Genomic DNA, 72089 nt, shown 5'->3' with positions numbered 1-72089 from the left:
CGCTGCTTGCAGGGTAAAACTATTTGTGGGCCCCATAAGAAGAGATGACATTTGCTGTTTCTGATAAAGTATTCAAGGCTTTACCAGTGTGTGGATAACTGGCTAGCTGAAAAAGTTCACATAGACATAGTCCAGCTGGCTGAACAAAAATGCACATCGCTCTCAGCTTATCTGAAGTAAAGCAAAATACACTGTCTTTGGCTGTTCTTGTTACACAATAACAGGAAGATTGCGGTGGGAAAAGAATGCTACAGGTGGGAACAGATAACTACAGAAGAGAAACTAGGGGCGGGCTTGGTATTTAGGCAACTAACCAATAATGAGCTTAACTTTTGTAATATGTATGAGCTAATTATAAGAAGGCATAAAAGGTGACTGTAAGGGACAATAAACGAAGTCTGCTGATCACTCATATTGAGTGACTGTGTCTTCCCTCCGTCGCGACAAATGGCGTCCGAACAGGGACCCTAGAGAGGGCTGAACCTGCGAGCCACGGTTCGACGGAGATTCGGGTACCGGTCCTGAAAGCAGCGCAGGAGGCGGAAGGGCACAGTCCCCGCGCCCGGGAGCACCTACAGAGGGTCCCGCCGGCCACGCGTCGCCGAAGTCTCGCAAAGGCTGCAACAGCGCTGACGAAGGTATGGAGAGACAAGCGACGTACGATTTGCTCAAATGCTTTTTAGAAAACCGGAGCGTTCGGGACATAGATTGTAAAAAGGAACTACCCGGGTTATTAGCGTATGGGATAGCATCCGGGACCCCCGCGGCAGCGGCGAGCGGCGGCGCGCAGCCCGGCAGGCCCCTTCCCGGCCGCGGTTTCTCTCCAAGGCGGCACCCACCCCCCCCCTCCGATCGGTGCCATGGCGATGCAAGCGGCCAAGCGAGCTGACATCTGGCTGCCCCCAGAGGTCAATCGGACCCTTTATATTCGGAACCTGCCGTATGAAATCACAGCGGAGGAAATGTATGATATTTTTGGGAAATACGGACCTATTCGACAAATCAGAGTTGGAAACACTCCTGAAACAAGAGGAACAGCCTAAGCTTCTCAAGGAAAAATACGGAACTGATTACAAACCCACCAAAAAAAAGGTGCTTCAGATGTCCCCTAGAAGAAATGGGTTTCTGCCTTGAACTAGCAAACATCTCTGTGCTTAAAGAGAAGCCTTTTTGCCTTGATGGAGATAATTTATTCTGTATTCTGTATTTATGCTGTATTCTGAATGTGGAAATTGGTTGGGACTAGGAGGCTGGCTTAAAGGCATTTTGCAAACGGGATTATTATTTTTGATCGTTATTGTAATAATAGTTTTTTGATCAAAACCAGCCAAAATTATTTGTAAGCATTAGGCATATCTGAAGAGAATGCCTTTATTTGAATCAGCAGTTAAGGTGTAGTTTAGTCTGATGCTGTGGTTTTATCTGCTTCTGGTGTATTTTTGAAGTGATGAAATCAGAGATACAAGGTATACTAAGAGTTATGAGGTAATAAGGTAATAATCTAAGTAAGGGTGCTGTCTTTTATATCTACAAGTGCAATATGCTTTTATGTAGCAGAAAGAAACTTTAACAATAATGTTGCTTGAGCGAGATGTGCATGTGACAACTTGGGAAAGGGATATCACAACTGGAGTGCAACAGTGTTTCTACGTCTGGCAGAGTGAAATCTTTCAAGACCTGAGTTTAGACAGTCTAAAATAAATTGTTAGTATTCAGAAAACCCATCTTAAGCCTCTTTTGCTTACATAGTGTTATGGAAGTCAACTGCTATTGTAGAGAATTAATTATTTTTTAATACATATTAACAAATACTACTATTTTAACTTGAGGCAGTTGAGTGAGAAATACTCATGTGTAGCATTTGAGGGAATGTCCGCATAAATCGCACTTACAGTAAGACTGCATTTTTAATTACTGTACTCGTTGAGATTCGATGATGCCATAAGGCTAAGGCCTTTTATCACAGATTGGTTCTGAACTAAAAGGTGTGTGCACATGTAGATATGCACATTTGTGTTATTTTCCTTAATTGGCTACAAAATAATATAATTAGGTTGGGGACTAGATCTTGGGATTTTGTCTATTATACTTCTGTTTATTAAGGAACGTGCATAACATACAGCACCCATGTAGGCTTGGCTTGTGGCATAGTTGTCAAATTTAGCATAGACATTCAGACAGATAAGCAACGTACTCTTCTTGTGTGTATCACCTACAAGGCATTATGGCTTAGTGTGTAAATCTGTATGTAACTATTGAAAAATCCACTTATGAATGTATATAGCTTAGAACTATTTTTTCCCCTTTGTTAATTCTTTGATATCAATGAGGTATTCTTCAGAAAATGTATGGACTGGTTGGTTGCATAAGGGCAGTTGTTATTTGGACAGAAAATTGTTAATGGTCAGGGATTTTCCACTAAAATATTTGCAAATATTCCTAGTCAAACATCAGTTTGGTTTCTTTTTGGGTTTTGAGCTTGCATTAGTCCATGTTCAGAACTTTAAAATTACCTTTGAATTTTTTAAACTTTTTATATCACTGGAACAGAAAGAGCATCTAAATTAAAGCTTCAAGCTAACTTTATTTTTCAAGTATTTCAGGAATTATACTTCTGAACTGAGATTTTATAAGTTGGCTGTGTATTTTCCTGTGTTAAAACGCTGTTATTGAAGATTGTCAACCAAGCCTATGTCGCCCAAAATAAAAACGGGGGAATTGTGGATAACTGGCTAGCTGAAAAAGTTCACATAGACATAGTCCAGCTGGCTGGACAAAAATGCACATCGCTCTCAGCTTATCTGAAGTAAAGCAAAAATACACTGTCTTTGGCTGTCCTTGTTACACAATAACAGGAAGATTTTGGTGGGAAAAGAATGTTACAGGTGGGAACAGATAACTACAGAAGAGAAACTAGGGGCGGGCTTGGTATTTAGGCAACTAACCAGTAATGAGCTTAACTTTTGTAATATGTATGAGCTAATTATAAGAAGGCATAAAAGGTGACTGTAAGGGACAATAAACGAAGTCTGCTGATCACTCATATTGAGTGACTGTGTCTTCCCTCTGTCGCGACACCAGTGTATCTCCAGAAGGCAATGACACACAGTCTGAAGCTAAGAATGTGCTAATGAAGGCACACAACAGAAAACTTAATCAAAGACCCTGAGAGACAAAAGGGAATTAAGTAAAGTTTCAGCAGCACGGTGCAGCACCAAATACCTAGTCAGGAGAAATAAAGAAAGTTTTCTTAACAAGGAAGTAAAAACCCCAAAACATGGCCCTCTGGCTTGGTATGGCACAGAAAGAAAAACTCAACCTTTTTTCAGGGCCTCCTCCCCCCAAGGAGATAGATAATCTTCAGATAATGACAGGATGTCCCAATTTAAAATAATAGAAAGAGAGGTGGAAGCCACATGTAGTTCAGTGCAGCTGATGAGAAACTACTCTTAAGCATAATCTTCAGGGTGTGTTTTGTTATTTTAGCTTCTTTTCTGTGCTGTGTTCCATTATTTCCAAATCTGTGCTTTCTTACAACCTTAAATCTTGGCAAGCGACAAAGTACACCTCATGGCAAATCTCAAAAGCAGAACTCTGCCAATTGCTCAGCTCCAAATTAAGCTACTGTTACCCAAAGTGTATAGCTGCCCATGTAACTGCTTAGGTTAGTTTGACAGCTAATATTTGCAGGGTTTGGGTAGAGACAAAATGTCTTCTGAGCATTCTGACCATTAATATCTGGACAAGTTCCCCAAAATGAAGCAAAGTACTAGAAAACACATGTAATCTCTAAAGACCTTTGCAATGACAGTGTAATCAGAAGAGAATAAATGCCTTGTGTCACTAAATATAAGTTATAATTTCTCTTAGAAAAATCAGGGTTGGATTAGCTTTGGGGGGGTGAGAGTGGTAGAGACAAAGGTCTGAGTGTTTCTTTGGTTGTCATCTGCTGAACAGGTTGTGTCTGCCCAGAAAGGCATGGACATGATTTTTTTTCCTACAGTCAGACTGCCATTTTGGCCATTGGAGAAAAAGTAGCATGAAACACAAAGGGATCAGGCAAAAGCAGTGTCCCAAATGGGTTTGTAGAGCATATTTGGGAAGAGCATATTTACACTACTCCAGAAAAAATGCTGAGAAGAAATGTTGTTTGTAAGCCAAATAAAGAAAAGCACATTAGTCTGATCATCCTCCCTGCAGCATAGCTCTGCAACAAGGGTTGACCAGAAGGGAAACTATGGTGACAATCTAGAGAATTATGATCTCTGGCTGCTTGCCAGAGTCAAAAGTAGTGTCTGGTGACCAGCTGTAGCTGGGAAATCTCTCTAACATGTGGCAAAGTAGTGGGTAGCACATCTATATCTTGAGACTCCCAAAAATGTGACATGTGGCAACCATACCAGCGAGGAATGAAATTTAAATAGACCAAAGCATATATTGCTTCATTAATCAATATCTGGAATGGTGGAAAGGCTTTGAATGAATGATTTCTTGGAAGCTGACTTCAGTCTGCAGCTCATCTTGCAAGTGTCCTACAAATTTGATCAGATTTGTCAATTTTTGGTTTGTGTTTCTAGTCTTCTGTTTGTTAATGAAACAAGGGGCCTCCCTAGAGCCTCTTACAAGCATTTGAAGGAAAACAAAGGAAAAAGGAAGGCATTTAGGGAGTTGTGAAGGCCAGGTAGGAGAAACAAAAGGATTCACATGTGAAAAAAGAAAAATTAGGAGCATACTAAGATGAAGTGACACAGCTCTACAGTCATACCTAAACTGAAAGACAAACTCACTGCTTGATGGATATAATGGTAATAAAAAGCAACGGAAACCAGTGAGTTTAATATGCTTACAGCTAGATGCCTGTGTTTGCTATGAGTGGAGCCTCAGGGTTCCTGTAAGGTAAGTCTAACAGGTTAGATGAGGCATTTGTTGGTACTTCAGAAGGTATTGCTAAAGAGGATGTTAATCAGAGTAGTTATGGTTTGCAGCCCCACAAAAATCAACATAAATCGCCATCAATTTGTTTATGTTAGTATGACAGTTCCTACAAATTACAGCAACTCAGGAGGACATATACATCTGTTTGGGTGTCTTTGTTATAGGGGAGCAGCCTTCAGGAGATGTGTGAGGTAGTTACCACTCCAGCCATCCCACTCCAGTGCAGAGCCAGAGACTTTGGAAAGAAACACTCTGAAATAGAGACTGTTTCCTCTGAGTCTACAAGGACACCACACCAAGGGTAGAGGGGTCTGGAAGAGAATACCAGGGAGACCAATCCTAATTAGGATGCAAGACAGCAATCTGTTGCAAGCAAGCATAAATTAAGCAAAACCATTGTTCTCACTCCCCTCACACCTATGTCAGTATCTTTTGTACTGTTGTAAAGCCTAAGCTGTAGATTTCAAATGGAAAGGTAAATTAAATCTTATTTGTCCAAGTGAAACAGCAAGTGGAGAAAGCATTGGCAACATTCCTGATAACAACAGTATAAATTGCACACGACAGCTTTTATCAAAGGGCAGGGAAAAGAAAGTGAGGGTCTTAATGTTAAACTAGTAGGTAATCCAGATGACCACTGAAACTGCAACCCGCAGTAGCTACAAGTCCCAGTAAACTCAGGATCACGTGAACAATGGAGTAGGAAGGAAGCAATGGATGAAAGCATTACACCGAATAACGTATGGAGGTGGGCAGGGAGCTGCACAGGCCCCTGGAATGAGTCAGGGAAAGGGAAAAGGAGTCTCAGTCATCTACAGATTACAGTTATCAGCCCTGTCCATAGGGCATGCACCCAGCTTTGACCTTGGATTCACCATAGTATTGCCCAACCATCAGTCTAAGCATCTCATGCTGCTGTCCATCACTGGAGTACATGGGGAAAAGCAGTCTTTAATGGACTGTGATCTACATGCATTTCCTCCTTTCAATACTCCTGCTTGGGGTATGACATTGGAAGGCCTCATAAAACCGCATAATTCAACTTTTAAGATCGGAAATTCAGTTTTAAATATATTTAAACATATACAGTCCAGCAGAACTCACTTCTGAGCTTTCCTGCCATGAGTCTCAGGGACTCAGGTGGCTTTTCATCATCACCTCTATATCAGTTTATACATATGCAAGAATCTAATCCTGCTCCTCTTGGAGTCAATGCTGAGCACATGCAAACATTTACAGGTCCTAGACTGGACCCATGTGTTAAAGGAGAAATTCACACAGACATGGGTACCACTAGGTTTGCTTTAATCACAACTCAGAGTTGGGCTATCACCTCAGTCAGTGACAGAGAACAAAAGGATGCAGCACAGCTTATATCACACACTTATCAAATCATTAGTCAATGTTCAAAGTTTTTAGAAGTTTCCTTTGGTCTTGTCAGTTCTGCAAATCCATCACCTGACCCTGTCCCTATTGATTCATCTGTTTGGTTCCAGTCTCTGCCTCAGTTCCAAGGTCTTCCTCAGATCATGATTTTCTTTCTGCCTGCTTTAATTCACACAATCCTTCAAGCACACTTAGTCTTTGAACAAACAATTCCTATTCACATATACTGATTTTTTCTAAAAACACCTGCGATTCCAAGAGCACCTGTGTATACAAATTGATCATCTATTGTTTCTCTCTTCTCCTACTGATTAACTTGACTAAGTTTTAAACCAGCCTTGGATTAGGGCTATACAAGGGCCGAGGCCTGGTTCTGCCATTTAGCAGCTTCAGCACTTTAAATTTCTTAAATCAAAAAACATTTTCTTTAACACCATAAGGGACTGGGCATCTATGCAGACTAAACACTGCCACTCCAAGTGCATGGAAGTGTTGCAGATTGTCTTAAAGTTTTATTGAGTCTTTCTATATTTTGTTTTTATTTGTGAAACAGTTAACTATAGGAACATCTTGATTTTAAGAAGCCAGCCTCTACATTAGAATTATGTTAACACTTATTAACCAGGGATGTATGGGTTGTTGTGCTACTTGTCATTTGAGTCTGTGTTACTTGAAGTTCTTATTCTCTAGACCATAACCAGAGCACCTGGTTTCTATTCTGTATAGGATGAGTTATTGGGCAACTTGACAAAGTAGATATCTAGCCGTCCAACTTGGCAACAAAATTTACTTTTAAGGTGTCCCAAAGTGAACTACCTTCATTATGATACTAAAGAACACACTCACAGGTCAAGCAGACCCTTGCCCAGGTGAAGACCCTTCCCCTGCGCAAACGTAATAACTGAAGAGGATGACACAGCAAATATTATCATTATATGTAAATTACTAACCAATCATTGTAACTGGGAGTGTACTACCTTGTAATTTTTGTGTATAAATGTAACGGTGAAATCGACATAGGTGTGCTTGATTTGTGGAGATTCCACTGAGCACCCAGTGCTGCAATAAAGAAGTGCCTGCTTATCTACTTCATGTAGATGGGGTTTTCTTTCCCCGGCTAACAGAAGGTGGGTCACCAGTGAGCATACAGTAGTCTCTCTAATGCAGATAACCAACTGGTCAGTTCTTTCCCTGGGTGTTGGGGCTCTTGCTGTATTGAATGATTATACTGAACTCTGAAGCAAGTGGAAAAATACTGAAGAAATAAGACGAGGTTACGGCCAGAACAGTGGGATGAAGAAAAAGGAGCAAATTGCAGATGTTTGCTCAAAACCAAGGCCAACGGGACGTGATAAGAGGAGCTGGGAAACCGCAGAAAGGAGCCTACATGCCAGAACAAGCAGAAAACAGAAATCTTCCCAGTAAACAATTGTTAACCAATCATATTATTATACGCTTGTAAAATAGCCAACCACATTATTGCACGCTTATAGAATGCCTTATAAAAGTCTACCTGGTTTGTACAATAAATGGATCAGATCTTGAACTCTGTGAGTATTTGAATCTGACTCCCGCTCGCCCGAAATGCCCGCAGCATCTGGTGACCCCGACGTGATCCGATGAGGGTCGACAGGATCGGTTAAAAGGTCAGGAGGATTCATTAAGGATCGTGTTACGAGCTGCGGAGCCGGCGAGGATCCTGCTGCCAGCGGAGAGAGAGCTGGGCGCCCGAAGAAAGGCGGAACGTGCACGGCTGACCGGTGAGTCAGGAAATTTAAGCAGGATGGGAATCACTGCATCAGTGGTGGAAAAAGCAATCGTAGACAATTTGATGAAACTGGCAGAAAAAACTGAAACGCCAGTCTCACGGCAGGCAGTAGTTGATCTGCTATGTTGGAGTCGCCGCCGTGGTTACCTTGCTTCTACGCAAGATGTATATAATAATGAAACATGGAAGAAAGTAGGAGAGGACTTATGGGAATCTGTGCAAGTTGGGACTAAGGGGGTAAAGACTTCGGCTCGCACGTATCGAGCTGTATGGGGTATGGTCGCGCAATTACCACCCTGGTGTCCTGAAAAGGAACAAGCGGCGAGCGGCGGCGTGCGGCCCGGCAGGCCCCGTCCCGGCCGCGGTTTCTCTCCAAGGCGGCACCCCCCCTCCACCCCCCCCCCCCCCTCCGATCGGCGCCATGGCAATGCAAGCGGCCAAGCGAGCTAACATCTGGCTGCCCCCAGAGGTCAATCGGATCCTTTATATTCGGAACCTGCCGTATAAAATCACAGCGGAGGAAACGTATGATATTTTTGGGAAATACGGACCTATTCGACAAATCAGAGTTGGAAACTCTCCTGAAACAAGAGGAACAGCTTAAGCTTCTCAAGGAAAAATACGGACTTGATTACAAACCCCCCCCCCCCCAAAAAAAAAAAAAAAAAGGAAAAAAAAAAGAAAGAAAAAAAAAGGAAAAAAAAAAAGAAAAAAAAAGAAAGAAAAAAAAGAAAGAAAAAAGAAAAAAAAAAGAAAAAAAAAAGAAAGAGAAAAAAAAGAAAGAAAAAAAAGGAAAGAAAAAAAAAGAAAAAAGAAAAAAAAAAAAAAGAAAAAAAAAGGAAAAAAAAAAGGAAAAAAGAAAGTGCTTCAGATGTCACCTACAAGAAATGCGTTTCTGCTTTGAACTAGCTTTTGAGCCTTTGGGAGTAAACTATACGGCTATAAATCAATCATATTGGGGTTGGTTAGATCAGCAGTATAATGACATGAATCATGGCCTTGGAGATAACTGTACCTGGTGGAATACTACACTTGTTAAAAATACGTATTTTTTGCAACAGTTGATTTACCGTTTAAATGTATCAATTTATTTACCTCAACAAGAATTGAGGGTGGTTGAGGGATTTATTGAAACAAGGTCTGTCTATATTGTTGTTTGTTATTCTTTTGTTACTTTTAGTGCCTTGCCTTTTACAATGTTTTCAGAGCTGTGTGGAACGCAGTATTAATGCTGTATTTAAAAAGAAAGGGGGAGGTGTTGGGGCTCTTGCTGTATTGAATGATTATACTGAACTCTGAAGCAAGTGGAAAAATACTGAAGAAATAAGACGAGGTTACGGCCAGAACAGTGGGATGAAGAAAAAGGAGCAAATTGCAGATGTTTGCTCAAAACCAAGGCCAACGGGACGTGATAAGAGGAGCTGGGAAACCGCAGAAAGGAGCCTACATGCCAGAACAAGCAGAAAACAGAAATCTTCCCAGTAAACAATTGTTAACCAATCATATTATTATACGCTTGTAAAATAGCCAACCACATTATTGCACGCTTATAGAATGCCTTATAAAAGTCTACCTGGTTTGTACAATAAACGGATCAGATCTTGAACTCTGTGAGTATTTGAATCTGACTCCCGCTCGCCCGAAATGCCCGCAGCACCTGGGGATCTGTCTTGTCTGATGGTGATGAACTATTCCCAATGAAACTGGAAGCAGGTTTCCAGGCTGACTTGAAGAGAGTCATACTCCCAGCAAACAGTATGATTTACTTTGATATCAGCAAATTGGTGTACTTCACTGTTCCCTTCCTTCCAGCTGTTTTTTGCTTAAGCCTGGAATAGTGACTGTCAGTAATGATTAAATATATGTAGGTCATAAATAAGTTAACAAGAAGAACCAAAGCTAAAGTGCAGTAAGTTGCACATCTGACTAAATAGAGTTCCACAGAGTTGTTATTGCTAAGAAAAATAAGCCATTCATTTAAAAGGAAGTAAACAGTTGCTTCTGTAATGTGAACTGCGGTTTATTTTGCTCTCACAGTTTGCAATCAAGTAACACTAAGAGATAAAAAGAGTGCCTCTACCACCAATAGTATGGCCTTAACCTTTCCTTTCAATACTGTTTTTGAACTAATTTATCATTTGCAGAGGTATACATTAAGGTTAGTGCAGCAAGTTAACTTTAGCTAAAACAAAGAGGGTTCTTCCCCTCAGCTTCACTTAGCAAATCTCCCACTGGCTTCTGTGGGACTTTTGCCTGTGTCAGGATATCTGAATAGTTATGTATTCATGGGAAGAGAGAGAAGAGCAATGCTTTGTGGTGAAAATCATTCTTCAGTACATAATAGAGTGTCTTACTCCTGGACTGAGAGTCAAATTAGTCTCAGATATGGGGAAAGGATGGAAGATTTCCTGTGTCAGATAAGCAAGGACTGAGGATGGTCGGTATTTTTCTTTGTGGTACAGAAGATAACTTTGGGTGTTTAATCTAATCAGTTCTTCACCTTCATAAAGTCTTTGGGCATCCATGAGTTAGCCTTGCCTCTTTGTACAGTGTGTACATACTAGTTTAATGAAACAAAAATAACTATGCTATGTAAAAACATATCTGGGTGAAACATAATGGCCTTTCTTAAGCAAGTGGTGCAAATGCTCCATTCTAGTCCCACATCCTCCAATTTTAAAGGCAGTGAGACCATTTATCATTTAGTATACAAAAGGCCAGAAAACAGCACTCATTAATTGGCTCATTTACCAGCTTGAGCTAGAACACACCTCCTCTGGAAACAGTCAGTTATGATGCAAAACCCTTTATGATGGAGGCAAGACATTCCTGTGTTTCATGCCTTTACTGTTAAATTAAAATGCAATCACCAGTAATAAGGATAGGGAGAGCTCCGAGCACCTTTTAGATTTAAGCACACAGAGAAGGAGAAGCCTGTCTCTCCCTTCAGAAATTTTAAACAGAGAGAGAAGAGAAACTGAGATCCAAAGCCAGTAAAATGAATGTGTCCTTTCCCACTGACTTTGGAAGGCTTTGCTAAAGCCTCAATTCAGAGGTCCCAGTTCATGCTACCTTTGTGTGTCAATGACACAGTAAAGCTGGCACTACATAAACAAAACTTAGACACAAGACCCATTATTGAGAATTAACATTTGCAGATGCAGAATAATCCGGCACGTGAGAGGAAAAAAATACACAGGAAAAAGAGCTGAAAACTGGGCTCCTATACAAGTTTTTACACTTTTCTTCTAGAAGAAGAAATGAAAAAATTGTCCTACCTGGCTGTTCTGTATCTTCTTTTCTACCTGAAGCTGTTTGTCAAGACAAGCAGAAGAGATTGTTTTCAGCACCATATAAAAAGCTGCAGCTTCTTTTAAAATCCCTAGATGGTTACTCAGCAAAGCATGCCAGACTTCTCCCTAGCTCAGCTGCAAAGCTTGCTAAGGAACACCACTCTTTCCAGGATCTGGATGTAAACCCATGCAGGGACACACTGAGTGTGTTCCAGAAGTTAGAGGATATCTTGGTGTGCTTTGTGTACTCAATAAAGACTGCAAGAGAAAAGGCAAAGTTCCCAAAGCTGTGGGTAGAACATGGCACTGTAGCACTGAGTAAATAAAAAGCAATTAATTGTTGGAGTTGGGTATAACATCAGGTATTAAAAAGATTTATACCATAGATTTTGCATTTCATCCAAGAGAAATGCAGCCTTAAAAACCTGCTTGCGCACACTTCTGCAGCTAAAGCAGAAGCAAAAGATGCAAACAAGACATTGTGCTCAACTTTCTGCAATCAACAGATTTATTTTCTTGAACAGCACTCAGAGAATTTCAAACACAAAACATATTCTTTCTCAAAGGTCAGACATTTAATTACCTCCCATAAGGACTTAAAAATGTATGTAAATTCTGTGGGATAATTGATTATTTTGGGGGGTTATGGCACCAGGTACAATAGGTTCCTGCTTCAGGCTTCTGGCTGCTGTTATTATGTGGACAAAACATGTAGGTTCAGCTTTTGACAGTTATTTCATTGCCCTCTTCAGCCTAAAAAAATTTTACAGAGATAATTCTGAGACAGAGAAGAGACAGAGCTGACCTAAAAAAAATCACCTAAGTACGACTGTGATAGGATGTAATATGAAAGCTTAAGATAAAAAAAATAATGTCATTTATCAAGCCACACCAGAATTGCAGATTTTCCTACAATTCATTAATGCAAACTTCCAATGCTAATTCACAGGCTTTGATTTGCTCCTGTAGGCCTTTTTACCACCTACTTTTAGGTTTGGTGACATCTTCTGCCTGAAAAAAAACAGAATTAGTGTCAGGTTTAAATAAATAAAGATTTTTCAAAGAAACAAAATTAATTTTTTTACATTCCTTGCAATATGCTAAATTATTGAAGTGAAAGGCTTTTAAAAGGTAATTCACATTTCCTTAACCATTGTGTCTGTTTGGGATTTTCTTTGTGTTGTTTATTCTCGGCTAATGAAAAGAGACTAGTCAGTACCACTGTTCTCTGCAGCCTTTTCCAAATTAAATTTATTCTTTGTTTTTCAGTGCTGCAGATAGGATTACAAACCCAGCAATGAAAGCTTATCATTTTATTTAAAGTTATCCCAGTAAATAAGGGGCCATGGTTATGACTAATAGAGTCATGTGAACACCTAAAGAAGGAAGGATAGTAGACTGAGCAAACACTGGAATGAGACTCAAATCCATTCTTACATCTGTGACAGATTCTGGACAAGTCAATTAATACTGTTGTATTTCTATTTTCTTATTCATAAAATGGAATAATAGTTCTTCACTTCTTCAAGAGATCAAGTAGGAGGCATCGAGGACTACAAGGTGTTTAGAAACACATCAGTGACATCTCAATACATGAAAATTGCTAAGTCTTTCTCATGTAACCAAGACATAGGATATACCAAAGTCCTGGTTAAAACTTTTTTTTTTTTTTAATGGTAATACTCACCTTTCAGGGGCTGGGGGTGGGGGTGTACAAATGAATAAGCTTTTTTCTGCTCACTTTCCAGTTCTTGTATTAGTTCATGATACTATTATTGAAAAAGAAGAATGTCTTCTTAAGGGAAAAGGTGCCACACACTGCAGGATCCAGGTTTAATATCAATAGTAACATGACATCCTCTCCTGTTAGCATTTTGCCTCCAAGCACTACAGCTATGAATCAACGTCCTAGTAGGAAAACTTTTACACAGCATTTGTGATCAGTCTTGGAAGATATGCAAAATTACAGTTCTTTCCTGTCTTTGCTGGTTTGGTTACTAAAGTAAAAATAACTTCAAGTTAACAATGGCTAACAGTTTGGAACTAATAGTACAGCTTGACATTAAAGCTTTCATAGCATGAGAACTCCCTTTGGAGTTAAAAAGCTACTGTTTAAGAATGATGCAGTATTTAAGGGGAAAAGAAAGACATGCTGCTGCCTAATGGAAAATCATTTTGCAAGAACTGCTTACATGATTTGCTCTTAACATCCCTCAGCTCTTTCCCAGAAAATTTATTCCACAGAAGTTCTTTCATAAGTTGTTGTTCCCTTTACAAAATACAAAATACAATGTGTTGGGCCTCTCCCATCTCTACTTGTCTCCAGGTTCTAGACTATGGGTGGGATTAATAACCTATTTTTCTTGTCCTCTGTGAATTCAGAGTCTGTACAGAGTTATTGAGCAATTTCTTCATCCCCAGTTTCTGCTTTAGAAATATCCTGCTATGTTGTGGCTTCTTCCTATAGCTGTAATTTGCTGGGAAAGAGGCATGGCAAGGGACAAATCTCTCATTTCTCAGGGAGACTCATCCCACCAGCAATAAGCACATCAACCATCCTGGGATAAGAAAGTTTAGCATGACATTGATGGATAAAGCTGAAGAAAATGGGGTTTGGCCCTCCTGCAGATCCAAATAGAAGGACAAACCCACTCTAACTGAAGACTGGTCCTAAAAAAGAGATGCATCCATCAGCTGCATGATTTCATTCAACATTTTGGACCAGGACCAGCCCTACTTCATTCTCTAGGACCTGCCATGCACACCACAGAGACCATACAGGTTATTAGTCATATGTAATTTAATGTCTAAGAGCATGTACTGGTTGGCTGTGAAGAGAAATAGGCACTTTGAGTATAAGAAAACCTCAGTTCAGACCTGATTGGTACAAATCTCCCTGGAAACAGTGGTTATGCCACAAACCAACAGTGCAGTTTCATGAGACGTTGGCTTCAACACAAAATCAATCTCTAGAAGCTGCTGTTTCCCCCATCCTCAGACTGGGAGCAGTTTTGACAAAAACAAGTGTATTTGTTTGCATGTTTATTGAATCAGGTCTCTTATCTGACTCTGCCACTGGCATAAAAGCAATGTCAGCACAATACAGTGAAAACAAACTGGTGGGCATCTGGTTATGTCCGCTTGAAGGCATTGCCACACAAGCCAAAGCCACAGGCACTTTTTTCTTTCTTTCTTTTTTCTTTTTTCCTTTTTCTCTTTTTTTCATACATCTTTTCAGCCACTGAGTTCAAAACATGGTCTCACAAAGACTTGTGTTGGCACAACCTGTGGGATAATGAACTGTGATGGTAGGGTCCAGCAGAAGTTAACTTCTTAAACCAGTTTTGTGGCTAAAATCAGTGTCTCGTGGAAGCATGCCTTTACACATAGTGATAATACCAGCAAAAAAGCCTCCCATTGGTGCCTATGATATGGGCCAGAGAGTGGATGCTACTGAAATGAGGGAAGATGAGAAAGCCTACTGTTGAATATTCAGCTCGACAGTTTACTGAGAATCCTATTTTATGAAGTATATTTGCAACAAGGCAGCTTTAATTTGTCTTCAAAGACATGATCCAAATTTCTAGAGGGAACTCCCATGTATATTCAAGACAGGTACCCAAACTCACTCACAGAATTTAGAAGTCTCCTACTGAGAAATGTGCCAGCAGATGCTTCCTGAAATTTAATGTTAAACACCCTATAATGAGGCTATAAACAGCCTTTCACTCCAAAACATATGAAGGAATAGCACAAGACCCCAGGGAGGGACAGCTCCGTAGAAATGTGGTGGTTGTTCCTGATTAGGATTCAGACAGGCCTCTGTTGCATTGTTAGTTCTGGTTTGATTTGTTTTAAGGCATATCAGATGTTTGTTCCACAGACAGACTCCCTGATGCTTGCACCACGACTGAAAATAAAAATAAGATGTGTAAGTTAAAGAAAGAGCATCACAATCTGAGTCAAAAAGCAGCACATGGTTATGTAATCATTACAGCCCACTGCCATCATGAGAGCTCCTGAACAAAGTTTCTATTTTAACTTTTGCAGTAGCGCAGTTATCACCTTCCAATGAATTTCAGGAAGATTTATGTGCCTACTTCCCTTTGGCTGCTGTGAAAAATCCCAGTTTCCCAGCAGTTTGCTAGAATACCAGTGACATAACCTTCAAAGTGACAATTTCTGAGGCTTCTGGAGAAATGGAGAAGTTTCAGTCATGGCTGAATCCCCAAAGAGAAACCTTTCAGCTCTCTGAATTATCTTATTAGTAGTTAAATGTAGAGAATATTACAAGAACAGAATATTAGAAGACAAGATAACTTTATAAAATATCAGCTAAAGACCAGCAACAGAATAAAATCTGCCCCCAATGAAGGTGAAACTCATCCTCAGATATGCTTGAATGGCATGTTCAGAGCTCATAGTTAGAGCTATGTCAAGGCTTGTGCAGGCTTTCTGCTCAGGTTCAGCTCACTTTTTTTGTGATTGAAGTTAACATCATTAACGTGATCCATACATGATCATTAAAATTACAGGATTTTGAACTTACAACAGGATAATAAATTAGAATTTGGCCCCACATATCTTCTTCATCAATGACACAGATGATGGGATTGAGTGCACCCTCAGCAAGTTTGCAAATGACACCAAGCTGAGTGGTGCAGTTGACGCGCCTGAGGGAAGGGATGCCATCCAGAGGGACCTTGACAGTCTTGAGGGGTGGGTCCCTGCAAACCTCATGAATGTCAACAAGGCCAAGTGTAAGGTCCTGCTCCTGGGTGGGGGCAATCCCCAATATCAATACAGACTGGGACTGAGAGCAGCCCTGTGGAGAAGCACTTGGGGATAGTGGTGGATAAAAAATTGGATATGAGCTGGCAATGTGTGCTTGCAGCCCAGAAAGCCAATCATATCCTGGGCTGCATAAAAAGAAGCATGGCGAGCAGGTCAAGGGAGGTGATTCTCTCCCTCTGCTCTGCTCTCATGAGACCCCACCTGGAGTACTGCATCCAGCTCTGAGGCCCCCAGCACAAGAAAGACATGGACCTGTTAGAGTAGGTCCAGAGGAGGGACACAAAAATGATCAGAGAGCTGGAACACCACTTCTATGAGGAAAGGCTGAGAGAGTTGGGGTTGTTCAACTCAGAGAAGAGAAGGCTCCTGAGAGGTCTTATAGGGGCCTTTCAGTACTTAAAAGGGGCTTATGAGAAAGATGGAGAGAGACTTTTTACCAAGGTCTGTAGTGACAGGACAAGAGGAAATGGTTTTAAACTGAATGAGGGCAGATCTAGATTGGACATAAGGACGAAATTTTTTATGATGAGGGTGGTGAGACACTGGAACAGGTGGCCTAGAGAAGTTGTGGATGCCCCCTCCCTGGAAGTGTTCAAGGCCAGGTGGGATGGGGCTTTGAGCAACCTGGTCTAGTGGAAGGTGTCCCTGCCCATTGCAGGGGGATTGGACTAGATCGGGGTCCTCAAACTACGGCCCGCAGGCCAGATACGGCCCCCCCAGGGTCCTCAATCTACAGAACCCCCCCGCCGGGGGTTGGGGGGGGAAACCAAGCAGCCGCAGATGACCTCCTGCCACTTCATCCGCGCGCCGGCCCCCTGTTTAAAAAGTTTGAGGACCCCTGGACTAGATGATCTTTAAAGGTCCCTTCCAACCCAAATCATTCTATGATTCTTTTGTGAGAGGAAATAAAAATAAATAGAATTACAGTTTAAAACTTCTTTATACTGTGAAAGAAGTGATGCATGATTTTGTGTGTGTGTGAAGTAAAAAAAATAACTTAGAAGTTCAGTCACCTGAATCAAACACACCAGACAGAATTAAGCCTCTGTATTGAGTCTGGCTGAGATGGAGTTAATTTTCCCCATAACAGGCCCTCATAGTGCTGTGCTTTGTATTGGTAGCTAGAAAGGTGGTGATAACACACCAGTGTTTTGGCTACTTCTGAGCATTGCTTGCAAAGCATCAAAGCTTTCTCTTCAACCTTCCCCACCACCACCACCACCAGTAGGCTGGAGGTGGGCAAGATCTTGGGAGGGGACATAGCCGGGACAGCTGACCTAAACTGACCGAAGGATCATTATTTACAGTGTTTGTCTTCTGGAGCAACCACTACATGTACTGAAGCCCTGCTTCCTGGGAAGTGGCCAGCCATTGCCTACTGATGGGAAGTATAGAATAGCATCTTTTCTTTTCCTTTGCTTCTTTGTGTGACCTTTGCTATTGCTTTATCAAACTGCCTTTATCTTGACCCACGAGTTGTTTTTTCCATCTTATTTTCTCTCCCCCCCCCCCATCCTGCTGAGGATGCAAGAAAACATTACACTAGAGAGCTTTAAACTAGGAACACTGGAGGCAGGAGACTGTGACCCACAGTTAAGTGAAGGAATGGTGGACAAGGTTGGAAAGTAAAGGTTGCAGGGTGACAGAAATAGAGACTTCAGAAAAGACAAGAGGGCAAAAGAAGGCCTGTCTGAAGTGTATGTGTTAGGGGGAGGCCAAATCTGGTAGTCCAATAGAGGCAAGGCTGCTCCATGTCCTCAGGTCCAACTAGTAGGGAGACTGAACATGTATTCCCAGTAGACGCACACATGCACACACACACACACTCTTACACATATACAATATAAATATACACTTGGCCAGCCACACAAATCAACACAGACAGAAACACTCAGCACTCACACAAATAACACCAACAGCCTCATCCTGTTCCCCTCTCTGGCTGATCTAGATGAAAGTCCATTAGTTGGAAATGCATATGTACAATGTGGATCCCTCCAGTAGCTGGGCTTAGATACTCAGTCTGCTCAGTAGCTGGTCCTTGGATCCCCCAGTCTCCCCAGTTGCTGGCATCTGAACATAGGAGTCCCTGAGGCTTGCAGCCCCACTCCAGTTGCTGTTATAGACTCCCTTACACACACCAATGTGCATACACACAGAGACACAGACACACGCACACTGTGGATCCCTCCAGTAACTGGGCTTAGACACAGTCCATCCAGTGACTGATCCTGGATCTTCCCAGGTGCCTCACTCCTGAGGACGGACGGACACACACACACACGCACGCGTGCGTGCACGCATGCACACACACACACACAAAAAAAGTATGTCTCCCAGTTGACCTCCAGACCTTATGTATGGTCTCTCTAGCAGTTGGCATAAATCCCCCTGTTCCCTCCAATTGCCATCTCATCATACACATATGCATAAATGAATCTCAGTTGAACCCCAGACCTTACAGTCTCTCCATAAGTTGGTTGGGATGCCCTGGTCCCTCCAGTAGCTAACTCCTCCAGTGGTCTCATCCCTAGAGATACAGACACATATCTGGCTCTCAAGCCATTTAACCTACTTGCTGGCTAGTCTGACTAGATATTTGCTAGTGGTCACACACTGATTTACATTCCCTTACTTGTTCCAGTTCCTGGCACCACAGACACATGGACCCCAATGACCTGTGATCCGTCTCCCGTAGCAAGGCTGAGCATGTATTCCCAATAGGATACAGTAGCTGGCCGCACAGGTCAGCACAGACAGAAACACTCAGCACTTGCATAGAAACAACCAGCACCAACAGTCTCATCTAGCTGATCAAGATGAAACCCTGTTAGTGTGAAATGTATACATATATGCACATATATACAATATGGATCCCCCAGTAGGTGAACTTTGACACTCCAGTAGCTGGCTTCTGTATCCCAGGTCTCCCCAGTTGCTTTTTAGTAGATTATGTTTAACTGCATGGATAAAAAACTTATTACAAATAGGTGTAGGGTGCTTGTTCATTTTTATATGTATTCTGATCTGTATTCCGTGTATGTTAAAATGTGTGCAAACTCTAATAGATAGAGCATTGAAACAAGCCTTTTTTATATATAAAGAAGGGGGAGATGTGGGTATTTCTTGAGCTAGCTCGACGGCATCAGTGAGCGAAAACTGACCTTGGGAGAGAGACACAGTTATGCTTGTTGGAAGGAAGCCATGGGAGCAAGAAGAGAAACTTTAAGACACAGAGTTGTCTGCAGATCTTGTGGCCTTGTAGATAAAGGGAGTTGCTAGGTTGCTGTGTCTGCAATAGAAAAAAGAGCTAGAGCGGAAAATTACTGAGCATAGTTACAGGCTGATACGTCAGCCCACTGTAAAGGTATAAAGGCTTGCTTGATTTTAATAAAGTGTCTTCAAGTGTCTTCGAATCTTTGACCCACTCTGGGACTCCGTGCATCAGTACGCCACATTTGGTAGGGTCAGTTTGGTGCCAGCACCGGAATCTTGTAGTAGGGTAAGCCTGATATCCATTCTGCACCCAGGGTGTCGACACAATTATTGTCATCTGTTGTAAAATTGGTACCATATTGTATGATTTGATTCATATTGTTCATATTGGCTGAGCGTATCTTTGGCAAATGGTTAACAGTTTATGATTTATAGATATGTGAATCTAACTATTGGTCTAATCGGAATATTTTGTGGAGTGAGCAGAGTGAGTGAGTGTGTAACGGGCCCTATTGTGTGAGTGTTTTGTGCAACTGAGACCTCTTGTTTATATTAGATGTTCTGGAATGGCATAATGGTGTTTGAGTTCGGAATTTCCATTATAAAACAGCATTGTTGCTATCTGAATGGTGAGTGAGACGTGCAGTTGTGCACGAAGCGAGTGTGGAGTCCAGATCCGCAGTTCTAATAAGATTGGTGTGGGTGGTGAGTGACTGAGACGCAGCAGAGCTGCAAAGTGAGTGCTGAAACCTGCAACTTGTAACAATTTTTATTATTTACTATATTGTATAAAGTTGAAATGGGAGGAGGACAAAGTGGGGGAATTTTAAAGAAAATCCCTCTGGGGTGTATCCTAGCCCATTGGAAAGAAATAGGTGGCGTACCTGGAGGGTCCACGAGCAGAAAGACTCTTATAAAATATTGTAATCAATGGTGGCCTTTATATATCTTAGAAAATCAGGAAATTATAACACCTCGCTACAGTTAATGTTATTTTTAAGATGACAAGGAAAATGGGATGAAGTAATGCCTGCAGATATGTTTTTCACAATGAGAAGCCATACAGAGTGGCAGAAGATGTGCGGGATTAATATAGCACCACCCAATCCTTTGATTTTGACTCTACAAAAGGATAGGGAAAAATTGAGACCTAAGCTAGAAAGATGTTATTGTTGAAGTTTTTGTGTAATATATGATTGCTATGTTTTGTAAGAAAGAGCCTCAGGTTGTGGCTCCTCCTGTGGAGCAACCGGGGTGAAGCACCTTGTGAGATAAAAACTTTCACTAATGTAGGACCTGAAGCCGGAGGGGAAGTCAAGGACCCTATGGAAGCGTTAAAGTATTGGTGTAAGTTTGTACAAACCCCCATACCTGCTCGAAGGTGCAACTGAGTCCTGCTGGACGCATGGCAGGCCGTTTGCTGTTTGCCTGCAAAGGCACGATAGGTAAGAACACAGACTTAAAGCAACAAGTAGCAGATTTGCATTCAGGGTAAGAAAGGGTTAAAGCAGAAGTGCTGTTGCAGAGGCAGGCATTTGTAACTGCTGCAGAGGAGGAAGAGCCTCTCCTGCCCCGAATCCTTCTGATAGTGAAGAGGAGGGGGTTACTGGCAACAGAGCAGAAGGACCTGAAAATGTTACCCCAGTTGCTGCACTCATTTGTAGTAAAACAGGACCGGTAACTGGCCCCTTTAGGGCAGGCAATGGGACCAGAGGGTTGGATGAGAATAAAGGCAAATTTTTCAATGGGAGATTTAGATGCTTGGAAGTCAGTTGTGAAAGACTATCAGGATCATCCAATAGGAGTGGGAAAAGGTTTGAGTTGATTGTTACTAGGTAATCGTGATGTAAAGTTGATAGAGGAAGCACGGAAAGTGTATAGCAGGTAGAGAAGAAAAGCTGGGTCCGTGCCATAGTCACAGCTGCTATGGGAAAAGTGAAAACTGGTAGAGAGACTAATATGAGAAGACGAGGCAGAGGCAGAGGAGGAATGTCAGGCATAGGTGAAAGAGTGAATCCCTCTCCTGTGGGACAAGATCAGTGTGAATATCCTAGGGAAATTGGGCATTGGAAGCGAGATTGCCCTAAACTAAAGAACCATCAGGGGGTTTGGGTGACTGGATTAGAACTAGATTGACTGGGATTTGGGGAATCTACCCTAGTGGATCCACTGGTTAAATTAAAGCTAGGGGCTAGAGAAAAATGAGGTGGATTTTTTAGTGGATACAGAAGCAACTTATTTGGTGTTAAATCAGAGTTTGACTCCAGTGAGAAAAGAATGTTACAGTTGTGGGAGCTACCGGCCACCAGGAAAAAGCATTCTGAAACCTTTAAAGTACAAATTAAGAAAATAAATATGAATGCATAATTTTTTATACACGCCATATTCACCAAAATCTTTATTGGGATAAGATTTATTAGAACATCTAGACATTTAGAGAAGGAGAAATGGGACTAAAAGTTAAAGATGATAAATTAATTGAAATCTTGAGCTTATCTTTAATTCAACAGAAAAGTGGAAAAGAGGACATCCCTTAAATAAAAGAAATCTTTAATCAGGTATATCCAGGATTATGGGCATCTGAAATTCCAGGTAAGGCAAAAAATGCTTTGCCTGTTAAAGTAGAAATAAAAAGGAGGGCCTGCCCAGTTCAGATAAAACAATATCCCTTGGTCAGCAGGGCTGTGGGGGATATTGGCACGAAAATTGAAATAATAAGATGCACTATGTAGTAGTTCTACTACTAATGTAAATCTGTGTGCTTTGCCATGGCAGTGACTTGATATGGGATGAGGCAGATGAAACTTTGCATTGACAACGAAGTGCAAGGAATAAGGTTGGTCAAGTGCCTCCTACCATAGTCAAGGGCAAGACTGGGTTGGCCTCTGTGTTTGCCACCAAGAAGAATCTTGAGCTCCATTGTTAGCTGCAACCCAGTAGGCGTTGAGCAGTGGGAACATATGCCATGCCAGACCTTGATATGAGGAATGTCCCCCTCTTATAAGAGAGTCATCCAGGAAGAAAGAACATAATAAGACCCATTGGGGCACTGACTCATAGTATAAATATTTGGACTGACAAAATTGTAGGGAGAACATGAATCAAATTGGGACAATTAGAAAAGGAAATTATCCAGGGCAGCAGTGACAAATTGATTTCTCAGAACTCCCAAGAAAAGGGGATTTCAATACCTGCTGGTCGTGACGGATGCCTTTTCAGGGTGGCCAGAAGCATTCCCTTGCCGAACCAATAAAGCAAAAAAGTAACCAAAGTACTATTACAAGAAATAGTACCAAGATTTGGGGTTCCAGCAGTAATCTCATCAGACCGGGGGCTACACTTCTTTGCAAAAATCGTTCAGCAAGTTAGTAAGCTTTTGGGAATAGATTGGCAGTTACACACCCCATATAATCCACAAGCAAGTGGTCAAGTGGAAAAAAACCCCACCTAATTAAGCTGCAAATTGTAAAACTAGGACAGGAGGCTGGTTTATCTTGGCCTCAATTGTTGCCTCTGATGTTCTTGAGAATTAGAACCAAGCCCAGAACCAAAGAAGGGCTAACTTCTTTTGAGATATTGTATAGGAGACCTTATATTATATAAGCTGGAGAGTCAGCTCAAGTTGGGAATGAAGTACTTACTGATTATGAAATAAGTATGCAGAAACAGCTTTGAGACAGAAAAACTAGTTTTAGGAACTAGAGCTCGAGGTCTTGATGGACCTGTGCATAATATTGAGCCAGCAGATTATGTATATGTCAGATCTCTTTCAGATTCACCTCTGGAGCAAAAGTGGGATGGACTATTTCAAGTCCTGCTAACAACACACACGGCAGTCAGGATAAAAGAAATTTCATCCTGGATTCACCATACCAGAGTTAAGAGAGCACCGAGACAACAATGGGAGGACAAAAGGACCAGACCTCTAAGACTCCATCTTCAATGGAAAGCCTTTTAATAATTTGTATATTACTGGGATGTTATACAATAAGTACACACTCTTGGGATCAGAATGTATTTTGAACACTAATGTGCAGCTCTTCCCAAAGGTAATCTAGAAGTACCTTTATTTGGAATAGCAAGTTGAAATTGGTCTCATATGGCATGGAACAGGACCCATTGTACTTATGGGAGTGTTACAAAGGGTGACAAAGGACTCGATTTTGAATTACAATTATTGGACCTCAATGGTGGACCCATGTATCAGAGGCAACAAGGTGACCTATATGGTCATCCTGTAGGGGAATTTAAGAACCTTAATATATCTATAAAGAAAATAACCGAGAGGGAAAACGGAACAAGTGGGATTTTTGCTCTGAGCTCTATGACTGAAAAATGTAATCTAGGACCGGGCTATTGGTGGCTATGTGGCGATGGCTATGCAAAAAGGTATTACCCAAAATTTGGATGGGTACTTGCACTGAGGGATATCTGATACCCCAGGAGCAGATATTTAGTCACTCACATCCACCCCCAGGTATTGTATGAAGGACATGGAGGAAACCTAATAAGTGGTCTGTCCCCAATCCCCTACCTAGGTACAATACTGGATATCACAGCTTTGTTAGAGGCTTGTTCCCCACCTTGGGTGTAATACAACTCAAACAGGCTGTTGCAGAATGGACGAAAGAGAACGGCCACGGTTCCATAGAAGGACTGTGTGATACAGCTTTTTGACATAAGTCTGGAGTGAACCAAGCTAGGCCGCAGCGAGAAATTACCAGACTTGCTAGAAATGGAAAATTACCAGGCTTGCTAAAAATGGAAAATTACCAGGCTTGCTAATAAGGGAAGAGAGATAAGGTTATGCTGACCTTGTAAATAACTTTGAGGAATTCACATAGATAAGAGAGAAAAAAAAATATATGTAGTTAGCTATCCGCAGAAACCGCAAATAGGAGGACGTATGAAAGTGTAATCCTTTAGAGCTTAGCCAATCAGCAGATGATTTGTAGGCATAATTAACTGGAACTGTATATAAGACATAATCGCGCTGTAATAAATTGAAGCTTGCTCTATCACTCACATTGAGTCGGCCGCATGCTTCCCCTCGCTCGTCGCAACAGGCGATAGTCAATATTTCGGCAGAATTAGAATTAATAGCGAATCCAACTGCAGATGCCCTTCATCTATTAAATCAAGAAGTAGGTTCTTTACAAAAAGTAGTCTTTCAGAATAGAATGGCTCTTGACATATTAACAGCCCATATGGGAGGAGTGTGTACCCTAATTAATACTAGTTGTTGCACTTATATAGATGAATCAGGCAAAATAGAAACTGATATTCAGAAGATTTGGGACCATGCCAAAGTCCTACACCAGATATCACAAGATGATGTGTCATGGAGTAATAACCTGTGGGAAAAGCTTACATCCTGGTTACCTAAGTTTACCTGGCTCAACCAGCTTTTTGTGGCTTGCATAGTTATTATAGCACTAGCAATATTGATTTGTATTATGTTACAATGCTTTCTGTGGATGTGTAAAACAGTGGGAACAGTTATGAAGAACGGAAAAGACAGGCTAAGACAAAGGCTAGAAGATGGGAAATACTTTACCAAAATCAATACTGAGAATAGTATTGTTTAAGCAAAAGAACTTGCTTAGGAGAAAGAAAAAAAGGGGGACTTGAAATAGTTAAAGCTGAAAATCATTCGGTAAGTTCAAAGACCTTGCAATTAGTACTTCAGCACTTGTAGATAACAGGCTGACTAACAAGGACACTGTCTGCATGTGTAGATACAGAACGAATAGCTAAGTTGTAAGCAAGAACTGTGACAAGATGTACTACCCAGGAAAAGAACCAGTACAATTTGGCTCTGCGGTTGCTGATGTGGACTACTCAGCATTTTTGTGCCAAAGGGAAAAGTACATCTTGAGGAAGACTGCGAGCCTTCCTCCCAGAGACCCGGGCCCACAACCACCAGGTGTCAATGCACCTTCGACAGAGGGAGGAGACTTATGATAATGAGTTCCTGGAACTAATTGTAATAATCCCGCCTTTTCTTGGGAATCTAATGAATATGTATGCTTCTGCGTAATAAGTATCTGCTTACTTAACCCCTCAGTGTGCAAGTTAGGAGGAGCGATCCCCCTTGCACCTGGCACCGCAATAAACATACCTGCTTTATAACTCTCCTTGAGTTGTAGAGTTTGATTCCGCATGTCAGAGCAAAACCACTTGAAAGCCATTTCTGGGCACATGAAGGAGAAGGCAGCAATTAGGAACAGTCAGTATGGATTCACCAATGGTAAATTATGTGTGTAAAAACTGGTTGAGTGATTGGTCTCAGAGGGTAGTGCTTAATGGATTACACTACCTGGAGACTGATAATGAATTGTGTACTTCGGGATCTATCCTGAGACCTGTCCTGATTAACATTTCTATCAGTGACCTGGAAGAGACAATGGAATGCACTCTTATCAAGTTTTCAGATGACACAAAATTGCAGGGGAGCACTTGATATGCTAGAGTGCAAGGCCTCAAGACATGCCTGGAGGAATGGGCAGAAACTGAACTAGTCACTGAACTGGGCAGAGAGGAGCCTCATGAAATTCGACAAGGATAAATTCCAAATCCTGTACATGGGAAGGAATAACTCCTTGCCATGATACAGGCTGAGAACTGACTGACCGGGGACTAAATAGCTCTGCTGAAAAGGCCTGGGGGTCTTGGTAGATAGCAAGCTGAACATGAGCAAGCAGTGTGCCATGGTTGCAAATAAGGCTAACGGCATTCTGTGATGGATTACAGAATCACAGAGAATCACAGAATAATTGATGGTGAAAGACACAACTTGAGATCATCTAGTCTAACACCTCTGCTCAAGTAGGGTCACCTAGAGCCAGTTGCCCAGGACTATGTCCAGATGGCTTTTGAATATCTTCAAGCAGGGAGATTCCACAACCTCACTGGGCAACCTGTTCTAGTGCTCAGTTACCCTCACAGTAAAAAAAGGTTTCCTCTAAGTTCAGACAGCACCTCCTGTGTTTCTATTCATGCCCATTGCCTCTTGTCCTGTCACTGGGCACCACTGAAAAGAGCCTGGCTCTATCTTCTCTGCATCCTCCCTTCAAGTATTTATATACATTGATGAGAGCCCCCCCGAGCCCTCTCCTCTCTAGCCTAAACAGTCCCAGCTCTCTCAACCTTTCCTCATAGGAGAGATGCTACAGTCCCTTGATCATCTTAGTGGCCCTGTGCTGGACTCTCTCTAGTATGTCTATATCTCTTTTGTACTGGGAAGCCCAGAACTGGACACAGGACTGCAGGTGTGGCCTCACCAGTGCTGAGTAAAGGGGAAGGATCACCTCCCTTGACCTGCTGGCAATCCAGCTGGTCAGCTGACAGCATGTAGTGGTACCAGGAGTTATTCATCCCTAGTTGTAGGAATTGGCATTTCTCTTTGCAGATCTTCACGAGGTTCTTCTCTGCCCAGTTCTCCAGCCCGTCAAAGTCCCTCTAGATGGCAGCACGATCGTCTAGACTCTAGTGTATCAGCCACTCCTCACAGTTTTGTATCATCAGCAAACTTGCTGAGGGTGCACTCTGCCCCATCTGCATCATTAATGAAAAGGCTGAACAGTATTGACCCCTGGGGTATACCACTAGTGACTTGCCTCCAACTGAACTTTGTGGCACTGATCACAATGCTCTGGGCCCATCCATTCAGCCGGTTTTCAATCCATCTCACTGTTCACTTATCTAACCTATATTTTGTCAAGTTGTCTATGAAGATATTATGGAAGACAGTTTCAAAAGCCTTACTGAAGTTGAGGTAAACAATAGCAACTTCTCTTCCTTCATACACAAAGCTAGCCATCTCATTGTCGAAGGCTATCAGGTTGGTTCCCCTTCATAAATCCATTCTGACTACTCCCAGTCACATTCTTGTCCTTAAGATTTTTAATAAGGGCTTCCAATATTATATGCTCCTTCACCTTCCCAGAGATTAAGATGAGCCTGACCAGTCTGTAGTTCCCCAGATCTTCCCTCTTGCCCTTCTTGAAGACAGGGCTGACATTTCCTGTCTTCCAGTATTCAGGAACCTCCCTTAATCACCATGACCTTTCAAAGATAATTGAGAGTGGCCTTGTAATGACATGGGCCATCTCCCTCAGCACTTGTGGGTGCAACCTGTCAGACCCAATGGACTTATGTATGTCCAGTTAGTTTAAATGCTCCCTAACCTAGTGTCCTGGTTTTGGCTGGGATAGAGTTAATTTTCTTCTTAGTGGCTTGTACAGTGATGTATTTTGGATTTAATATGAGAATAATGCTGATAACACACTGATGTTTTTAGTTGTTGCTAAGTAGTGTTTATACTAAGTCAAGGACTGTTCAGTTTCTCAGGCCCTACCAGCAAGAAGGCTGGAGGGGCACAAGGAATTGGGAGGGGACACAGCCAGGACAGCTGACCCAAACTGGCCAAAGAGATATTCCATACCATATGATATCAGGCTCAGTATATAAACTGGGGGGAGTTGGCTGGGGGGACGGGTTCACTGCTTGGGGACTGGCTGGGCATCAGTCAACAGATGGTGAGCAACTGTATTGTGCAGTACCTTTTTTTTTTTTTTAGTTTTATTTATCTTTCTCTGGTTTTATCTCCCTTTATTACTACTACTACTACTACTACTACTACTATTATATTTTACTTTATATCAATTATTAAACTGTTCTTATCTCAACTCATGGGTTTTACCTGTTTTTGATTCTCCTCCCCATCCCACCAGGGCAGGCGGAAAAGTGAACGAGCAGCTGTGTGGTACTTAGTTGCCAGCTGGGGTTAAACCACAACACCTGGTCCTCCTCCATCAAGGGTAAGTCTTCCTTGCTCCAGACTTTCCCACTGGTCACAGGGGACTGGTATTCCTGAAGGCTAATATTTCGTCTACCACTTCCTAACTTGATTTGTGAGGGCTCTCTCCTTCCCCCGTGATTCCTAGGTTATAGCTCTCCTTACCAGGTTGGCCAGCATGTTGGCAAAAATACTTTTGCCTCACTTAGGTGGATTGCATCTCTTCCAAGCAGCTGTTGATTCTTAAAGAGAATACTATGTCCAATAAGGTTCCATAGAAACCAAACCCCTGCTGCTGTCACCAGTTGCACAAACAATTGTTGACCTGCAGTATCCATCCAGTCCTCCTCAGGCCACCACCTGGGAACCAATGCTCTTGACCATTGCCCCCAGCGCCATGTAGTCATGCTCAATACTTTTCATGTCTCCCCTGGCAGTATCATTGGTGCCTACTTGAAAGAGTAGTAGGAGGCAATAGTCAAAGGGCCAGACAAGCCTCAGCAGTCTCTCCAGTTGCCAGCAAGCAGCAAACCTCCCTAGATGACAGATGTTTTGTACCAGGAGGTGCTGGTCGACTATGATCCCAGTAAGAAAGGCACTCAGACTCTGTAAGGATCATTCAAAATGCTATTTATTAGAGCTAACACTATAAAGAGAGAATAGTACAGGTAATCTTACATCCCTTTAGATGGTGGGAACTTGAATAGTGTGGCATCAAATGGGCCTCCAATTGATGCACAGCATGCCATGCAAACCCCGTCCATAGAAGAGAATCTCCCATTTTCGTCATTTGAGCCATTATAGGATTTTCTTACAAGGAAATAACTCTATTCATCATTACTACTGTCAAACACAAAGGTTGTTTTCCTGAGAACTCCTTGCTGCATTTTTAGAGAAAGGCAAGGATACGCAAGTGATGTAATCACCGATACCTAGTGGGAGGACCCCGCAGGCTCATGTGTTACAATGAGCAAGCTAAATTTATCCTGCGGCCAAGGGATTTGTGCAACACAACACAGTCCTGAAGGCCAAGCTGTATGAGCAGCATAGGGCAGCACAGTACAGGCCTAGGCCAGCTCAGGTTAACTGTTATGTGGATCACTAACTCCTCGATGTACACTAGTCTTCTGGTCAGGACTACTACATTCCACCCATTGATCCACATACAGTTTACCTTTCTCAGAGATATTATAACTTACAGATCATAATAGTAAGCACTTTGGCTACAGCGTAATGTAGTAGACAGGAAGGAGCTTCAGTGCAGCTGGAGGGCAACAGCATCCGACATGTCATGTTTGTTGATACATAGCATGCAGCGAGTGAAAGCAGCCGTGTGAGGCTCCACATAATGGTTCTGTGTGAGATAAAACAAAGGCATTATTTTATGTACAGCATACACTGAGGCACATAATGAGGGGTGTCTGCCTGCTCCTCTAGGATTAGGTATGTGGCTCCTGGTCCCTTTGACAGGAGCTCTGCAAGGGCAACATTCCCTCAAGAAGTCCAGTACATGCACTTGCCTCCAACTCGCAGTGAGTCATTAGGCTCTGTCAGCATCCTGGATTGTACCTCATAGTGCTGATGACCCAACAGAAGCTGGTAGGAAGCCTTGGAAGCGTGCTTTACTATTCAGTTTCACTGAGGATTGTTGTAGCTCTGTTGGCAAGCTAAGAGTGTGAGAAGGGACCAGTACACGTAACTGTTCCTTCAGTAAGGCATTGCTTCACTCAACTAGGCTAGCTCCCCTGGGATGATAAGCTATTTGGTATATCCAGTGTACTTACTTCATGCTCAGCAGCCCATTATTGTACCTTTTGGCCTGTTAAATGAGACCCATTGTCCAACTGGATACAGGTGTGTGGGCCTATCCACTGTATTAGTAATGGTAGGCCTTTCAATGTCCCTTTCCGGTTCATACATGTAGCTGGGAACACAGCAACATAACTGGTATATGTGTTGACAGTTACCAATATCTACAGTAATCCTTGCGCTTTTGGTAACAATTAGATGTAATCTAAACAGTCCCAGCTCTCTCAACCTTTCCTCATAGGAGAGATGCTACAGTCCCTTGATCATCTTAGTGGCCCTGTGCTGGACTTTCTCCAGTATGTCTATGTCTCTTTTGTACTGGGGACCCCAGATGTGGCCTCACCAGTGCTGAGTAGAGGGGAAGGATTACCTCCCTTGACCTGCTGGCAATGCTTTGCCTAATGCAGCCCAGGATACCATTAACCTTTTTTGCCGCAAGGGTATGTTATTGGCTCATGTTCAACTTGGTGTCCACCAGGACCCCCATGTCCTTTCCTGAGGAACTGCTTTCTAACCAGTCAGTCCTCAGCATATATTTGTGCATGGGGTTTATTCCTCCCTAGGTGCAGGACTTGGCACTTCCCCTTGTTGAAATGCATGAGGTTCCTCTCTGCCCAGTTCTCTAGCCCGTCAAAGTCCCTCTGGATGGTAGCATGGTCCACTGGTGTATCACCCACTCACAGTTTTGTGTAATCAGCACACTTGCTGAAGGTACATTCTGTCCCATCATCCAGATTATTAATGAGGAGGTTAAACAGGACTGGAGCCAGTATTGACCTATGGCTTTAAACAACAATTATTTTTTTCCTCTATAATGGATGTGTCTAGTATTCTGATTCTTTCTTTAGCTGCTAGAAATCATAAAGTCATAGAACAGCCCAGGTTGGAATGGACTTCAAAAGATTGTCTGGTCCAACCTTTCATGGGAAAGGGAGCCTAGATGAGATTATCTAGCACCCTGTCCAATCAGATCTTGAAAACCTCCAGCAATGGGGAGCCTACCACATCCCTGGGGAGGTTGTTCCAGTGATTGTACTCACTGTAAAAAATGTCTTTGTTATATCAAGATGAAACCTTTCCTGGTGCAACTTCTACCCATTGCCCCTTGTCTTCTCCATGTGGCTGCTTGTCAAGAAAGAGGCCCTGTCCTCTTTGTAGCCGCCCTTTAAGTACCGGAATTCTGGAATACTATGTGTACTGAAATCAAGAGATGGCAGATCTCTGAATACCAAGACCATGGTTTGTCACCACAGATACCATAGTTTTGAGGTAGCTTTGAAGCTTCCTTCTTTCGGTCAGAAGCATTCTATGAGCCACTCAAAGGAAGAGGTTCAGCTGGAGTACCAGTACTCTTCTGGGAACCAGGAAGTGATGAAAACTATTCAAGGGCAAGGATGCTGTGCAAGCACTGGAGCAGAGTGTGAAAAACATGTTACTTGGTTTTTCCAGTATGCAGACTTTATCAGTCTTGTGCTTAATTGGAAGAGCTTGTGCTTAATTGGAACTAGGTAGAGGAATCAAGGAATCAAGGTAGAATGATTCATCTTAGGGAATATATAAAGTAAACAATGTGTCACTAGTATGATTCAGAAACTTATAGGGGAGTTCTGGGGTGCAAAATTTTTCAAGATCACCTGTACCCCAGCAATCATATCAGTAATACGACATAAGGTTGAGGTCCCCCTGTCCTGCTGAGGAAGGAGACTGACAGAACGGCTTCATGGGCACCTGGCAGCCAGCCAAGGTCAACACCCTATCCTGGTTTCAGCTGGGATAGAGTTAATTTTCCTCTTAGTAGCTGGTGCAGTGCTGTGTTTTGGATTTGGTGTGAGAACAATGTTGATAACGCACTGATGTTTTTAGTTGTTGCTGGGTGATGTTTATACTAAGTCAAGGACTTTTAGGTTTCTTGGGCCCTGCCAGCCAAAGGGCTGGAGGGGCACTGGAAATTGGGAGGGGACACAGCCAGGACAGCTGACCCAAACCAGCCAAAGAGGTATTCCATACCATATGACGTCATGCTGGGTATATAAACTGGGGAAAGAAGAAGGAAGGGGGGAACATCTGACATTACGGTGTTTGTCTTCCCAAGTAACCGTTACACGTGACGGAGTCCTGCTTTCCTGGGGATGGCCGAACACCTGCCTGCCAATGGGAAGTAGTGAATGAATTCCTTGTTTTGCTTTGCTTGTGTGCATGGATTTTGCTTTACCTATTAAATTGTTCTTACCTCAACCCTTGAGTTTTACATTCCTTTCTGATTCTCCTCTCCATCCCTCTGGGTGATGGGGGAGTGATCGAGCAGCTTCATGGTGCTTGGTTGCCAGCTGGGATTAAACCATGGCGTCAGGGTACTTTTTGGGATCTCTGTGATAAATGGATAGAAGTCTTGTGGTGGCTCCCATGTGATAGCAGTTATTTCAATAAGGCCTCTCTTTTGATTTCCTGTCTCCTTAGTTTTAGTAACAAATAGTTAGGTCCAATATTAGATTTTTATATTTTTGTCAGATCTGTACTGTTCCCCCCCCCCCCCTTGCTTCTTGTTCCACTCATCACCCGTGGTTTTATCAGCTTTAACTCTTGGATGTTTGGGGGTAGATCAGGATTATTTTTAGTTTTTATAACTTTGACTATATTACTAAAGATGGGGTGGTGTTTGTTTTAGGAGTTTAAATTTGGTTTTTTTTAAAAGCTTTCTTTAGTTTTGTATGTCAGGATGAGTTGGACTTTGGGGTGGGAGTTTTTTGGTGTTTGGGTTTTTTTGTTGTTTTTTGTTGGTTGTTTTTTTTTTATCTAGGAAAGCTTTAAACTTAAAACAGTGGTGCCCAGTGGTTTTCTGATAGGGTCCGAAATAGTGGAAACTTTCCCAACACATAGCTGGATCTGCTAATTACCTGTATTCTACTGTAAATGCAATAGGTCTGATGCTTCTGTAGACAATGTCCATCAAAGCTAACTGGGAGTCAGGCTGCAGACTTAATGGAACTACTCTAATATTTCACAGCCCATTTCTATATATTTCAGTGCTCTGCAGTCTCTATCCAATTATATCCTCACCTCAATATCATTCTCTTTGTTCCTGTTTACCCCTTATAGTTAGTACTCATTCATCTCTGTTAGAAATTATCACTGGAGCTAATAAAATACTCCAGAAGACTCACATTTTAAACTTAATTTATATTAATAACTACAATGAACAGATTGTGAAATATTTCTTCCTTTTGGTCCTTTCCTGTTCCTTTTTGGGCTGAACAACCAAACAATCCCAAAAATGTTCTAACTGTAGTTACTACTTAAGAGTACATGTGAAGCATACATTGTGTGTTTACATATAGTTACTAAAGAGTTCTGGTTCAAAATTTAAATATTTCTTGTGAATATAATAAGCATACCTTACCTAAACTGATTGAAAATTTAAAATCAGAAGTTTTTTCATAAAAACCCAAAACATATTGATGAATGGCTGGCTTTCTCCTCAAAACCAAATAAATATCTGTATATAACTTTATATAATGTATTTTCAAGTGTAATTGAAAAAAATGTAACCAATAACATTTATTTCTTTTCTAATTGACACTAAAGGTAAAGAAAAAAAAATACTTTCCTCATGAAGTTTGTGGAAGTAGAAATGCTAAGGCCTGAGTGTGCTGCTTGACTGAACTCTCATCCTGTCTCCTGAAAGTATAATTACTGTGTAACCTTCATGATAAATTAGTCCCTGTGCTAAAGAAAGCAGACTCCAGACTGGCCTCGAGCAGTCCTGTGGCCTTGTGTATGTAACAGATATGTATAACTCACATCCTGTTATCTCTCTTATGCATAATGTCTCTAAGTGTATATAAAATTTGTATTCACTTTACAGTGACAGTTCACATCAGCAGAGTCTGTTACACCACTGCTCTGTGTTCTCTCCTATAGCTATAGAAAATAAACTGCTTCTGTTCTGACCTGATCTAAAATGTATTCACTTTTTTCCATGACAGGTGCAAGACACAACTTAAGTATGTTCTCCCTCAATTTAAGAGCAATGGGGGTTTTTTATTAAAAAATTAAGGAATAGATTACCTATCTAAAATAGGTGCTCTTTATTAAAATAATGCCAGATCTAAATTTATCTGTGCATTCAGTAGCAATTCAAGGTTAAAGAAAGGAATACTCACTATGATAACTGGTGGTGTGGTTTAACCACAGACGACAACTAAGTACCACACAGCTGCTCGCTCACTCCCCCCCCTCCCCCCCTGCCCTGGTATGATGGGGAGGAGAATTGGGGGGAAAAAAAGGTAAAACTTCTGGGTTGAGATAAGAACAGTTAGATAATTTAAATAAAAAGAAATAAAATTGTGGATAACTGGCTAGCTGAAAAGGGTCACATAGACATAGTCCAGCTGGCTGAACAAAAATGCACATCGCTCTCAGCTTATCTGAAGTAAAGCAAAAATACACTGTCTTTGGCTGTCCTTGTTACACAATAACAGGAAGATTTTGGTGGGAAAAGAATGTTGCAGGTGGGAACAGATAACTACAGAAGAGAAACAAGGGGCGGGCTTGGTATTTAGGCATCTAACCAATAATGAGCTTAACTTTTGTAATATGTATGAGCTAATTATAAGAAGGCATAAAAGGTGACTGTAAGAGACAATAAACGAAGTCTGCTGATCACTCATATTGAGTGACTGTGTCTTCCCTCCGTCGCAACATAAAATAATAATAATAGTAGTAGTAGTAACTAAAAGGAGAGTGAGAGGAATAAAACCTAAGAAAAAAACCAGGTGATGCACAATACAATTGCTCACCACCCACTAACCGATGCCCAGCCAGTCCCCAAGCAGCGATCGGCAGCTCCGGGCCGACTTCCCCCAGTATATATACTGAACATGACGTTCTATGGTATGGAATAGCCCTTGGCTAGTTGTGGTGGTTTGCCCTTGGCTGGATGCTAGGTACTCACTAAGCTGCTCTATCACTCACTCCCCTCCTCAGCAGAACAGGGGTGGGGGAGAAATAAGACGGAAAAACCAACTCGTGGGTCAAGATAAAGGCAGTTTAATGAAGCAAGAGCAAATGTTGCATGCAGAAGGAAAGGAAAAGAAAAGATGTTATTCTCTACTTCCCATCAGCAGGTGATGTTCAGCCACTTCCCAGGAATCAGGGCTTCAGCACACGCAGTGGTTGCTCCAGAAGACAAATGTCATAAATAACAAACGCCTCTCCTTCCTTCTCCTTTCTCTTAGCTTTTATATCTGAGCAGACATCATATGGTATGGAATACCCCTTTGGTCACTTTGAGTCAGCTGTCCTGGCTATGTCCCCTCCCAAGATCTTCCCAACCCCAGCCTACTGGTGGTGGTGGTGGGGAAGGTTGGAGAGACAGCCTTGATGCTCTGCAAGCACTGCTCAGCAGTAGCCAAAACACTGGATGCTATCACCACCTTTCTAGCTACCAATACAAAGCACAGCACTATGAGGGCTGCTATGGGGAAAATTAACTCCATCTCAGCCAGACCCAATACACTATTTCAGGTCCGCTGTCCTGCTTGTGCTCCCTTCCTGTCTTCTTGTGCACCTGCTCACTGGCAGAGCATGGGAAACTTGAAAAGACCTAGATTTAGAGTAAGCACTATTTAGCAACAACTAAAACATCAGTGTGTTATCAACATTATTCTCATACTAAATCCAAAACACAGCACTGTACCAGCTACTAGGGAGAAAATTAACTCTATCCCAGCTGAAACCAGGACAAGTGGCAATAATTACTCATTAATAAGGAAATGGAGTACTTTATAAACCCTACTCTTAATATTCTTGTGGCAATTAATTCAACCATCAGTGTGCAAATCTATCTGGTATCTGTGGGAGCCCAGAGTGCTCAGCAATTTGTACAAGTCCTCAGTAAATTGCTGGAATGTTCCCTAATACTGGAGTCAATGTTATTGGTATGGGAAAAATTAATGATAGTTGTGGCATATGAAGACACGGACCCCAAGTCAGTGAAGAAGTGAGATTGTTTATTGCATACATAAGTGCTGGTTATATACAATCACTTATCTACCCAAGTTCTGCCCTGGAACATGCCTACGTGCAGCAGAGCACCTGGGAATTTGTCTACATGTAGCAAAGGAGTTGCTCATTACGAGCTGTTCACACACTTGCGGTTTCACTGCCAAATTTGGCGGCTTATCTGTACACTAACAGTTCTGCCAATTCAGCCTTGTTTCTCTGCAAGGTCAACTTATTTTTGTCCATTACAATTCCTCCTTTTTTGTTTGTTAAATTGGATAAGGTTAAGGCTGTGCGAATTTGAACTGTCATAGCTTGATGAACAGTCCTTTGTATCATGGCTCGCATCAGGTTCATCAAACACAGTAGACATATAACAATGGCCCAACCCCCTAGCAATACAACAAACCCACACAACAATATTTTTTGTATGCAAGGACCTAATCCTAGGGTCCAATCCCAACCTTCAAAAGGATTCCATCCGGAATCTTCCTTCAACTTATACGTCAAATCATGTAGCTGTTTCAAAGTTTGATGAATTGACACTGAATTATCACTCAAATTCATACAGCACATTCCATCAAACTCCTCCCATCCACGCCCATGAGCTTATAACAAAAAATCAATCACAGCTCTATTTTGCAAAGTGGCATGTCACACTGATTGTACATCAATCAATAATTTTTCAAGGGCCAAAATAGTCACATTAGTCTGTTTGCACTATTCTGGATTGTTCTCTGGCTCGTCATTGGTAGGAGGTCCATGATCAGCTGGTCAAATGAGCCGAGCAGGGATCCATCGAGGCCCTCGATCTGTAGAGACACAAGCATACCATTTTCCCCACGTTATTAATTCTACCAGAACACTCCATTGGTTAGTTTCTGGGTCTTTGTAGCAGACTCAAGGCAGTTCCCGCCAAGCAGGACAAGAGAAATGTTTATGCACAATGCTGTGGTCGGAAGAGCGGTTTAAAAAATTGATCACATATAGAGCTTTCCACAGTTGTTCCTGTGGCGAGGTACCCAGGCTATTCCCCCTTTTTTGTTTTTGCAGCATGTCTTTAAGAGACCAATTAGTTCATTCAACAATAGCCTGTCCAGTGGGCTAGTGGGGAATGTCCATCACATGGATAATGCCCCAATTTTGCAAAAACAGGCGCGTGCGTTGCGCTATATATGCTGGACCATTGTCGGTTTTAATTTGATCAGGAAGTCCCATGGTAGCAAAACAAGCAAGCCAATGACAGCAAATGTCACGGCTTTTCTCCCTGGTATGAGCAGTGGCAAGAACATAGTGTGAAAAGGTGTCAACCGAAACATGAACATATTTAAGATTCCCAAATGAGGGAATATGTGTGATATCAGCTTGTCAAATTTCTTGGGCTTGGAGGCCACGAGGATTAACACTGGGATAAAGGGATAAAGGGCTGAAGTTTTGACAGTTGGGACAGCCCCTCACAATCTCTTGGGCCTGTTCTCGTGTCAGGTGATATGAATGTTGCAGCGCCTTAGCATTTTGGTGAAAAAAGTTAGCCTGTTGATAAGCACTGGGAGTAACAACAGCTGCGGTAAAAAAGTCCATCACCTTATTGCCTTCAACAATGGGACCAGGCAATGAGGTGTGTGACCGCACATGTAAAACAAAATAGTCATGACAGCGATGCTCCAATAGGAACAAAAGATGCTTCAACAAAACAAATAACTGTTGGTTAGAAACCATTTTAAAAAATGAACATTCTAATCTATGCACTATCCCTACAACATATAAAGAATCTGCAACTAGGTTTAAAGGTTGTTGTCTGAAAAATGTAAAGGCACAAATAGCCGCAGCTAACTCCACTATTTGTGTAGAGCCAGTAACAAAGGTAACGTCTGAGTCCCAATGCCCTTGCTCATTTTTCCATGACAAAACAGCCTTTCCCGAAGGCCCCGAGCCATCAATAAAAACAGTCAGGGCATTTGGGATAGGTACATGAGAAATATGCAGTTTCAATTGTAAGGGTAAATCAGTTAAAGAGTGAAGCAATTTATGTCGAGTAATAGCAAAGGCAATGGTTCCACTAAAGTCAGCCAAAGCAGACTGCAGTGAGAAGCTTTGCTTAACCCAAAAACCAAAGTCCTGCTTAGCCAAAGGCATGAAAATGGTGGCTGGGTCACGGGCCATAAGTTCCGGCAGATGATGTCGACACTTTTGAATGAGGAGCACCAACATGTCAATAAGAGTTGTCACTGTTTTGGAAAAAGAGCGAGGCAAAAAGATCCACTGCAAAATTCTCAGTGGATCCTGCTGCCCATTGAAACAAAAAAGCGTAAGGCTGAAATTCGTTATAAATCAAAACCAACAAAACAGGCAAAGTTAGTATAATGTGATGACTCTGACACTCCTGGATGTTATTAGTCGTGGTCTGCAAAACCCTTTTGGCCTCGAAGGTGAGTGTATGCAGCGACAACAAATTAGAGTCTCCTTTTAACAGGGTAAACAAAGGTGCCAGGTTTTGTGTAGTTATTCCTAGATATGGTCACACCCAGTTAGTTGTTGGTACCCAGTAACTTTTGCAGGTCATTGAGGGTCCTGACATTTGTAGCAAGGTGTAAAGACTGAGGACGAATAGCTGTCTCAACAATTTTCCATCCGAGGTATTTCCATGGCGCTTGAGTTTGGACCTTTTCCTCTACTATACAGAGACTGGCGTTGCTTAATGATCATCTTAGGTCCATCACGGCTTGAGTGACCAATGAGGAGGATGATGCCGATACTAATATGTCATCCATTAGATCAAAGGGTACCTTTTGCAAACAGGACTGATAGCCTGCGCTACAAACATTTGACACATGGTGGGGCTGTTTAACATGCCTTGTGGCAACACAGTCCAGTGAAAACGCATGGTGGGTTCCTGATGATTAATTGCTGGTACCGTACTGCAAACCGAGGTGCATCGTCAGGATGTAACGGTATGGTGAAGAAACAGTCTTTAAGATCAATCACTATAAGTGACCAGGAGTCTGGCAGCATACCGGGAGAGGGGATGCTGGGTTGTAAAGCTCCCATAGGCTCAATCACTGCATTGATAGCTCACAAGTCATATAAAAGTTGCCACTTGCCACTCTTTTTTGGTATTACAAAGACAGGAGTATTCCAAGGGCTAGTGGAGGGCACAATATGGCCTGCTTTGATTTGCTCCTGCACCAGTTCACGCAATTTGTGCAGCCTTTCTGTGTGCAAGGGCCACTGTTCCACCCACACCGGTGTATCTGTTTCCCAGGTGAGTTTAATCATTGGCTGCACCCCAGTGGCCCTTAGGACAAATTTTTCTTCAAGGTAACCCCCCATTGGCTCAACAAATCACGTCCCCACAGGGTGCAGGGGACTTGCATGACATATGGAATGATATGTCCTCGTTGTCCTTCGGGGCCAAGTACTAAAACTGGTTGGGCATTTTGTTTAGGCAGCTGTATTCCCCCAACACCTACTATTGCTGATGTGGGGCCTTTCAAAAGCCACTCTTTCAGCCAGTCTGATTACAAAACTACTGAAACATCAGCACCAGTGTCCACTAGGCCCCAAAAGGGTCTTCCCTTAATATAACAGGTTAATAACGGTTGGTTGTGAGTAATTTGGTGTGCCCACATAATCTGTGGAGGGTCGGTGCTGCCAAACCCACCTTGCCTTTTGCCTCTCCCTTTTGGACCCACATTTCAAAATAATACAAGCTGAGCTATTTTTTCTCCCTTTTGAATATGACACGGAGGGGATGAGGTCCAAGCCATAATCTTTATTTCACCAATGTAATTGGTGTCAATCACTCCAGGAAGTATAAACAGCCCTGAGCGTGTGACTGAAGAGCATCCCAACAAAAGCACATTACAGTCATTCCCTAAGGGACCCCAGACTCTGGTTGGGAGCAAATGCACAGCAGTATCAGTAATTAAGATTGACTGGGAGACGGCCAAGTCCAGTCTGGCACTGCCGCGAGTGGCTGACCAGAGGTCTGAGGCTGTTGTTGGACCGTCATCGCTGCCAGATTTTTTGTCTGGGCGTGCAGCAGTTTCGCACTGCATTTCCTGTTTACGTGATTTGGGGAAAGGGCACGGCCGTCCTGATGGAATTTAGAATGGCACTCATTGGCCCAGTGATGCCCCTTTTGGCAGTGTGGGCAAGGTCTTAAGGGAGTCTTGGGCCCATTTGATTTTTTCCTATCTCCTGCCCTACATTCCTTTTTGAAGTGACCTATTTGACCACAATTAAAACAAGAGCCTCGTTGTGCAGTTGCCACTACCATTCACTGTGACAAGGCAGCAACAAGTATATCTGCGCGATGAGCCTTGGTGCCAACATCCTGGCAAGCCCTTATCATATCTGCTAATGAAGAGTTACTATTCCGAAGCAGACGCAAAACTCTTTGACAATCTGCATTTGCATTTTCAACTGTGAGCTGCACGAGAAGTAATTGTTTGGCTTCCTCTGACTCTACTTGTTGATCTATCACATTTTGCAGGAGATCTAAAAAGTCTGCATAAGGCTCTTGGGACCCTTGCTGGACAGCTGAAAATGACTGTTCAGGCTTTCCCCCAGGGACCATTCTTAAGGAGGCAAGAGCTATCCAGGTGGCTTGTTCAAGTGCCTCTCTAGGCAATTGTACCTGCGCTACCGCAGCAGAATATCTGCCCTCCCCCACCAGTTCATCCACACCTATATTTTTCATGTTCGTTAAATTGTCCATTGCATAGTAGCTCGGTCTCGGTACTCTGTTATCCAAACTGTATACTGCATAGAGGTAAGCGTCATATGACACACCACTTTCCAATCATATGGGGTCATAACATATCCTTCTGCAATGGCAGTGTACAAGTTCATGGTAAATGCTGATCTGAGTCCAAAATCTTTAACTGAGCATCTGAGTTCTTTTACAGCTGAGCACTATAGCAGCCCTTATTCCATAGCATTTGTGTCATGCTTAGGCCCCACATAATACATAAACTTATCAAGACAAGTATAGAGATAGTAGCTTTTCTTTGTACTTCTTCACCTATATAGTAAGAATTTTCAAAATTTGAAAGTCTTCTGGGAAAATATTAGTTATCATTTTATTCTTCTATACTATTCCCAATTTTAATGATGTAAATCAAAGTTAAACTTGCTATCTCAAAGTGGAAATATCCTTAAAGTTTAAAATACAGCATCACAGAATGGTCAGACTTGGAAGGGACCTCTGGACATGATCTAGTCCAACCCGCTGCTAAAGCAGAGTCACCTAGAGCAGGTTGCACAGAATCATGTCCAGGCAGGTTTTGCATATCTCCAGAGAAAAGGAGACTCCACAACTTCTCTGGGCAGCCTGTTCCAGTTCTCTGTCAACCTCAAAGTAAAGATAAAGAATATCTCTGTGGATATTAAAGTGCTCAAAGCCCATGATTAAACTGTTAGTAGCCATAACGCAGATGGATTGTCTCTGTAGAAGTGTAAGCCATAGCTAGACAGTTTGTAGAGCACTGTAGCTACAAAAGCCTTCTATAGTGAGAAGGGGTAGTTTACTCATAGCTTATACCCCCAAATCCCCATAAATGAGGAACTGGGAATTTAAACTTTAAATAATTTTTGCTATAGGCTCTGGAAACATGGGGAAGTAATACATCCTGTTAAGCAGAGGAGCTGGACCTGGATGATTAATAAAGGTATCTCTCAAATACTGTGAGCCCTGGTTGATTATTGAACAGCACAAGGTACCTGAAGTAAACAGAAATGAAAAATCCAAAATAATCAAGTGGAAAATGGAACAGGAAAAAAAAAAAAAGTCCATAAAGGCTTACACAGACTGTGGAAGGCAACTTGAGGAGATTTCAGCAGTGCTTCACTTTGCATCTGAAAAATAGCTGGTGCCAGGGAAAATGAAGGCAAACAGAAACTGCCTTTTTTTTTTTACTATAGAAAGTTTTCATGTGTTTTATGGGTTTTCAATTAATTCAGGAATAGGAGGCTGTGAAAGTGTCTTACCAAAATTTGAGAAGTACTTCATGCCTCATGAAAATGAAACATGAGACACAAATTTTTTTTCCAGAAAGCATAAAGGGAAATTAAAACCATAGCAGTATATGTGAGTGATATGAGGCTGAAGACCCATTGTTGCAATTTTGGAAGGGAAACTGCATCTCAGATTTAAAAAGTAGAGAGATACGTAAAGAAAACTGAACAGAGACATGAATTCTCATTACAAGTGGAGTCTGGGGGGAAAAAAAATACCCTGAGGGAGACTGTTGATAGATACGGGTGCAAAGATCTTGGACCTTGCAGGTAGGATTGAGAGTCCAAAATGCCCCAAGAAAAAGACATGCAACTGAAAGGCAGGCAGAGCTAAGGTCAGCCAAGAGACCACATCTGGCTGTAGACTTTGTGATAACTAACACAAATGGGACCAGTACATGGAGCGCCACCAAAAGGGACAACTCCACCATCATTTTCTTAGGTTTGTTTTCATACTTGCAGCTGAAGGTCAATGAACTCTCAGACTGAAAACAGACACCTGGAAGTATGAAGGTGTACTGGCACAAACTGGGCTGTGAGAAGACAGGCACAGAAGCTATAGCCAGTGTGATATTGGTAAATCTGCCAGGTAAAAGAGTATGAGGATTAGATGTGTGAATCAGTAACAAACCAGCAAAGAAAGATATTTGTAATATTATGAAAATAAAGGATATACTTTAGTGCAATAGAAGTGCGTCAAACCTTTAATGTCATTGTGTGTGTCCATTGAATACTGACACATTCACAAATGACATTGTGGTTTAGGCAAGCCAAGGACGGAGTTTTGCATAGAGGATCAGGTCAGCTTGGGAAGATTTCATAACTCCTGGGCTTTACCTAAGTAAGCAGTTATCTGTGCGCTGGAAATGATGTACTGGAGAGGTAATTGATACAAATGGATATAGCAAAGTTATGACCCATGTCTGCCCTAAAAGACAAGGTTTTATGGGAATGGTGAGCCTGTTAGGATATTTGTGCTTAATCAAGCTGGCCATGATGGCAACTGAAATTTGCTGCTGAGTGAAGATGTTCAATTAATGCAATCCTAATCAAATGCACTGTGAAGCTCAAGGAATTAAAGATGCCCTCCATGCCAAAATAATGTATTGTTACAGTCTCATTGTCATACTGTGGTCATGCCAGAAACCAGTGATTAAAGAATCACAATAATTAACAAAATCCATGTGTCAGAGCTGAAGGAAGTTTCAGGGTTTTGTTTTTAAGATGTGGATCTTAACTCTAATGTTTGTTTGATGTTATTACTGCTGAAAGAAGGCTTATCTTCAGAGAAGAGAAACCTTCTCTTCTCTGTTCCCCCACAAATATAAACATCCTTTTATTTCCCCTCTGCTGAAATTATGTGTCTTGTCAATTGAGTACACAGCTGGGAGAGGTTTGGTAGCTGCAAATAGTCTTTCTGAAACATTTGGCAAATACAGAAAAATCCAGAGTTTAGAGAGATTTTTACAGGACCGAGGACATATGTTACCATTGTCCAGGTTGGACAACCCAGGCCTGTTAGTTGAAGCTGCAGAGCAGCTTTAAATCGTCCTGGGAACAAGCAATGGGAGAAGGAAAACAAGCTGTGCACAAACAAGAAGCCAGGTGCAGAGCAAGTCCTGGGAACCAAGAAATCAACACACTCTCATCAGCTCACTCTGATCAGGTGCCTGCAGCATGCTCACCAATCAGCAACATGGACCCCACGTGGCCCAGAGACTTTTATCCAATCACCTGTGTGTAAATTCGGGTGAGCGGTCGGTTTAAGTTATAAATATGACCTGTTTGTTTAATAAAGGGAGCACGGCATGTAGCCATATTGGTGTGATTGTCGTGACTTGGCCAACTCTCCATGGGGGACCCTCTTCGCCAGAGTTCAGCCATATAGCCATATCAGATGATTAAAACCAGACAACCTTTTGCATCCTTGTGCTGCCAGTGGACTGTGATTATCAGATCTGCAGCTCCTGGTGCTCTAGGAAATCTGAGGTCTTTATCTCTAGGTGTGTGGGTAGTGTGCCTTGCTCCTCCTACCAGTTTATGGGGAGCTCTCAATCCTAGTTAGGAGGGGATTGTAAGATAATAATAATTCTAAAACATGGAAGGAATATGTTGAAAATGATAGACTCATGTCAGTAAGGTTGGTCAGCCGGGTTGAGAAAGCTTTAGTTTGCAGCATTGAGTATTGTAATTTTAAGTGGTTTAGCTCCATGAACAGAGGAAATTTTTGGTAGAGGTGTTGCCAAAGCATTTGTTCTGGTGAGCAGAAACAGTTGAATCTACATGAGTGAACAGAAAAAGGATCTTTCTCAAGCACAGTGGGCACAGAGAAGTTCCCAAATTGCACCAATGCAGTGCAACTTGCAAACCTGAGATGATTTTGCATTTAAAATAAGCTATGTGATAAAATTTAGCTGTTGGCCATGGTGCTTAGGAGTTAGGTTCTCCCATTTTAAAGGGCATAATTACATGCACGTGCTACATCATGTCATGCCATGTGATGAGAAACCCCCATTGAAAATGACCTCTTTTGCCTTGCAGAAATACCATAGAGTTGGACTAAAATAAATTCTTGGGATGTCTCTATTTGGATTAAAATATTGGAAGAAGAAATGGAAAGGTGAGTGTGGTCTGGTGCGGCGAATGAAGAGACGGGACGCAGCTTGATGCAAGCAAGTGTCCATTTATTAGTGATTTTCTTACAATTATATATGTTTCTACCTTCTACATATTACACACTGATTGGTTAAATCTTAAGCGTAAAAAACACTGATTGGTTAATATTTAAGGCACACCGTTAGAACAATAGGTACTTACTAGTTTATCTTGACCTAGCAATAATTTCTATTCCAAGGTTAGGGAGTTTCTTTCTGCGCGGCTTTCTTAATTACATATTGGCGCCATCTGTTCCCTTATCTGGCTACTCGTTTCTCTGTCCGTCTGGTTGCCTCCTCAACTGTGACGGCTCAGGGGTCTGCAGTTAGCTTGTTCCTTTGCTCCCAGGGCTTGTGCCCTACAAGTTCTAACAAGTCTCTATTCATCAGGCTATCAGTACTTGGACTCTTATCCTTGAGGCCTTGTCCTACAGTCTGGTAATGCCATTGTCACAGGTGACAACCTAAGGAATGCAAATACAGCACGTGAGTCCCTGAGAGCATGCTTGGGAGCATGTCTTACACCTGCAGAGCAGGCAGAGGAAGACACACTTTGTTTACTTTTCCTGCATTTCATACTACCTTGGAAAAGTGCTGTGGACTGTGCCAGTGAACAGAAAGACATCTGCAACAGAACAAGCTGCAAAGTTTGTGCTCTGTCACAACACATGATTGGCTTGGGGAAGCTTGGGGTTTGGTGTCCTTTCTACATGGACCTCTTGGGGGAGTGGGCAGAGGAGCAATGCATAGTGCCCTCTCTCAAGCGGTTTATAAAATATGCTAGAAGCAAGTTAGTATGAAGGTCTGATGCAGTCTTTTGATGATGAAATGTGTTAATGGCAATGGCCCAGATATTCCTTTTAATGAGAGGTAGGAAGAAGAGCAAAGTACAGAGGTGCATCCTGAGAGCACCCCAAAAGCCACTGAGGGGAACCCTAAATCTGGAGTAGAAACCAGAGTCTACATAATTTCCTCTCTCTTAATTCCACGTGTCACCTAAATAAATGGATGTGGAGATAGGGAGCAGCCATTCTCTGCAGCGTAACCCTCAATGGACTTTGCAATAGAAATCCCTGCAGAGATGAATGTTTGGAAGAAGTCAAACAGGAGGGCTACTAGTGTATCCTTAAAGTGGACCAGCTTCCTGCAGCCTCTTAGGGTGCATCTTCCTAAGTACCAGGGTTTTATCTTACCACAGTAGACACTGAGTATGAAAAATATATTTAGTTTTACATAATTTCCCATGAGGGAAATAACTGTGAATTGAAAAGCTTCTCAAAGTTTTTTTCAGAGCTGTATTTATTTGTATGTATTTATTTGTATGTATTTATTTTTATCACTGTGTATCGCTTTTATTAACAATGTGTGCAATTGTATCAAGCTGTGGCATTACCAGTGTCTAGGAGATACTGTTTTCTAGTAAAGGATATGATATGTGCCAGCCAGTCACTATCAGACTAGTTTTTTAAATAAAAATAAATTACTATTTCAGCTGCTTTATTTGGTATGCTGATTTTGGTCAAAATATTGTGAACTACTATTACAAAAACCAGGATACAAATTCATGCAAAATTTTAAACCAAATTTGCAAAAATAAAATTTCCAAAATTAAAGTTTTCCAAAATTAGTAAGAAACAGAATTTCCACTGCTAATTTATTTGAAAAATGAATATTTTCATCCTGAAGTGGATGGAAAACGAATGTGAAAAGATATAGATGCTTTTTTGAGAAATAATCTGTTGCAAGGCATTTCTGAGATATAGTGAGTCCTCGCCCCTTGCCCAGAGCCAAGGTAGGTGGGTGAGACCTGGAGGAGGAAGTGAAGGACAAACCAGAACTGGTATTATTGCTGGAGATGGGGAAGGGAGAGACAAGGCAGCTTCTGTCCCTTTCCAGAAAGACCTAAAAGGGAATATTTTCTGGTTTAATGTTATCTGTCCCAAGAGTGCTATTTGACCACAAATGTAGTACATACTGGGCAAAGCAGCAGCATCCTTTTGGACCCCTCGTTTCTTGTTTTCTCTCTCCTTATGGTGATAATATCAAATGCTGCTTTTAGAAAAGGGCAGGATCTTATTGAACTTTATCTTCAAGTTAAAAATTTACTGGACTTGAGGCAGAATTAATTTCAATTCACCCTCAGGATTTTTGATTTCAGGCCTTGCATCTACTGTATGAAAATGGATATATGTCAGTACATATCTTAAGTGGACTCGATGTTAGTGATGCCAGAAAAAAAATAATTTTGCGTTAATAACTGGTCCAGGGACATCTGAAATGTTTTACATCTGTTAGCAAATTCCAGTTGCCATGTAATGTTTGTTTAGTGCTAACAGGAGTCTGAGCTCAGTACCAGGCACAAAAGACACAACCCATGACCACAAAAGTGTATTTCTTGCATTTCATTTCTTCAGAAGGAAAGAGGATTCTAGCTCTTTTGAGGCAAAAAGACATGATAAAGAAGATCTTTAATAATAGAGGAACAGGCAGGAGGGAATAGGGCTAAATCCATTTATGATGGTGTATCTGAATGGTCTTGCCTCAGGTTTTTTTAAATTAAAGCCCTCATACTCAGTATAAGCTAGTCCATTTCAGAGATGAAAATGCATGTGATTGCCAGCACAAATCATCTCCAGGCAAAGCACCCAGAAAAGTTCCATAGAAGAGGGAGCATCTACACACTGAAAATGTTCAGTTTTATAACATGGTGCCCTGGAGACCCCCTCCTTTGAGTAAGTAATAAAACCCACTTGTCTGCCAAGCAGCTGGGCATGTGCCTGCTCTGAGCAGGGATCTTTACCTTTTACATTTCTGTCCCATTTGGTTCTCACCACTCCTCCTGCTGCAGCCACACTCAGTGCACCCTGTCAGACTCTGGCTGCATTTCAAGGCAGGGATGGGCTTTTTTGTGCAGCAGAGCAGCTGGCACACTGGCACCAAGCAGGTTACAGCATTAGATTGACACTCAAGTAATTAGGGTTTATCTTTTGTCTGTGTCCCAGACTGGCTGTGAAATGTAGATATTTAACCACTGTGAGCTTCAGGCCTATCAAATACCTCTTCCCTTCACTCACATATTCTCTGATCCATATGAAAATGTTGAGCTTGTTGGGTAAAGATCCCTGGCTTTGATTTTGTATAGAGTTCACTCAGTGTAGCTCTGATCTCAGCAAGGCACTGTTATATTATGAATATGAAATCCTATAATATCACTGCTATAAAAAATAAGCCTGTTCTCTTTAACCCAGCAGTAGGGACTCTGCCCTGGTACAGTACCTGAAAATCAAGAAACTTGTTGCATGGTTCCTTCATCTCTCATGATTGCAAAAAGGAGCAATTATTGCTTTAAGATGAAAGGAGATTTTGGCTAATAGCTTATATAATAACCTTCCTAAGAGCAACGATTTCAGTTGCATAATACAATATACAATGACTTGCCCTCTCCCTTGGAGTTCTCTTTTAATGGACACTGTAATTCTTTTTTGATGATGAAGGAGGATAGAGGTACCAATGTACCATGACAGTTTTCAGTTACTTGTGCACAGAGTAACAGTCCAGCAAAGACCAGAAATAAGGGCTAGGATTTCTCTGCCTGTGAGAAGATGCATGATCTCCTAGGTGCTGGATGCAAGGTGGCACTTGTGTCATAGCTGAGAGGTGATACCAAAAGCTGGAGCACACAATGACAATGAGGTGCCCAAAAGTAGGTTCAACAAAAGTAGGGTGGAGATGGAACACAGTGGAAGGAGGCACATCATGAGATTTTTTTAAAAATGTGCAGTTGGGAATGAAGGTTGTCTGAGACTGCTTATAGCCTGTTGTGGGGAAGACCTGAATTACTGCTGCTTGAAGGACAGTCTCAGGAAGGTCAGATATGTGCCCTTGGGAACAGAATAACCATGTTACAGCTTTCACAACTTGGTATTGGTAAGGTTAATAGCTTTGCTAAGAGCCACTCTGCAAGGGAATCTGAGGAGATGAGCCCAGCTGCTGAATGCCACTCTTTGTAGCTGATCCAGAGCAATGTTTGTGCTCTTGAGGTTGCTTGTTTAAAGGGTGGAGTAGAGATTATTATTTTTACAGAGTTTATGTTGTCTCTGTTCTGTAGTCAGGCTTAGTTACACAGGCAATCCTCTAATTGGGCTGTGATCATTTCATGCATATCAGGCTCTAGTTTGTATATGACCTGGCAAAACCAGACAGATCTTAGCCTCCTGTTTCTCAGAGCCACAAGACCTAATATCCACAAAACTTTTCCAACAGCCTGTTGAAAGCATTGCTGTTGGCACATGCTCCTTAGCATAAACCAGAAGCAAATTTCCAGGCTGTCTGACCAGATCTTGAATCTAACCTTTTGCAGGACTTTTCTGTGCAACAATCCTAAATGGGGAAGGCTGGTGGGCTAGCCAGTTACATTTATAGGTGATTTTTTGCATGGTTTTAATTTTATTAAATGCAGATGTTATTCTGTGATTTACCTCCTAAATCTGTCTGCCTGAGAAAACAGCCACTTTCCCAGTGACTTGGTCTCAGTGGTTAGACCAAGAACTGGGCACTACACTGAGTTTCCACTGATGAATAATTTAAAATAGTTTTCAGTGGCAGTGAAATGATAACTTGGAGCACAAATCCCATTCCTTCTTTACAGTGATTTGTGACTCCAGTTTGCAGAAGCAGAAAGTTGCTTAGAGATAAAAAAGTTTCAAGAAATTAAAAACTTCTCATCTTTTAGGTTTCCCCTCCCTTTTTCCTCAATGCTTCCAGAATTAACAGGGCATGATAAGACATGTATGCTTGGATCTAAAACCAAAATTCCCTGAGCTGTGGTTTCCAGACATAGCTGGGGTTATGCTTGACTTTCTCTACCTTTTTGTTTGTTGTGATCATCCAAAAGACTTAATTTTTGTTCAAACAGTTTCATAAACAAATAAAAGTTGTCTGGTCTATCACAGTTGAGAACTGCTGATTTAGGAGATACAGCAGTCTCTCTGTGTCTCTGTTGGTAAAAATAAAACCACTGAGGCAGCATTGCCCTGTGCATATGGTGAGTGGTGGTTCTCCTTTGGTATAGCCAGAGGAGAGAAAGTTCTGCTTGACGATATTATTGGATGAGGCACCCTTTGTAATTCGTCATGGTTGTTCTTGCTTTAGCCAAAGGTATTGGCTGTTATCCACTAAGGAAAATGAAAATCTTGCCACTAGAAATTAGCCTCATATTTTTGCCTCTGAGAGGGTTGATGACTATCAAGAGCTTGGGTCTCCAGAAAGGGAAGAGTCCTGTTATTCAGGATGGATATGCAACAGCAGGCCAAAGACTTTCCAGTCAGTTTTGAACCAGATTCATGGCTCTATGGGGCTTTCAGAAATTAGCTGTCCTAGAAACCTGCCCTTAGGTACCATACAATCAGGCACAGGAGATCAATGCCTTGAGTGAATTTCATTTGCTGTTTTGTTTCATCCCAGCCATCCCTAAGCTGTTTCAGCTATTTGTGTGTTTCTCATTGTATTGGGTTTTCGTGGCAAGGTTTTAGTAGTGAGGGGGCTACAGGAGTGGCTTCAGTGAGGAGCTGCTAGAAGCTTCCCCTATGTCAAATAGAGCCAATGCCAGCCAGCTCCAAGACAGAACTGCCGCTGGCCAAAGATGAGCCAATCAGCGATAGTGGTAGCGCCTCTGTGATAACATATTTAAGAAGGGGGAAAAAATCTGCACAGGAATTTGCAGCTGAAGAGAGGAGTGAGACTATATGAGAGCAACAACTCTGCAGACACACAGGTCAGTGAAGGAGAGGAAGGAGGTGCTCCAGGAACCAGAGCAGAGATTCCCCTGCAGCCTGTGGTGAAGACCATGGTGAGGCAGGCTGTCCCCCTGCAGCCCATGGAAGTTAAGGGTGGAGCAGATATCCACCTGCAGCCCATGGAGGACCTCACACCAGAGCAGGTGGATGCCCAAAGAAGGCTGTGACCCCATAGGAAGGACCTGTGGATAGAGAAGCCCATGCTGGAGCAGGTTTGCTGGCAGGACTTGTGACCCTGTGGGGGACCCAAGCTAGAGCAGTCTGTTCCTGAAGGACTGCAACCTGTGGAAGGGACCCACACTGGAGCAGTGTGTAAAGAACTGTAGCCCATGAGAAAGACTCATGTTGGAGAAGTTCACGGAAGACTGTCTCCTGTGGGTGGGACTCCACACTGGAGCAGAGGAAGAGTGTGAGGAGGAAGGAGCAGCAGAAACAATATGTGATGAACTGACTGTAAATCCCCTTCCCTACCCCCCTGCACTGCTTGGAGGGAGGAGGTAGAGAAAATCAGGAGTGAAGTTGAGTCCAGGAAGAAGGGAGGGGTGGAGGGAAAGTGTTCTTTAAGTTTTGGGTTTCGTTCTCATTATCCTACTCAGATTTGATTGGTTATAAATTAATTTCCCTAAGTTGAGTCTGTTTTGCCCATGATGGATTGCTGAGTGATCTCCCTGTCCTTATCTCAACCCATGAGCTTTTTGTTATATTTTCTCTCCCCTGTCCAGTTGAGGAGGGGAGTGATAGTCATTCATTAGCATTCAGCCAAGGTCAAACCACCACACACATAAAAGCCATTCCTCATGGAGAGCGCATCTCTTACTGTGGTGGGAAGTCAGGCTTCTTTCCTCACTAGAGCAGATGTACATGTGGTTTCTTTCTAAAAGCATTTGAAATCCTTGAATTCAAATGCATTCAAATATCTCTTCACTGGCTATACAGACCCCGGGGAGCAGGATGAGAAAGGGGGACATCTCTTCACTCCCCCCGGCTAGCCCTAGGAAGAGCAAAGGAGCTCTCCATGCATCCAGCTGCTCCCAGCAGTCCTTGGCTTTCTGTTTCTCTGTTCGTCATGCATTTCCATAGCTCCTTCTGGCGAGGCAGCTGGGCAGACCTAATGGCTGTGAGCAGTATGCGCAAGGTTGTTCCCTGTGAGTGCTCAGTCTTTTATTTCTGGGTTAATACAGGTGTTTCTCTTGTTTGCGTGGCTCCATGTAAGTGCGCAATGCATGCAAACAGCTCTGCCTCTGCTCCACTGGTTCCCATTCCCAGGACCATAATGGGATCTGCTAGTGTGCTTCTGTAGCCTGGTAGGTTTTCAAATTTTTTCATCTATTTATATTTTCTGTGGCATTTATTCCAGGACTAGACTTGGAGCCCTTGGGGAGAGGATCAGAGTAGCACTTACTGTATGGGAGGAAACGTGCAAGTGTTGGGAAGTTCTCTTTTTAACAAATAGCTTTATCTTTTGTCAGCTTTGATAATACTGGTTGCTCTCAAGAAAATTCCTGAAGGGGCACACAACACAATAGTTGAAGCTCTGCTAACCTGGACCTCTTGAGTGTTGCTTCTGTTTTCCTCTGGGATGCTGGACAAGTTACTCTGATCTCTCTGTACATTGTTCCTCCCATTGTGAAAGAAGAGAAAATATGTTTGAGGAAAGCAGTAAAGGATTAAGCACTTTGAGGGTCTTGAACTCTGTGTTGGTCTGAATTACCCAATTGGGGCAGACATGAGCTGATTTGAAAATGCCTGACACAGCGAGATGTGCCTGAAGAAAGGCAGAGCAGGTGGATGCCCAAAGAAGGCTGTGACCCCATGGGAAGAACCTGTGCTAGAGCCGGCACCTGACAGGACCTGTGGACCTGTGAAAAGAGAGTAGCTCACACTGGAGCAGGTCTGCTGGCAGGGCTTGTGACCCCATGGGGGACTCATGCTGGAGCAGCTCGTGAAGAACTGCACCCCATGAGGAGTCATGTTGGAGAAGGTCGTGGAGGACTGTCTTCCATGGGAAGGGGAAGAGCGTGAGGAGGAAGGAGCAGCAGAAACAATGTGTGATGAACTACCCATAAACCCCATTCCCTGTTCCTCGATGCCACTAGTGGGAGGAGGTAGGAAAATTGGGAATTAAGCCTGGGAAGAAGGGAGGAGTGGGGGGAAGGTGTGGGGTGGTGGTGTCTGATTTGAATGGTAATAAACTAAACTAATTTCCTACATTGAGTCTGTTTTGCCTGTGATGGTAATTGCTGAGTGATCTCCCTGTCCTTATCTTGACCCACAAGCCTTTTGTTATATATTCTCTCCCCTGTCTGGTTGAGGGGAGTGATAGAGCAGCTTTGGTGAGCACCTGGCATTCAGCCAGGGTCAAACTACCACAGCTAAAAATGATAATGTCATGTTCTGCTCCTGGGAGGACCTGTAGCTCCTGTGTGGTTATCCAGCCAAATGGTGCTTCAAAGTCTCAGGCAAGTTATGGATAATTGACCTAGCATACATTTTCTAACACTGCTTTGTAGACACTACCAGCAAAATGTCTTAGTTGTGTTTTGGTTACAGTTCTTAATTCTATTTGTGCATTGTGTAAGTGGAGAGACTAATAAAGGGAAGATGTATCTGTGAGTGACTACATGTACCTGTATCTACCTGCAGTTGCACTGGCATAAACTGAGTATCATGTTTTCACTAATTCTGTGAGGAATTCTATCTGTTTATCCAGTCTTGGCATGATTGTATGGGGGAAAAGGAAATATTTTTTTGAGCTGCTGATGGAAACAATGTTATTGCTAAATATAAGCAAGTAAAAACACAGTTGAAATGGGTTGTGCTGTAATTTTGTTTCCAGTTTTACCAATCTTATTTATTTTCCTTTTTCCCCTACAGAGCAATTAAATTAAAACATTGAAATACAATTTCTTCACTTTCCTGCCTCTCAATCTGTTTGAACAGTTTCAGCGAATAGCCAATGCTTACTTTCTTTTCTTGCTGATTTTGCAGATATGAATTCACTGTGTTGTTTCTAACAGATTACACTGTCTGCTATCAAAGCCTGTCTATCTATTGATAGTTGTAATAAAGTCCAAGCTATATCCTTATTATGAATTAGCATCTTAGCAAAACCTTAAAGTAGATAGAACTTAAGGAGAAAAAAAAATCCTCTCTTTCCTTTGGATATGAGGGTTTGAACTAAATGAAGAAAAAAATTTAGTTAACATTTTCAACAAACTGTGTACATTTTTCATGCCCTACCCTACTACCTCTTTGTGTCTACATCTGAGTGCTCCTGACTGTCCTTGGCTTCACATTACTTATTAGTCCTGTAGTACAAAAGAAAGTTGTCTCTTATCCATAGTTTTAAGGGAAAATTCCCTTGACTATCTCAAAGGAAACAGCATGAAGAACAAATTTTTAACCCATACTGTTTTTCTGGGAAGGATGGAGTTAACATCAGGAAGGCTGACAGTTGCAGCTAATTTGCATAAAGCTGAATATTGCTGCTCTCTGCTCAACAGGATGAGGAGGGTGTCTAATATAGAGTGTGTCAGACAGTGGCAACACTATTGAACCCTGTGGCTCATAATGGCATTGAGTTGCACTTTGCCCATTGCTGTTGGTAATACAGCTCTGACTGAAAGCTGAACACACCAAAGAAATGGATATTAGGATTTATGCCCCTTTGCACTTTGCTAGAATATGAATAAATGCTGTGTCCTCTGTTTGCTGTTGCTGAGTCATACTGGAATATATGTTATAAAAATAAATGGTATAATTTTTATTATGCTTTGGGTATGATATTTTAAATTTGACCATTTCAGTGCACACAGGTTTGCAAAATTACTTTTTTCAAGTGCTCTTTTTCATTTTCAGCTCAGAAAAGCATAGACAAATTTTTGTTAAGCCTATAGCAAACTTCATACAATCTTCTTTGCTTATTTACATGGAGCAAATTTGGGAAATTTCAACCCATGTATATTTTTCAAGAAACTAGCTTATAGTGAAAGTGCCTTTTCAGCTAAGATGACAGCACTGTTCCTGTGTTGTGGAACTGCATTCTAGCTGTCTGTCTATCAAATTCATAGTATTTCAAACTATTTGCCTTAAATTATTCCACTGTGTCTTTTGCTGAACCATCTAGGAATGACTGTATATAAAAGCATACAGTGTTTTCTGCTACTAGCATCAAGGGTGGCTATTAATCTTTTACATTTACATATTCCCCCATTTAATTTTTTCCCTATTCTGCCCACTCAGTCCATCCCTGTAGCACTGGAAGTATCTCTTTCTGCATCAAGAGTGGATGTGATGGGTAGGCTGTGGGTTCTTTGTCTCCCCACTCCTTTAGTACATCCCAGTAAGTCATGCATACTCCTAGGTAGGTGGGAAGGTAGCAATTATGTATCTCTGCAGCCTCCACAGCTGAGTGAGGCTGTGCTTGCCTCTCAACATCATTCCTCCTGGCTGTATTTGGTGGTGCCTGTAGGATCTGGGTTGTGATGGTGCAGCAGAAGGAGCAATCCCAAAGAGCAGCTCTTCACCCTTAAGCAGCATAGTAGCATAAATGTCAACTTCACAATGCACATAGAATTGACACTGTCCAAATCCAATCTGATGAACACAGTGATGCTGGTATCACATTGCTTCCATCATTAGTGCTGTTCTTCTAGATTAAGGGGGAAACTATGCTGGGTTAAGACATCTCTGCATCAGTGAAGGCATGGCAGAGTCACCTTCAACTCTTGGGTCCTCTGACTAGTAAAGATGTGGGAAACAAAAATGGCTTTGTTGATCTTGGAAGAGCAAGGTCAGCCCTAGCAACAGCTGTGTGTTGTTTATCGATATGAAGTTTACTTTGGCAAAATGTGGTTAATGAAACAAAAAAAAAGAAGCATTTGAAGGCTATTCACAGCAAGCCTTGCTCAGATAGCTCTGGGTCCCTCACAGCAAGCTTGCCCATGTCAGTGCCTCCACAGAAATCCACTAGGGACTTTGTAATCCTAATGTTACAAACAACAAGAAAGAGCAACCCACTGCTCTTCCTGACAGCTCCGTGTTTATAATGTATTTACTTTTCTTGTAGTTTCAAGGATGAGAAATGGATGAATGTTCAAGTGGGGGATATAATAAAACTAGAAAACAACAACATTGTGATGGTGAGTACAGACAGTTTCTCTCCATCCTGCTCACAGTTAGTCTCTGTAATTACTCTTATCACTCACCAACAAATTAGTCAGTAGTGATGATAACTGCCTCAGAGACCTGCAGTATTCGGAAACCACAAGTAGCATTGTGGTGTCACTGCCCTCTGACTACGTAAACTCCTGCCAAGTCTGTCTGTGTTTAGGCAAATCTACTGTTACTGTCAAGCAGTGAGCTGCACAGCCTGACATATATTGAGATAGCTGAACTGAATGGGTAAGTGAGCCTGGCCCTCAGACACAATCACTGCTGCCAGTGGAAGGCCAAATCTTGTGTGGTGACCCTGGATGCTGCAAGCTTACCTGCAATAGCTTTTATAGCAAGAGTTTCCTAATATGTAGACTAAACCTTGGGTAGGTATCTTGAAAATAATGTCTTTTGGTGGAGACTTTTGCATCTTTAAGTGCAAATGTCATGTGAAGAGGGGACTTTTATTTTTAGTGACACTTCTTCTAACACTGAGAGTTAGTTTGAAATGTGTTCCTGCAATATCCCGGATCACTGGCAGAAGCTTTCTTATCTCCCTTAGTCTTTTCTGTTAACCAGATTATCTGGGTAAATTAATCACAATGAATAGCTCCAGTAATGTCCTTTGGACTGCTATACCATAATATTAATGCATGCACGCTGCAAAGGCTTCCAAACATTGCTCACTCCAGGGCACAATTGGCCACAAGTCAGAGGGTTACAACTAATTTGTATTAATTGGAATAGACTGGAGCTGACCATCTTTATGACCCAATTTGCATTACCTTTTCTGCATTGCCTGGAGCTAGCATTAGCTTGAAGGACTAAGCAAGACTAGAGAGATCAAGAAATCATGTCTCTCCCAAGACCCTACAGACAGCCCTCTGAACTTTTCCCATCTGATTTCTGCTGGAAGTGAGCTTGTAGTTCTTGTACATGCAAGTGCCAGGGAACAATTTTAGGAGTCCCTGAACAAATGCAGTGTTTCTTTGACATTGCATTTCAAACTCACCTCCCCAGCTAGCTAGCCCCAGGACTTCAGTACTCTTCAGGAGCAGAATACCATGGGGTCAGAGATCTCCTATATGATCAGATACCTCAGGATTGAGTGTAGTATGAGTGGCAGGATAGACAGTGAGCTGCTCAGAGCTGAGATGCCTGGTCTTGCACTTTGTGGTGAAAGTGAGAAGACAGAGCCACCTCACCCTCTTTGGTACCATGATATGATGTCCAGAATTCCTCTGACCTGCCTGTCTTTGCAACTGAGACAACTACACCCTTTGGCCAGGTAAGAAAGGCCCATGATGGCATGGTCCATCAGATGTCTAAGGAAGAAGACTGTCCTCAGGAACAGAAGTGACTTTCAGGGAGAGATGGACTCATTCCTTTTTGTCTCATAATTTGTTACAGTGGAACAAACATCAAGGTGAAGCAGGCACTGACAGTCACTGTAGAGCTTAAAGATCTTCAGAAACTGACAGTTAAATGGTAAGTCTATGTAGAAAATTCACTTTCCAAAGGATTTACCCAAACACCAGAGTCCAGAGAGTGCCTGGGAGTCTTGCTTCCAGGCTGGGCTGTCCTCTGCTCCCTGCTAGGACTCCTCTGGATGCAGTGGCAGGAAATCAGACATTGCAGTCTGTACAACAGATATCAACAGCATATACAGAGAAAGAGATCTCCCTTTGCTTGCGGGTCTCTCTGTGCCTTGTATGGCTATTACCTGAAACTGCATTGGTGGAAATTCTCCTTCTGGCTGCACACTTTTCTTTAGCATCTTTAGTACATGTTGAGACTGCCCACCTCAAACATCAATACAAGAGTTTGTGTAATTGCACAGTGGAAACTGTTTTCCCTAAACTTCATGCTTAGTTCTGATCTCATAATATTTTCACAATACACTTTTACATCGATACAGCAATGCTGATGCATTGATTACATTTAGCTTCTGAGTGACTGTACTTTCCAGACACTGCTGATCTGAGGACTAACTCTACTCTGTGCACACAGGACAGGTGACTACCTCCTAGCTTGAAGCCTCACCCTGCCAGCATTTCTATCCTCTCTCAGTGCCTCAATAAAGACTGCATTCTAAGACATTTTAAGACCAGCAGTGCAGATGTGCTTAACAGGCATATCCTTTCTTAGCACTGTTTTGTATATCAAATATAGCAGCACATATACAGAAAGGAACCAGACCTGTTGAAAACAAATACTCCAAGCTCACACATCATCTGTCTGCAGAGAGGATGGGGGAACAGGCCAAGTGGTGTTAGTCATGCTTCTCAGTGCCCTTCTGGCTTAGATATGAGAGCAGGATTATGGGAAGAGTCAGTATGGAAAGGGGTGGAGTGAATGCTGCTGCCCTTGGAACTTCTCAAGGACTGCAGGGTCTCAGGAAATATTTTTAGATGAAGAGGAAAAAGGATTTAAAAAAATATCTGAAATAACTAGATGATTCCAGGACAAATGGTGGGGATGTGTCAGAGAGTTAGCATAGCTGGGACAGTCTCTGGGAGAGCCATCCAAAGGCATGGGCTTTTCTTTTGCTTTCTACATTGAGGTTTTATGCAATAATGTGTGTGATCTCAGCTGAGTGTCAGCTCAGTACATCAGGATTTCTCTGAAGTGATGGCTGAGGTTCTGAGTGTTTTAGGTCTTGAGAAATATGCTTTTTCAGGTGCAGTTAGATGCTTTATGTTTATAGTGGCATGCCTTAATTATTTTCTGAAAAGGCTGCAGTATCAATTTGTAAGCAAAATCTTCACCTTAAATAATTTTTCAAGCATTTTATCTGTAATGTTTATCTGAGGATCTTGCATTCTTGAAACTGCATAATTTAAAAAAATGTTTCAAAATCTTTTGGAAAATTAAAACATTTCTTATCAAATATTTATCAAATATGTTCACATAAGGAAGATGCTTGCAAAACACTGAACTTTGATTTGGGGAACTGGGAGAACAGAAAGGAATATTTTTCAGTTACCTACTACTTATCACATGTAGACTTTGCAGTATTTACCTCTTTCAGGTGAAATGCATTCAGTTATTTTCTTGCTGTTAATGGGAGAAGTGAGACAGGAGGCACAGTACCTTGCCGAAGTATCTTCAGCTGCAGTGTTACTGGGGTCAGTGCAGGTATATTGTGTGAATCTCTAGAGCTTCTCACTTTTTTGTGATTGGTCTAATTGATTCATCTCTTCTGATCTCAAAATCAGCATATCAGTAACCCAGACTCATCTGCTTACTAGAAAGCAGATTTTAATGTTAACATACAAGGTACTTACATGAGTGTTGTCCCACAGATAGCATGAGGCACAGTCTCCCTAGTGAGAGATCATTCCCTGGTTTTAGTTCACCAAAGTCTCATTGTGCTGTGTTTCAGATTGCACTGCAAGGCCTTTGTTTTCTTTGGGCTTTTCAAGGGTTACAAGGACTGTAATGAGACAGATCTGGTTACTGTAGACTTATGGAGTACAGGTCTGATTGTTCTTGGATTAACTAGATGATTCAACAAAAGATCAGCATAGTTGTTAGCATGAGCTCTGATGTCATGTGTCACAGAATTTCTTAAGCACTTTGTCATGTGAAAGGGGGAAAGATTTTCTTGACCCCTAATGTTTGATCTGTCTATCAGCACTCCAGGAAAGCTGAGACGCTTGTGCCCAACCAGTCTGTCAGCGTCCCGTTATAGGGACCCTTCACTGAACAGTCCTGCTGGATCAGAGGGTGACTCGACTGACTTGTTCAGGGTAATGCACCAATAGCATAAGGGGGACCCTTCAGTGGGTCTTCCCACTTTATTTGAATATGTTACCTGCTGCTGGTGACTGCTAGTGCCCATGAAGGACTAACACTAACAGTTTACGGAATAAAACTCTTTATTAATATAAAATCATGACAAATTAAGGTTCATGATTGTCAGTGATAGGGACTGTCTGCAAAAACAAACTTGAAGTGATATACAGCCAAGCTATAATCACTAATAACAGCTAGTGTGAGTTAGTTAGTGCGCATAAAGTAAAGTTCTTACCCAATAGGCGTTCCTATGGGGGAGGAGACAGGTTCAGCCCGTCAACTGATCCCAGAAGTTACGATGGAGTCTTCCCTAACTTCTCCCGTCATCTGTCCACTTTTTATACTTCACAGAACATTGCATATTCATTCATCATACACAGGACTGGTTACAAGTTTCTTACTTCTAATGCAAATTAGTGCGCATCCTCAGATAGCACTACTGAAGCTTTTTACTAACTACACATGCTCCTCAAGCAGGGTTTTTCCCTCTTTTGGGGGGCTATTTGAATTTGAGGTCACGATCTCCCACTACCACTATTATTTTTGTCCTATTTTCAATTAATTTTCTGTTGATGTCAGTGGATTGCAGCACCTTATCATTCTGTTTCCTCTCATAGCCAGAACTCCCCTCACTTGAAGGCTTCTTTCTGTGTAACTTAGATAATGGTTTTCTTTGCACTGTCTGTTCTTTGTTTCTCATCCTTCCCAAGGCTGACTACCTTGATTCAAGTCCCTTCATTCATAACAACTTTAGAGTGAGTCAGATTGACCTAGCTTTGTGAACGCTAAATCAGAGTGTGGTAATCCAGGAGTTCAGACAACAGTTGCCCCCACCTTGGACTTATTTCAGTCCAGGACTAGTCCATTTTTATCACATTTAGGTGGATCTTGAGTGACTCTAGTCATACATATTGTTGTTGGTAACTGGTATCATGTGCCCAGTGAGGTGTAATAGTACCTTGGAGGCAGGTAACTTTGAGATGAAGGTGTGCATAGTATTACAATGAAATTATTTCATCTGAGGAAAGTCATTTCACCACAGTGGTTGACTCAGCCACAAACATCTCACAGATTCTTGATGTGACAACTGGTATGCAGCTTATCAGCTGTGTGGTGCCATCAAATTCCCATTCCTGCAGGGAGCACAACAGAGCCTGGCCGTGGTGTCTCCACTCCACTCCACCCTCCGTTACTCCTATCAGCATGTGCTGAGCTGGCAGGGTGTGTTAGAGAACTGTGGTGATGTAGATTCTGTGCATGCCAACCATCTTGAAAGCAATACCTATATTTTACCTTAAAAATCTTTCTGTAATACTATGCTTCTATTAGGTCCCAGTTTTCTCTAATCCACCCCCCCAAGTAATTTTCCCACATAATCCACCCCGTGACTATAGTCACTCAAACTTCACATGAGGGTGCTTAGGGGTTAATATTATGTGGAGTATCAAGCGTATATGTATTGGGAATATCAAGCGTATGCATGCAGAACAGAGATATCAAGTAGAATAATTGTTTCATCATACCCCAAACTTTTACGTACAATCCACCATCAAGATAAAAAGCAAAAGTATTAGTATCAATAAAACAACAGGGTGAAGTACTCTGTTGAACATTCTAGTAGCAGTTGGTGACAATCTGAAAAGAGTGTCCCACCGTTGATGTTCTCCACCTTTCTTCACTCTTTCTAGGACATGATGGATCTCTTCTGCATCATGATGAACTATAATCAAAGTATTCTGTCCATTGTCTTTGATCTGTTTCAGCAATTGAGTCAAAACCTCATGTTTTAGTAGTTTTCTCACCAACATAAGATTCATTCCGATGGGAGTACACAGCAAATCTTGAATCAGTGTGTAATTAGACTGTTACAGTTGGTCAGTTGTGATAAAAGCTGCATGATTAAAGTCACATCCCATAATCTTAAGAAAATTACAAACACAAACATTAGAGTGATTACTTGTGTCTACAATAATGTTGTCTATGACTACAAAATCAAAAAGGGTTCTCATACAAGCTCATCCCTTACCTATATAAGTACAGTTCCGGGATTTTCATCAGGATGTATTTTTAAATGACAGACATTTTGTTCCATGTCAAGACAAATATCTTGAGCTTTGATGGCATTACTTTCACAAATGAATCCTTGTTGTTCTCGCACAATGCACATGTTGACATCAACAGTTTGCCATTTAATCCCATTTTGTTGGGCCCATACTCTACATTCTAGTGAATAGAGTACAGCTCCATTGTGGTTCAGTCCTAATGCAATGATTGGGTATATAGTATATACTGAAGCATTGTGTATAGTCAGAACAAAAGCTGTGGCTGTATTGCTGATGGGGTCATAGGTGAAACTGACCAAATCCCACCAGGATTGGGATTTCTTTTCAAATTCAGTTCTGTTGGTGTGTTTCCCTGAACAACTCAGTTGAATCACCCTCCAATTCATCAGGACTGTTGAGTGAAGGGTCCCTATAATGGGACACTGACTGACTGGTTGGGCACAAGGGTCTTGGCTTTCCTGGGGCACTGATAGAGAGATCAAACACTAGGGGTCGAGAAAAATCTCCCCCCCTTTCATGTGACACACTTCATCTTTCAAGTCTGATGATTTGTTTGCCCTAGAGTAGAGCTACTTTTCTATGAAAAGAACATCCATTCTTGATTTTTAAATTTGTGGTGTTGGAGACTACTACAATACTTAAAGTTGTACTTTTTTTCTGGACTTCTCTGGATTTTGCTTCTAGTCTCTTGCACTTGGTCTATTTTGTCTGAGAACAGCTGGAAGAGCTGTATTATCTGAAAATGATAGTCCTTATGTAGATATTTGTAGCCTGTGATCAAAATAACTAATATTCCTGCTGATTAACTGAACAGATTAAACTCTTGGAATCCCTTTCAATGAGGCATATTTGTATTCCAGTTCTTTCTAACACATCCACAGGGCTCTGCTTTGAATCTTTAGATGCCAGGTGCAAATGTTGATTTTGATACCAAAGTATCTGTTTACAGTTTTGTGTGAACACTTTTTATTATAAAAAATAAATATAAAGCCTGGAAATAGAAAAAGGCTCTCAAATCACTTACAGTGTAAATTGCATGATGAAAGGTAGTAGTATCTTTTTTCATGTACCACTGGAACTTACTTAAGGTATAAATGAGATGAAATTAAAAGACAGTGAACAAAGACACCTCACTTAATTACTCTTTTGCAGCCTTCATGATATAATTTTCTTTCTTGGGGTCCTGCAGTTTAAAAGAAAATGGAATAGGAATTATGTTTGGTCAGCACTTTTAACTAGTTATCCAGTGACATCCTACCACTATGAACTCACTGTGGAAGGATTAAAAGTATGTTGCTGGTTCAACATTTCTTCTTTCCTGCATAAAAGGCATGGAAACTGCCAGTACAAAATTGCCATGTTCAAAGAACAGGATAAATCCAAATTCATTGGGGTCCATTGGATTATGACATGAATATTGGGAAGGAGCAATATCCCAAAACATCAGTAAATATAGGTACAGGATGGCAATGACAGGGTCAGGAACGGACTATAGCTAGTGTGAAATATTCCCTATCTGGGGAACAGCTGACAATATAGTATTGACCAACATCTTTCTGGGCGACAAAGATTTCCACCGTCTTTTTGTTTTTACCTTCCTTTTACAGGTGAAGTCAAATGTGAGGCACCTTATAACATATTGGATAAGTTCACAGAAACTCTTACTCTTCAAGGAGAGAAGTATGCCCTGGACAATGAGATGTTGCTGAGTGGCTGTACTATTAAGAATACAGAGTGGTGCTTTGGTCTCATTATTTATGCCAGCAGGTAGAAAAATGTGAATTGCAGAGCACAGCAGCATTAGCACAGAAGTACATCACACCCAGTAAGCACAAAGGAACCAAGAATTTTCCTCTTTGGAAAATATGTTTCTACCAGGTACAAGAACAAAAGCAAAACAATATATGAGATCCCTTGTCTTAACTCTAGGCTAGAAATTGTGCATATTACAGGGGATTGTAATCTGAGATTTTTTTTTATAGTGGTCTATAAGAGAAAACTGGGTTGCAAATGCTACATTACAAAATAAAATTCCATCTTGATTAAGTGCTTTAGTAAGCATAAGTAGTCTTTTATTTCAGAAATGCATGCAGCAAAGTACATAAGAGAAGTCTTGATCAATCAATAAGAAAAAAATATAAGAAATAAATCTGATTAAGAATTAAATCTGAATTAAATCTGCCTTTACTGGTCCACACTGGGCCAATTGGAGTCTTTCTATCCCCAAGCTTGTTCAAATTTTTTCACTCTTAAGTATATTTGATTAAAAATTCCACATAATTTCTATGTTATATTAATCCATATTGGAATATCGGGGTCATCAATATTATTGTAGACTATTAGATCTATGTTTTTTATGAGCATAAACCTTCTATTGATTCTGTACTGCTGTAGACATGTGAGATGATGTATAATATATCACTAACAGTAGTATCAGATATTCTATGAAAATTAATTAAAACTGAAAGGGAGGATTGACTGTTGAAAGAAGAGAGCAGGATCAAAATCCAGAATTAATGGCTTTATGTGACTCTCTCCATATAATCTAAGGCAAGTGACTTAACCCTTTTCTGCCTACGTTTCCCACTGGCACTGTAAACTACATGCATCTGCCTTCAAGAAAGCTGTGATGGATATTTATGCTGTAAAGCACAGTGAAGCCTCAGAGGGAATCAGCTTTAGAACTGCTAAGTTTTATTACTAAAATTCATGAGTGTATTTCTTCTTCAGGGCCAGACACCAAACTAATGCAGAACAGTGGAAAAAAACCTTTTTAATAGGCAAGCATTGATTGGCTCATGAATATCCTTGTGTTGGTGGTAAGTCTGATTAATGTATCTTTGTTTCTTCAGATGTATTCATCATTTCCAGATGCTCCATCTCTTTGTCCACACAAATGAGGGAATATCAGAAGTGACTAATGATAAAAAGAAAGATAATGTAGTAATTTATTAGCAGCCTGAGTTCTGCAGAGCCTTTGCCAGCCTGTCTTAAAAAGCAAGGTGATTACATTGACAGTGTTAAGGATATTTCTTCTAAGCTTTTCATTTGCTGTGCTCTCCTTTGCTATGCATTTTTTGGTGAGAATCACTTTGAAGTCTGCAAATGCCTTTTTTCCTTAGTAATTCTGTAAGTTTTTATTTAAATAAACATTAGCAGTTCTCCATCTTCTTCCTGATTTCTTGGCATCTTTGATGATATCTGCATAGGACTTGCTAATTGAGTGTTAATTTAGATGATGTCAACTTCTGACAACACATTAGGATAAAATGTTAGATGGTTTCAATACTTGGAAACTGGTGTTTTTAGCAGCTGGGAACTTTGAGAACGCTAATCTTATATAGGAGGCACTCTCCTCAAATTAGAAAATTGATCTGATTTGAGGTTTAAGCTTGTCAGTGGTTTTAACAAATGGCAAACCCTTCCAGGCAGAGGTAGTGATTCTTTTACAGAAACTCTCCCAAGATTTTACTGCTTGAGTTCAGAGCCGCTCAGGGAAGGGACTGTTTTGGTTGTTACTGCCAGTCTTCAGAGACATGCATTCTGATACTGCTTTACTCAATGTTGCTTGAATAAAAGCTATTCAGTTTCAAGCTTTTATTTTCCTTTGGGTGCAAGTTTGTCATGCTTTTTCATACATGCTGCACCGACTTCAGTTTATGACACTGGAAAGGTCTGGCTGCTCCTGTGGTCACCTCTTCCCAGCAGTGCCTGCTGTTCCCTCTTCTTCCCTCCTGCCCTTGCTCTCCAGCCCAATCTGACAGCCAGGTGAGGGAAGGAGTTAAAGAAATTTTAGTAGATCTAATTGCTTAACGATTACCTAGATTGTTTTTGATAAATAATGCTTTGTTTTACTAACTATTGTGTAAATTAACTGAACCAAGGAGTGTACAGCTCCTCCTGAAGGGCAGTTGGTGATGAGAACTAGCTAAAACCAACTCTATAGTTTGGACAAAGACCAAGGAACAACTGAGTCTGCGCAAAGAGAGAAGGTAAAAAGTTCAGAGCGAGGGAGACTACCAAGCCTTCATCCCCAGGACCCCCACAACCACCACCAAGAGGCACTATGCAAGCACAGTTCGGAGGGATTTATGGAAATGACTTCTTGGAACTAATGTGAATATTAAGCGGGGTTAGGTTATGAATATGTATAGGCATATTTGGAAATCTTATGTATATGCAACATTTGATTATATAAATTGAGGCAAGATTGTGGAGTCTGATTCCACACCTCACAGTCACAGGCTGGGGCACGGATCCACCCACAGGCGCTGGAGCAAGCCCTGGGGATGGAGCTCTAGGCATCCAACAGCAGCCTGCCCATCACACCAAGGCTGTACTGAGCTCTCCCTGTTCTCCATGACTTTATGCCTCCTCAGAACTAGGATTTATAGCATAAACATCTCCAGGACTACCTGTGGGAAAATCACCTTGAGGGGGGGAATTAGAGAAAAATTGGGTCCTAATAGAAGCATAGTATTACAGAAAGCTTTTTAGGGTAAAATACAGCTATTGCCTTCAGGATGGTTGGCATGCACGGAATCTACATCACCACAGTTCCCTAAGCCACACAATCTGCTATCCTAGAGGAGCAGTGGAGGGTGGAGCGGAGTGGAGACACCGTGGCCAGGCTCTGCTGTACTCCCTGCGGGACTGGGAACGTGATGGTACCATACAGCCAATAAGCTGCATAGTGGCTGTAAAATATATGAGAAGATGTCTGTTCCTGGGCCAGCAACTGTGGCGAAGACCAAGCAAGAGCCTCATTATCTGCGAGAGAAGGTCGGGAACTAGGCCCCCTTAGCACTTCAAAGCCTTCTGACAAGGGCGTGCTAACTGCTAAAAGAAAACAAACTGCTGAAGAGATAAAATTCAAGGATGGTAGGGTAAAATAATTGTGGTAGTGGGAGATCGTGACCTCCTACTCAAATGCTCCCCCACCCCACCCACCCCCCCGAAGAAAGTGAATACCCCGCTCGGGGAGAATGCGTAGTAAATTTAAAATGAACTTTATCTTTAAATGAAAGCGAGAGAACTTTGCACCAATCATAATAAAGGAATGTATTACTAGAGTCAATCAAGCTCTACCTGAGAGTAAAGACAAGTATTAAAAGTGAATGAATGAAGGGACAAGTGGGGAAGACACCACCGAGAACAAGTTAAGGGAAGACACCACCGAGACTGACTCCTGGGACTGGCTGATGAGCTGAGCCTTTCTTCTCCCCCCCTTGGGATGCCTTGGGTGAGACTTAAACTAAGTGCTTCCTTCGGGAGATTTAGAAATATCTCTAGAGAGTTACTTTTTAATTTTTGTAGCCAGGCTATATTGTTTGTAACTTTTCCGCGTGTTTTATACTTTATAACATTTTATTTGCACGTGCCTTTTTGCAGACAGTCACTATCACCGGCAATCCAAAGAACCTGTATATCTGTTGCACAAATAAAACTGCACTGTTAAGTAGCTGGTCGTCGCAGTTTCTCATTGAACGCGACCAAACCCTAGAGTATGGCCGTGCTAGTTCATGAGTACAACTGGACTGGCAGTGCAGACCTGTGGTACTTTAATATACATATTAAACGCGACTGGACTAATAGTGGTAAATTAAACATCACTTAGAATTAAACCTAGCTGCACCTAACCTCCTACATTGGTGAGGAGAGTTGGAAGGCGGGGGGTGGTTGGGGTGGTGGGATGGGGGTGGGGTGGTGTTGGTTATTTTCTGCTAAATTACTCCATCCTCTTTACCGCAACACTACCCCACTCTCCAACCTTGCCGCTTCATCCCAGCCCCTGTTCTCCTGCTTTTATCTCAGAATCCCAAAAGCTCTTTAGGTGGGCCCAGGGATGGGAGATTAGTGGACAGAGCCAGTTGCACCTCTGTGAGACTGAAATTGTACCAAAGCAGCAGAGGTTAGCTTGACTCCCAGAGCTGTGAAGTAGTGTCCTGAACTATGTGCATATTTTCTGTAAAGCAGTGCCACAGCACAGAGAACCACTTCAGGGTCATCTTCAAGCCCTCTTGAGTCCTTGCTCTGTGTACAGTAAGGACATGCCCTTGACTTTAGTAACCTTACACCAATCTCTGCCAAGTGAAAATCTTGCTTACCATCATCAGCTTGTTTTCCCCAGTGTTTTCTTCCCTCACACTTAAGGGGACAGCAAATGCAAGCAAGGTTTGGGCCTCTTACATTCAGAATTTTGCAGGCATTAGAAAAAGTTCACATTTTCTTAGGTGTTCTGCTATGTTATAGCTAGAAAGGAGGAGTGACTGTGGGGTAAGGCTATGGGGGATCCACAGGGCACAGAAACTGAGCAGAGAAAAACTGAATAGGGATCTCAGAATTTAGCATTCACTTAAGGATTGCCAAATATTATTTCACAAATCAAGGGTCCCACACAGAGCTTTCAGTCTGTTTGGCCTCTCTTCATGAATGTGAACAAGATGAATTTTATCTTCTGGCTCTGTTTTAAAAAAAAAGAGCAAGTTACAGTTGATTGCATCAGCCTTTGCCTGGGTTCTTGGGTGCTGATGGAGCCAAGTGTGTGTTTTTCTCCTTTACACATTTTTAAGGCACCTAGTGTTTTGGTATCTAAGTGAAGCTCTGTCCTACCCTAAAACACCAGGCTTTTTGCACACCAAAGGGGATATGGCATCAGCTCTGCCCAGCTCAGTGGGCGGTCGAAGGTTCCAAAGTGCAGTCATAAAAAGAGTCAGTATATTGCTGTCTTGAGTTTGGAAATACAAAGTAGCCACAGCTTGCTATAAATAGCTCACTTCAATTGTAATGAAAGTTGTTCCATGTTAACATTGGCAAAGCTATTTTGTGTTTAATTGTCCATAAAACTTCCAGGAACAAAGCAGTGTTTAAGCACTGGAAAAAAGGACAACAGAGTTGCTACCCTGGACTTCAGGAGAGCAAACTTTAAGCTATTCAGGGAGATATTTAGCAGAGTACCCTAGGAATCTGCTTTTGAGGGCTTAGGAGTCCACGAGTGCTGGTCAATCTTTAAGAACCACCTTTTAGAAGCACAGGAGCAGGCAATTCCACTGTGTCCTAAGTCAATCAAGTGGGGTAGAAGACCAGCTTGGCTGAACAGGGAACTCCTCATGGAGCTCAAGAGGAAAAAGAAGTGGTATGATCTCTGGAAGCAAGGTCAGGCTTTGCAGGAAGATTACAGAGCTGTGGTTCATATAAGCAGGGAGAAGACATGAAAGGCCAAAGCTCAGTTAGAGTTGAAACTGGCTAGTGTTATGTCAGATAACAAGAAGCGCTTTTTAAAGTATGTTAATAGCAAGAGGAGGTCTAAAGAAAACATTGGACCGATACTTGTTGAAGATGGTCATCTGACTAATAGGGATGAAGAAAAAGCAGAGGTGTTCAATGCTTTTTTTTTGCCTCAGTCTTTAATAATACTGATAGACTGGTCCTGCCCACCCCTACTGCCCAGTCCTCTGAGTCGGAGGACCAAATGCCAGATTCTGTACCTAGGATGGAGTAATGCTGGGCACAAGTATAAATTGGGAGAGGAGTGGCTGCAGAACAGACCTGCAGAAAAGGATCTGGGGGTGCTGGTCAACAGCAGGCTCAATATGAGTCAGCAGTGTGCCCTGGCAGCCAAGAGGGCAAACTGCACCCTGGGGTGCATCAAACACAGCATAACCAGTCAGTCAAAAGAGGTGATTATCCTGCTGTATTTGGCACTGGTGCAGCCTCACCTTGAATACTGTGTGCAGTTTTGGGCCCCACAATATAAGAAGGATGTGAAGGTCCTTGAATGCATCTAGAGGAGGGCAACAAAGCTGGTGAAAAGGCTGGAAGGAAAGTCCCATGAAGAGCAGCTAAGGACTGGGCTTGTCTAGTTTGGAGGAAAGGAGGCTGAGGAGTGACCTCATTGCTCTCTCCAGCTTCCTGAGGAGGGGAAGTGGAGAGGGAGGTGCTGATCTCTTCTCCCTGGTATCCAGTGATAGGACACATGGGAATGGTTCAAAGCTGCATCAGGGGAGGTTTAGACTGGACATTAGGAAGCATTTCTTTACCGAGAGGGTGGTCAAACACCGGAACAGGCTTCCTAGAGAGGTGGTCAATGCCCCAAGCCTGTCAGTGTTTCAGAGGCATTTGGACAATGCCCTTAATAGCATGCTTTAACTTTTGTTTAGCCCTGTAGTGGTCAGGCAGTTGGACTAGATGATCATTGTAGGTCCCTTCCAACTGAAATAATCTATTCTATTCTAAGCAGGGCTCGTCAATGGAGTCCTCATTAAATGTCACCCTGATCTGTCTCAAAAAGGGTTAATCGTGAGTAAACCTTTCCACATGGCAACCATAGCTGGTTTTTTTCATGTTTGGGAGTGTTTCTCAGGGATCTGAGAGAGAAGTGAATGTTCCTCCAACTGGGACACACCCACCAGCTCCAGGAATGCTTTTTCCTCCAAAACTTGTTTTTTAGCAGGCTTGGGGAAGCATATTTTCAGAGAAACAGAGCTGTCACCTCCATCTCTAAACGCCCTATTGCTTCAAATCTCAGAGCAGAAATCAAAGTGCCAATAAAGAAACCAAGACAGTTTTAATTCATAGTCCAACAGGAAATGTTTGTCAGAAGTCACCTCCTCTTTACAAAACTCCTACTCTGTTCTGCAGAGGATCTCTCACAGACACTGCATGGGCAGACCCAGAGAGGGAGGATGTTCACACTGGGAAGCCCCATGAGCATGTGCAGGCCTATGATAATTTTTTTTCACGTCTTTCTCTTATAGAGCTGTGGTTATGATTACAACAGCCTGTACACAGTTGCTTCTCTACACAGAAATTAATCTCTGGGGCTACTGTTAATGGCTCAGTCTTTTGCGTTTCTCTCAAAGTAAACAGCGTGTTACTGAACTTTGTGTAATCATGAGAATTGCACACAAGTTAAGCTGTTAGGGATGAGAGTGTTGACATGCAAAATATACATAAAACAAGTACAGTAATAGACAAAAACTGCTGTGATACAGAAAAGTTCACATGGGTTGTCTTGCCCCATATGTATTTCTGTTGCTAAATATTATATGCTGAATTTCCAACATGGATTGTGATATTCTATAAACTAACAAAATTTAACCTGTGGGGCAGTGAGGAATCATTCAGGGTACAGTGATAAGATAAAAGAGCTAGCTGGCTCTTCTGATTAATTTATTTTACAACAGACAAGGTCTGCAGAGACAAGTAATATTTTTTACTTGAACAACAGAAATATCTATAAAAATGGACAGGCTTGTCTATTATCTCCATCTACGTCTATTGGCTTAATAAAGGATGTTACCTGTCCCCAGGTCATGCCTCTTATATATCCTTAAGTCATGATGATTACAACAGCACAAACTAAAGTCTGTTTTACTACTGGTCCCAGAGGTTTAAAAACACTGCACCACATTCCTTACTAGCAAGCAATAGTCTCCATTTCACAAGTGGAGCAATTTATTGGGCTTCCCACAATTAAATAGAAAAGCTACTACTGATGTGGGAAATAAATGTGTCTCTTGAAACTCAGCCCATCACCTTTACTTATTGCAGTCCCCTTTTAGCAGCTTCTTGGTATTAAAACTCAAGCTGATGAACTTCTCACCAAGTGATTCAAATCATTCCATAAAAGTATCCTTCCTCCTCTCATACATTACTTCATCAATACAAATATCAGTTTTACCAGTATTGTTTCTACATTTGTACTGCAATTATTGTTTTTAAAAAAGATTTATTACTGTTGTAATGTGATTGTTACTGGGTGGCCTTATACATAATGGCCTGACTTACCGATATTTCCTCTCTTATGACCATACTTGCAAGAGATGATTTTTAATTGTTCTGCGCTGATTAAGTGCAGGGGATTGAGTGCATCCTCAGTAAGTTTGCAGACAACACCAAGTTGGGGGGGGGGGGGAATATTGATCTGCTTGAGGGCAGGAAGGCTCTGCAGAGGGATCTGGACAGACTGGACCAATGGGCCGAGGCCAATTGTATGAGGCTCAACAAGAACTGCTGGGTCCTGCACTTGGGTCACAACAACCCCACACAACGCTACAGGCCTGGGGAAGAGTGGCTGGAAAGCTGCTGGATGGAAAAGGACCTGGGAGTGCTGGTTGACAGCCGGCTGAACATGAGCCAGCAGTGTGCCCAGGTGGCCAAGAAGGCCAATAGCATCCTGGTTTGTATCTGAAACAGTGTGGCCAGCAGGACTAGGGATGTGATTGTCTCCCTGTACTCAGCACTGGTGAGACTACACCTTGAATCCTGTGTTCAGTTTTGGGCCACTCACTTCAAGAGGGACGTAGAGGTGCTGAAGAGTGTCCAGAGAAGGGCAACAAAGCTGGTGAAGGGTCTAGAGAACAAGTCTTATGAGGAGTGGCTGAGGGAACTGGGGTTGTTTAGCCTGGAGAAGAGGAGATTCAGGGGGGATCTAATTGCTCTCTACAGCTGTGTTCTGGTTTCAGCTGGGATAGAGTTAGTTTTCTTCTTAGTAGCTGATCCGGTGATGTGTTTTGGATTTGGTGTGAGAACAATGTTGATAACCACACTGATGTTTTCGGTTGTTGCTGGGTAATGTTTATACTAAGTCAAGGACCTTTCAGTT

The sequence above is a fragment of the Falco cherrug genome, assembly GCF_023634085.1.
Source record: "Falco cherrug isolate bFalChe1 chromosome W unlocalized genomic scaffold, bFalChe1.pri SUPER_W_unloc_1, whole genome shotgun sequence".
NCBI classification, from domain to species: domain Eukaryota; kingdom Metazoa; phylum Chordata; class Aves; order Falconiformes; family Falconidae; genus Falco; species Falco cherrug.
Note: the sequence above shows the minus strand (reverse complement) of the source record.